The sequence below is a fragment of the Salvia splendens genome, chromosome 4 (assembly GCF_004379255.2).
Source record: "Salvia splendens isolate huo1 chromosome 4, SspV2, whole genome shotgun sequence".
Lineage (NCBI taxonomy): Eukaryota > Viridiplantae > Streptophyta > Magnoliopsida > Lamiales > Lamiaceae > Salvia > Salvia splendens.
This window is the reverse complement of record NC_056035.1, coordinates 11367096-11427166: the sequence shown is the minus strand read 5'-3', so window position 1 is coordinate 11427166 and position 60071 is coordinate 11367096. Positions and strand designations below refer to the sequence as shown.

Below are 60071 nucleotides of genomic sequence, written 5' to 3'. Positions count from 1 at the left end.
CCCATCAGCGAGGAGGACAGAACTTCGCCGGAGACTCGCCAGAAGTGCACGCTCAATGCTCCCTGGGGAATCCAGAAGCAACACCCGGTCGGGTGATTTCACTCCAATAAAACACCCGGCCGAGTGAAATTTGTAAAGCATGCGGAGTCCAGAAGCTTCGCCCGGTCGGGCGATTTCATGTTTCGAAACGCCCGGTCGGGTGTTTTTCGTAAGGCATGAGGAATCCAGAAGCAACACCCGGTCAGGTGATTTGACACCACAAAACACCCGGCCGGGTGAAATTCGTACGAGTACCCAGAAGCAATTCGCCCGGTCGGGCGATTTTCATTATGATTTCGCCCAGTCGGACGTTTGGAACTCCAACTGCAAATTGGCAGTTACTGGAGCAGTTCGGCTGGAAAGAAGAAAAGATGGGAGATGATTCATAAGAGAGTAGGGAGTTTTGGAGGACGAAAATTGAGAGCAAAAGGTTGGATTTTGGAAAAAATTTGAGGAGAGAAGGAGACGCAACTGGAGAACAAGGATTGTCACCAAATTGAGATTTCATCAAACAATTCATCTTCTCCGAATTCGCTCCATGGTTTCAAGGATTTTCATCTCCATTATCTTTGTTCTTAGTTTGATCATGTTAGGCTAAGAATATTGTGTTGCTCCAAACATGTTGTTAGACAAATAAATTTCATGATTTATCCTATGTTCGTTTCTATTTCGTGATGGTCTTTGCTACTTGAACATTGAATGAAATTATCTCTCAAGGTGCATCTTTTGTGATAGTTATACTTTCTTATTTTGATGCCTCTTTAGCTTGAAATAAGATGGACCAAAGTAGTATCGAATTATCAATTGGACTCGTTTAGATGACAAATTGATAATGGATGTTGAGCTTTTTTAAAACTGTTCTATGAATCTAGCGCTTCCGTAGGATTTTTAGAATTGTGAAACTTGGTTTAAGAATATGTGTTTAGCTATTCTTTGACTATTTGGGTTTAGCATGTTTATTGTCTTCACCTTAGTTTGCTTTTAATTGTCCCGCATGTTGTGAGATAGAAACGAATATATAAGATAAATCCTCTTGTTGTCTACAATTGTTTGGAGTAACAATTTCTTCTCTTCATTCATCTTGCTCATTTTATTTTTTGTAATTGTTGTTGCTTGATCTTTAATCAAATCTCCAATCTAAAATACTTTTGAGTATGTGTTTTGTTTGTTTTAAAGTTAAACAAACTTACCTTCCCTGTGGATCGACACCTTAAATAACTACAGACGAAGCTGTAATCTTGCAGTGAAGTAGTAATATTTGGGTTAATTAATTGAACTTGAGTGCAAAATTATCTTGTTGTGATAGACCTAAAATTACACATCAAGTTTTGGCGCCGTTGCCGGGGAAGGCAATAGATTGTGTTTTATTTGTTTAACTTCTAGTTTGTTTATTTGTGTTTTATTTGATCTTTCTTTTTATTTTGAAGGTACTCATTTCATGTTCTTGGGGGGTGATAGCCATCTACCACGTCTGGACTTGAAGACGAAGGAGTATATTATTTTTTTTAGGTGATATTTTTCTAACTTTTAGTTTAGTAATTAGGTAGTTTAGTTTTTATTCAAGAACATACATTTTATAGGACTTACCCCGAAGTTGTTGAGAGGTCTCGCTTTCGGTAATAGTGAAATATATTGTGTTTGTGCTTGGTTTCTTTTCTGTTGCGCAAGTTTTTTTTTTTAAAACAATTTGTGAATGCACACAAGATCACGGGGTACACCACCGTTTGGATTACTCTGTTATCAAAGAAGAAGAGGGCTTAGAGGTTCAACGATTGAGATTTATCCGGACTATCCGAGTCCAATCAGAAGTAACTCACTCTTTGGGTCAAGTGAAGAAAGTGAGGACTGTCAAGAGTCAGACGTTAAATCGATGGCAGAGAATAACAACAATGAGATTCCACCACCGTGGGAAGGTTTGGCGACACTCTTAGGTCGGGAATTGAGCACCTGGGGGAGTTTTCCTACGCAAATGATAACGTCAACATTCCACCTCACCACATTAGTTTGGTGAATGGAGGAAATCTTTTCCATGGTCGAGATGATGAAGATCCGGTGAGCCATCTTAATGCCTTTTATGAATTGACCAACTCTCATAGACCTCCAAATGTGGAGCATCATCGGATTAAGAGGACCTTATTTCCGTTCTCATTGAGAGAGAAAGCAAGAGAGTGGTATGACTCATTACCGGGCTACAACATAACAACATTTCAAGAGTTGAAGTCGATGTCCCTTTTGGAATATAACTCTTCAATGAAGATCGAGAAGTTGAGAGAGGAGATCACATCATTCCGACAGAAATATGATGAGTCTTTTGCGGAAGCATGGAAAAGATTCACAGAAATGCTAAGAAAATGCCCAAGTCATGGTTTAGCTCCGGGGCATGATCTCTTGAAATTCTACAAAGGGCTCAATAATGAATGCACGGGATTAGTCATTGCAGGTTCAAATGGAAATTTAGATGATCTAACTCATGATGAAGTGAGAGCCTTATTTCAAAGATTGGCAAATAATCAGAGAAATTGGCATAATCCAAGAAGAGCGGCTGAGAAGGCAGGAGATACATTTGGTGCTACCAAGGATGCAGAGAGAGTGACAGCAATAGAAGCTCAATTGGCGGATATAAGCACTCAAATGTCTTCAATGAAAAAAGCAGTTAAATCTCTTCAACTGACTCCTCAACCTCAAGCAGTGGCTGTGTTGAAGTGTGGATTGTGCCAAGGCGGACATCATACAGATCAATGTCCAAGTCTTCAAGGACCACCAGTGGAGGACGTGAATTACATTGGTAACAACCGTCAAGGGTTCGACCAAGGCAATCAATACAACAATCAACAAAATTGGAGGCCTCAACAAACAAACTGGAATCAAGCTGGTCCAAGCAACACTTCGGGTACTCAATGGAGGAAAAACACTCAACCTCCAGGTTTTGAGAAGAAGTTATGATGTGAGGATCAATTGGGACAGATTTTCTCTTTTATGACTAAAAGTCAAAAGGAGAATGAGAATTTCAAAGATAAAACAATGGAAAAGTTTGGACAGCTCGAGGCTACAATGAGGAATCTTGAGACTCAAATTGGGCAGCTTGCTACAACATCTCATACAAGAATTCCTAATACCATCCCGAGTAATACAGTGTCCAATCCTAAAGGCAATGAACAGTGTAAGGTGGCAACTTTGAGAAGTGGTCGCGAGTTGGATTCGACACCATTAATGGAAGGCCAAGGTACTTCCGGCATCTCACACGCAGGGGCGGATGAGATGTTAGGCTTGCATTCCTCGCACGTAGGGGCAGACGAGGCATGTAAGGGAAGTCCCGCGTTGGTGCATGGGGCCCAACATGGTCAAGAACAGGCTGCATTCGGTAGCAAGGAACATGGTGAAGAATCCGATTCAAGTGGAAAGTTTTCAGCATAAGAGAAAGGAAAGAAGATAGTGGAAATGGAATCAAAGAGAAAAATGATGACAAGTCCGGCACAAGATCCTAAAAGCATGTTTAACTTCCCTGATCATATTCCTCCCCCACCATATCCACTCAAGAGGAAGAAAAGGGTTCCAAAAGAGAAAAGTTTTGAGTGGATGATGAATGTGATCCGAAAAGTGAATGTGAATGTATCATTAGTGGACCTCTTCACTAATTTTCCCAAGTTCTCCAAGTTCTTCAAGGATATGATGGCAAACAAGGAGAAACTACAAGATGAGGGGATAGTGGCTTTGAGCATGAATTGCTCACAACGGAGGGAGTATATTTTTCCCCTTAGGCTACACATTTTTATGTAAATTATGACTCATCAAATCGTATTTTCATCGAAGTTTAGGATGTAAAAAGCTGGTTGGAGCTCACTTAAACATTCCATCAAACACTTGTGTGCTATGTAAAAGACAAGAACAGATTTCTCTTTGAGGCATTTCATCAAACAATTGGTTTACACTGCGTTATAATACAAAATTCAGCACCCATCAGCGTGGAGGACATAACTTCGCCGGAGACTCGCCAGAAGTGCACGCTCACTGCTCCCTGAGGAATCCAGAAGCAACACCCGGTCGGGTGATTTCGCTCCAATAAAACACCCGGCCGGGTGAAATTTGTAAAGCATGCAGAGTCCAGAAGCTTCGCCCGGTCGGGCGATTTCATGTTTCGAAACGCCCGGTCGGGTGTTTTTCGTAAGGCATGAGGAATCCAGAAGCAACACCCGGTCGGGTGATTTGACACCACAAAACACCCGGCCGGGTGAAATTCGTACGAGTACCCAGAAGCAATTCGCCCGGTCGGGCGATTTTCATTATGATTTCGCCCAGTCGGACGTTTGGAACTCCAACTGCAAATTGGCAGTTACTGGAGCAGTTCGGCTGGAAAGAAGAAAAGAGGGGAGATGATTCATAAGAGAGTAGGGAGTTTTGGAGGACGAAAATTGAGAGCAAAAGGTTGGATTTTGGAAAAAAATTGAGGAGAGAAGGAGACGCAACTGGAGAACAAGGATTGTCACCAAATTGAGATTTCATCAAACAATTCATCTTCTCCGAATTCGCTCCATGGTTTCAAGGATTTTCATCTCCATTATCTTTGTTCTTAGTTTGATCATGTTAGGCTAAGAATATTGTGTTGCTCCAAACATGTTGTTAGACAAATAAATTTCATGATTTATCCTATGTTCGTTTCTATTTCGTGATGGTCTTTGCTACTTGAACATTGAATGAAATTATCTCTCAAGGTGCATCTTTTGTGATAGTTATACTTTCTTATTTTGATGCCTCTTTAGCTTGAAATAAGATGGACCAAAGTAGTATCGAATTATCAATTGGACTCGTTTAGATGACAAATTGATAATGGATGTTGAGCTTTTTTAAAACTGTTCTATGAATCTAGCGCTTCCGTAGGATTTTTAGAATTGTGAAACTTGGTTTAAGAATATGTGTTTAGCTATTCTTTGACCATTTGGGTTTTGCATGTTTATTGTCTTCACCTTAGTTTGCTTTTAATTGTCCCGCATGTTGTGAGATAGAAACGAATATATAAGATAAATCCTCTTGTTGTCTACAATTGTTTGGAGTAATAATTTCTTCTCTTCATTCATCTTGCTCATTTTATTTTTTGTAATTGTTGTTGCATGATCTTTAATCAAATCTCCAATCTAAAATACTTTTGAGTATGTGTTTTGTTTGTTTTAAAGTTAAACAAAATTATCTTCCCTATGGATCGACACCTTAAATAACTACACACAAAGCTATAATCTTGCAGTGAAGTAGTAATATTTGGGTTAATTAATTGAACTTGAGTGCAAAATTATCATGTTGTGATAGACCTAAAATTACACATCAACACTGCTGCAGTGCTGCTGCATACAGCATAAGATATACTACTATTATCTGAAGTTAATTTTACAAGATGGATATGAGATTACAAAGTTTGGAATATTTCAACACAACATTAAATGCTTAGGGCTCGTTTGATTAGATGAGTAGAGTAGGAAAAGGATGGAAAATGCTGACGTGGACCTTTCTAACCATCGTTTGTTTGCATTTGTTGTTTTTTATCAAGCCCGTTTGAAAAAACACGGCCCGTTTGAAATTAATGTTAGCTACCCATATTCAATTGGTAACTCTAACCCCCAAAAAAGAAGGTTTAGTGAGACAGAGTTTCATTGTTTGAAAAAGACTCCCCCTCTTCTTCCCCTTTTACCCTCTCTCTCCATCCTCATTGTTGCTCGAAGGCCACTGCAAAAACGCAGCAAATACGCCATAGCTGCAAAGAAAACTCCATACAGGTCAGTAAATCCAACCATTTTTGTTGTTGCGTAGACATTCGAGCTCGACGCTCTCCGTCGTGGGTAGATGGTTGTTGTCTGCAACATCTATGAATGACCCCCAATTTGATTAGACATGCAAATGAGATTAGATTTGAATTATATGGTGTTTTATTTGGTGCAGGTTCTACAGTTCAATTGTAATTAGGATTGTTACTAAATTCTATTATGTTATTCCCGTTTTTGATGTCTATTTGTGATTTGTACATAAAATGAATAATTTTTCCGTTTTCATTAGCAATTTTTTCCGATCTGGTTTGTATCTTGGTTGAATGGGAAAATTTGACTAGTAGAAAAATGTTTTGAAGGTTGATAACTCAGTATGTTTGCGTAATGTATGTTCATTAAAGCGGTTTGATTAGTCGCAGTGTATAATATGTGGTAAATTTCATTTTTTAGGACTTCGAATTTTGATGAGAATCTCCCAGTAGATAAAAGGCATAAGCTAACCGTTACAAATGAATGCAAGTAGTTATGCTTAAGTGTTGTTGGTTGCTCTGTGTTGTAGTTGTGTACAGGCATGGACAGGGAAAATAAAAAATGAAAGGAGATTGAAAATGTATTGGTTGTAGTTGAAGATTTGGTCTGTCGGCAGCGCCAACAATCTTTTCTTCTGCTCAGTTTGGCTGAGTATTTTAGTCGGCGGAGGAGTAGTGATGACGAAGATGATACAACCATGGTTACTGACTTGTTGTGGAAGATACCAGAGCAAATTCGGCGTATGGATAGGCTAATATGTTTAACTGACACGGACTGTGTGAACAATCTCCGGATGGACCGTAACTGCTTTGGACGGCTGTGTCTACTACTACGTGAGCGCATGGGTTTGAAAGATCGAAAATTTGTAAGCGTTGAGGAGCAAGTGTCTATGCTCTTAAGCATCCTCGCTCATCACAAAAAGAATCGGATAATAGGGTTTGAGTATTTGCGATCCGGACAGACTGTTTCTCGATATATTCATGAGGTGTTAAGAGGGGTGATTGGTCTTCATGAGGTATTCATGGCTAAACCCACGCCCGTGGACGATGATTGCGACGACCCCCGGTGGAAATGGTTCAAGGTATTTTCATCAAAACGTCACTGAATTTATTTTCCAGAAATGCATTTCATAACTAAATTTAGATTGACTTGGCTGTTCGTATTTTATTAGGGTTGTCTAGGGGCATTGGATGGAACATATATCGATGTCTGTGTTAGTGTTGGTGATGCACCACGGTATAGAACACGAAAGGGCCACATCGCTACTAATACTTTGGCCGTCTGTGATCGTTTTATGCGATTTGTCTATGTCCTAACTGGTTGGGAGGGATCAGCAGGTGACTCTCGTGTTCTACGCGATGCTGTCACACGGGAAGTTGACAAACTACGAGTCCCTAAAGGTACGACATCTATGCTGCACTCTGCGATCTTTATGCGGTAATCGACAATTGTTAGTAACTGATATCTCTCATTTTTTCACGCGCAGGCTGTTATTACTTGTGTGATAATGGATATGCAAACAGCGAAGGATTCCTCACACCATTCAAAGGGGTGCGGTATCACTTGAAGGAGTGGGGACCTTCTGCGCATAAGCCCCAAAACCCTACAGAAATGTTTAACATGAGGCACACCATGGCGCGGAATATCATCGAACGTGCTTTTGCAGTATTGAAGATGAGGTGGGGGATATTACGCAGTGCCAGCTTCTACCCGATCACAACACAAACGCGTCTCATAATGGCATGCTTCATTCTGCACAATTTCATTCGGAGCCAAATGCAAGTTAATCCAGTTGAGTTGGAACTTAGTGATGCAAATGTGAACCTTGAAGACCTTGAAGATATAAATGGGGACATTTCAGCAGGGGCGGAAGGAGATGCCGTGGAGTATGTAGATGCAGTTGAATCTACTCCAGCGTGGAACCAGACCAGGACAGAGATAGCCGAGTTTATGTGGAATAATGCGTAGCTTAGCTAGTAGTTTAGTACACTGCAAGGTTGTGCAATTTGTTTTATCTTCAAACCATTAGTACTTGGTAATCGCTGATTACGAGCTTTCATTTCATTATTTTATAAATGACTTTGATGAACCATGTCCATCATTTTCTTGCATATGTTATTTTTATTTTGATCACTAAAATACAATTATATATAGTTGGAAGTGTTATGCAAATAAGATATACTACCAAAACAGATCTACTTACAGTGCAATAATGGAAAATTATAGTTAAAATTATAGTTGATGGTGTGTATAAGATGTAAGGCAAAAATTAAATTCAAGAAGCTTGATGTTTCATAGAGTTAGTTACTTTGTTAGATGAATGTTAATACAAACTTTGAAATTTTTTTAGGGAATGGATGAGAGAATCATTATATATTTTCTGGACATATTGATGAGTGGATCGTACATGTAAGCATAAATTGTAAAGCTATTGAATAGATTTACTACTTTAAAATAAGTAATCTACATAATAAATAATAATATATATAATGCAAAATAAGTAATACCATATCTAAACTCACGGCTAATCAAATCAAATAATAAAATAAACTAAAACTACAACTAACACAAAATATTATAAGCTGAAAGAAATTGCATATAAGCTGAAAAATGATACTTTAACATGACAAAATGACATAAAACTGATAAAATGATACTTTTGCCCGATAGAATGATACTTTCAGCCTATAGAATGATACTTTCAGCCGATAGAATGATACTTTCAGCCGATAGAATGATAGGTATTTTTGGTGTATAAAATGACATTTTTGTTTAATAAAATGATACTTTTACCTTATAAAATGATAATCTAAGCGGATAAAATGACAGTTAGCTTATAAAAATGATAGTTTAGCTGGACAAATTGCGTATAAGCTGAAAAATGATACTTTAACGTGACAAAATAACATAAAACTGCTAAAATGATACTTTTGCCCGATAGAATGATACTTTCAGTCGATAGAATGAAAGGTATTTTTGGTGTATAAAATGACATTTTTGTTTAATAAAATGATACTTTTACCTTATAAAATGATAATCTAAGCGGATAAAATGACAGTTAGCTTATAAAAATGATAGTTTAGCTGGAGAAATTGCATATAAGCTGAAAAATGATACTTTAACGTGACAAAATGACATAAAACTGATAAAATGATACTTTTGCCCGATAGAATGATACTTTCAGCCGATAGAATGATACTTTCAGCCGATAGAATGATAGGTATTTTTGGTGTATAAAATGATACTTTTACCTTATAAAATGATAATAAAAGCGGATAAATAACTTTTTTCATCCTAAACTTCGATTAAAAATGATTTGACAAGTCATACATTACATACAATTAAGTTTCATACATTTCGCCAAAATATCAATGGACTTAGCCATCCAAATGTCCTAATTCAGATCATAGTCATACATTACCACAAAAGCAGCTAAAACATGGCAACCTGTTCCTCGATTCCTAAACATCTCCCGATGTGCAGGCCACCCCATTCGACTTTTGCCATCCAATTCATGATGCGGTTTCGATGACATTTCAATTAGCACCATTTTGTCAATAAATGCTATTGCCTTATTTACGGAGTGAACAGTGCGGGCCTTAATAAAATGCAGGGCCATCCTCATTTATATCAAGACTAGTGAACACCCAAATATGACCATAAATGAAGCATAAACTGTCTATCTCTAAAGTAGTGAACACGTCCTTAGGACGGAGGGTGGAGGACCAAACCCACGGCCATACAAAAAATACAGACACCCCCTTGCCTATAGTTCTATTAGTCTGACATACATGCCTGAACAAAAGAGTAATATGAGTATCCAATAACAAAAGCTAGAGATCGAGGCTATTGCCGAGAGGTTCAGTTATAAGGCTTTTACATACAACCACTTAAATCAATGGATACTTGGAGCTACTAGGCTTTGGAAGTCCACCAAAACCATGTCGTCCCTTTGGTGTGCGATCACTTACCATTTTTTTCCTCAAGGATATGCATGAGGTAGTCGGCCTTCTCATCATCGTCGTATCCCATAAAAAGGTCAAGCCTCTCGGGCTCCTTCACAAGTATGTCGCTAGCAAGGAATTTTTGCTTTCTATCCAAACCTGGGACGGTGCGCAGCAGTGTTGAAACTTCAGTGCGCTTAGCACTTAGGTCAAACTCGTACCCGATACGGGTTGTTAAAGTGTCTAGACGCTGGTTCGTGTCTTCGTTCATCTTTGACATCGCCTCTAAGATTGATTCCAATGCAGACCCTGCCTTCCTTTTACGGTTAGGTTTGTTCGATGCAGTGTGGCTTTTGTAAGAGCTTTCACATCCGGTATCCGGATTGAGGCTTTCTTGGATCTCCTCTTGGGTGTACAAATCCTCCAGATTGATATTGTACACATCAGGATGAGGCTCACGCATGGGAGAAGGAACACCACCAGTTGGTGAAGAGACACCACCAGACGGAGAAGGGGCAGCTCCCATTTTAGCAAAAGCTTGAGTCATGCCCTCGCACCGCAAACCGGCTGCACGATCCTTCCCGTAGATGTACTTCCAGTCATTGTAAAATGGCCAAGACTTATACCTCATGTAGCGTGCATTAGAGTCAGCCTACAAGGTAAAACAACAACTTCAAATTAAAATAGAAAGTGATGGTCAACAATATGTAGAAGAGTTGGGGGGATGGGATCGATTAAACCTTAACGATTTGGGCCCACTGGTCATCGTTGCATTCTATCTTCCAGTCGCCGTCTGAGTTGAACCCAACACCGCTACGGTCAAGCATCATATTCAATGAATTGTAGAATTTCTTCCAAGTGTTGATCTTGGAGGAAATATGAGGTTGGGCTCTCACAGTTGTTGTAGGGATTTCTCGACGGACAAATTCTTCAACGCGAGTGAGGAATCCTGCTCGGAACCCATTATCGGCCTTCCAACGGTTAGTCACAAGGTCCTTCAATGCTAGTATGAGGACTTCCTCCTCACGAGGAGACCATGAGCGCCTAGACCTGTCGGGCTTCAGTCCACCAGATTTACCACGAATAACACCACCTTCACAACAATAAAAGGTTCATCAATTACTAATCCTTAAAGTTCATGTTAATTGCAGTGCATAAACTAACCATTTGGGTTGTGGCTTTTTGATTCCGGCAGTAGGTGAGAGTCAGACATCATTCACACAAGAATATTTGATCTAAGACTACAAAATCTCCAACAAAAAACAAAAATAATGTGACAAAATTGAAGTAATAGCAGAGGGAACACAAGGTAATCAGTAGTCGACAATGAATCATAAATGACTTTGGAAGGCGTGACGATTTATGAACATACGCCGGAGCCGACGATGACTGATTAAGCAATACAAAAATGCAACGAGAATTAGTAAGCAAATTTACCTTGGTCGTGTGCCCAGTCAAAGACGTCGGCTTGTGCTCGACGGTAATTATTTGCCGGCCAAGAGGTGTTGGGCGTCTCCTTTTGGCGGGACTGCTAAGCATATTTTAGAGAAGGCGGTAGTGAAAAATTTGGGGTAGATCCAAATTATAAATGCTACTTTTGATAAAGGGCAAATTGGAAATTAATGTAATGTGTTAGGGATAAATATGTCATGCAAACCAATAAAACATGCTTCCAACTAATCCAACCAAACACTGATGTTGCCCACATGTTCCAACACAACTCAACGAACCAAACTCCATTATGCATAATATACACTACCACAAACATTAAGTTAGCAACACAACCCTTCAAAAATTTGTATTTGCTACTCATCTAATCAAACGAACCCTTAGTGTTCTTATATTTTTCTCCCAACAGGTTATTCAAGTAGGGGACAAAACCATCAAATTATCACTTGGTCCAGGGGACTTATGTGATACATATGAAGAACGTCAGAGTGGCGATGTTGGAAATGGCATGCTTGTAGAGTCAGGAGGCACTTGGCGTAAGGTTAATGTAGAGCGAGAATTAGATGAATCAAGTAAAAACCATGTCAGAAGAAGCCGAGCGTAAGATGAAAGCACGAAAGTAAGTATTATTTCTCGAAAATTTTTCATGCTATCAGAATTAGCTCAACCTTCTCAAATGAACATAACTTTTAGTTTTACTTATTAATTTGCATTAATGGGAGGTCAAATGAAGATTTTGTATAGCTTGACGTGTCAATCCTACTTGCTCACTTACCTGATGATATTAGTGGGTTGTTATCCTAAAAAAATCATGCTTCTCTGAGAAAAATGATTTTTTTTCCATTGGGGGAGGGATGGCTGGTGAGCTTTGGTTGACAGGATACAATACATACATGATATGTGTGATTTTTGGACTAACTGACCTAAATGATAAAATGCCACTTCTAATAGACACCCTGATATTTGCTCAATCCCAATCTCGAGAGGGAAATACTACGGAGGTTTTCAATCCATTGGCCTGAACTTTTGGATACGCATCAACTCCTTCAACTTGTGCAGTTGTGGTTGTGGAAGAACTTAATTCAATATTAAGTTTTCTTTACCTTGGCTGGAACTTTCTGGACACCTCCATCTTCGGTGACATGATAAAAAATGGACTTTTGCATATTTTTTCTTGTATAGAAATTTGTTTTGAGTATTGAGTGATTACTTCAAACCTAACTAGTAGCCATTTAGCACGGTTACATGGGTCCAAAGTTGGACTTATTCCTATCAGTTTGCTTCTTTAATCCTTTTCTTTATGTGATAACAGAGCAATTGTGTTATATTATCAGAATCCAGCTATGAAGGCATTTGCTGCTTCTGAGTGTAAGTGGTTTTTAATTTGTGGAAGCGAAAGTGACAGTGACACTGATAGTAGTGACAGTGAAAGTCCTAGCAGAAGCAAGAATCGAAGCCCAGTAGGAAGTCGGAATGGTAGTAGTAGTGACAGTGATACCGATTCATCTTCCAGCAACAAGCAGGCATCTGATGAGGATTGAGATATTATGATATTTGATGATGAGAAAGAATCCAAACACAAAATTCTAGATCCTCACTCGGCTGCATCTAGAGATCCCGGTCCATGGAACGAGTATGTGCTATCATACTCGTCGTGAGAGGTCCTTCAGTCATACTGCCATGACCTCCCAAGTAACATATGACAGTGAATCACCGCGCATTCCATTGAAATTGGCTCCAACACTAGTTCTTCCACCTTTACGACCGCATGACTCAAGTAATTGATTATGAGGAATGAAGATTTGATTTCCAAGTAGGCGAATAATATCAATGGCTCTAGTATTAATTCTCAAGCACCTAGTTTTATTAGTTCAAGGATCTGATCGAAAATAATGAAAAGAGTTGGGAGACAGAAAATGATCGTACAGAGTAAAGAATTCCAATATTTATAAGAACTCTCTACCTATGCACAAAGTAAAGAATCGATTTACTACCTCTTTCATAGATTATCTTTTTAGTTTAGACATTAGCTAGATTTACCCTAATTTAGTACAAAATACTACTACTATATTATTTGAAATACCTTCTATACTTGCTTTGCAAAACAAATTTCCCTCCCCTTCCTTTTCGATTCAATGCAGAAATCGATACTAGTCTATATTAAAAGCTCCATTGGCTTTGTCTATGTACATGTACTGTGTGAATTGTAAAGATTTTAGGCTTAAATCAATCTTTAATGACTGTAAGGAAAACATGATTAGTATGCAATGACAAAACCTAAAAGAATAGGAGTACTTGTTATAAAGGACTTGAAGATCCTAACACTACTGTCCCTAATCGCCGCCAAACTTCTTGCACACCACCATCACCCTCATGTGTGTGATTCCGATGTTCAAGTCGTTGTGCCCGTAGCAAACTGTACACCATCTTTATTCATAGAAGACCAAGCTTCCGAGCAAGTACGTAATCGATCATTGTGATCATGTTTATCTTCAAGACACCATTTCCAAAGTCTTTATCAACATAGTGACTGGAAGAAGCATATGATTCCAATTTTATCAACAATTGTGTGCAGAGGCGAATACATGAGGACAGGATGGAAGTAGCTCTGGATTTACTATAATTCCTTCATACTCATCATCTATAGCATCAATAACTGTGTCTTTCTTGAGGAATAGGCTACTACTTAGTGCGCTTGTTCCACTGATCTGTGCAAATAAGAATCTAGAAAACAATGTTGGATGGCCGAAGTGGTCGATCAGGGAAAAGCCTACACACACAACAAACTATGAATCATCAAACATATTCTTGTCCAAAATGAAATCCCACATTGCCTTTTGCAACTAACTTCATCCGACACAACTAGAAGCATCACTCCTATCTTAAATTTGAAGTTAATAACACTATAGATATCCACCAGTGCAAAACTCCAACCAAATTAGGACCATAATGAAATAACATCAAAATAAAAGCCTTTGTACTAATTCTTTATTACTACATTTACCTACATCAATTTTAAGCTCTCAAATAATCCACATTGCTAAAATTTCACTTGAACAAGTTTCTCACACTTCAAGATCAAGTTTCTAAACACATGTACATATCTATAAAATGATAAAGTCAACAAATAGCATACAATAGCACAAAATCAACATTATCATGTCGCTTCAAAACAACAGATCAGTGGAGCTGACAAAGCTTCACCCCATGCCTAGCCACCAATTTTTAACACCCTAAGGCATGCCCCTAAATAATGAGTACAATCTTGGCCACCAATTGAATCATGTTCCAAGATAACTAAAAAAAAGAGATTTACCTTTAGAGCTACTTCACTTAGGGGTGAGCAAAAAATCCGAAAACCGAATATCCGAACTGAACCAAACCGAAATTTTGAAATTCAGTTCGGTTTTTTCAGTTTTTCGGTTCGGTTCGGATGGAAAAAAATACCGAAAACCCGAATTATGTATTAATATTATATATTATATTAATTTCAAACCAATACTTAAAACATAAAACTAATTCTAAACCCTAGAAGTAATAGGACTCTAACGGCAGTTCTGACTTCCTCCGCCTCCAAGTCCAATCCTTCTTTCCCTGGCCTCCATCTCTCCACCTCCAAGGCTCCAGCCGGCCACCCACGCCGGCGCTTTCAGCAAAATGTATGCTTCCCTCCTCTATGTATTTCATGCTTCCCTCCAGATCGTCATAGATCTATCTTGAAATTGTCATATGTATTTTATGCTTCCCTCGTCTATGTATTTCAAACTTTGTTTGTGTCGTAGCATCAATTGGTGAAAGGCAATGGCAATAAGTATAATCTTTCATCTGTATTTACTCCTCGTATTTAGTCAGAAGTTGGTGACACACAATCACCAATGATGTTTTGTTATCTCAATTGCTGCTACACTTACTACCAATTAATCCATTAAAATTAACAAAAGAGTATTTTCTGTTTTCCAATAGAGAATTCAATTGATAATGTGTAAATTGGGTGAAATACATTGTGCAGTGGTCCCCTTTTCAAACTCTAATTCATGCCCAATTCAATTTAATTCAGTTTTTCGATTTTTTGAAATTTCATAAAATTTCGGTTTATTCGGTTTTTACAGTTCGATTTTTCGGTTTTCCGGTTTCGGTTTTTCGATTTCGGTTTCAGTTTTGACCTAAATTTGGGTTTTCGAGTTCGGTTCGGTTTGGGCAAAAAACCGAACCGAAACCCGAATACTCACCCCTAACTTCACTTCAACTCTAAGCTTTGTCTCCTAACTTTGCTCCTCAAATGAGTGAATACCGTGTATTCAAATTAATGAACTTGTATTATCTCATGTATTCATTTATCACTACCTTATATTGAATCCAAATGTAAGATTCACCAATTTACAATGATGATGAAATTATAAATGAGTAATACTTCCTTATTTATTTGGCAGTTTTCTTTTAACTAAAACAAACATATGAAGGAAATTAAATCTTAAAACAAACAACATTACACTAATGTAGAAATAATTACCATCATGAACTGTATTCAAAGGAGAAATTTATGAAAGTTAATTTGGAAACAAGAAATAAATACTCAACTCATCGATTATACCATCTCCTCCTAAATTTTAAAGATTCTAGATCTCCTGCATCGTGCTAGGTCATATATAACCAATAAATTTACACCAAAAAGAGGGGGGGAAAAGCAAGTATTTTGAAACACAATGTGGTCTCTCTGGTCAAAAGAACTAATTGCTTTAACTAGTACTCCCTCCGTCCCCTAATAGGAGTCGTTAGTGGAATGTGAGACCTACTACCATTTATGGTAAAAATGAAGAGTGACTCTTAATGGTGGACGACCCAAAATGGAAATTAGCGACTCTTATTCGGGGACGGAGCGAGTACTAACCAGATCCTCGAGGAAGAAAATCACGACCACTATGCTCTCCAAAACCGAAGACTTCCCTGAGCTTTCAGCGCAAACCACAAAATGAACACATTCAAAACCGATGCGGAAAAATGAAAACCATTTTAAGTTTAACTACAACAGAAGCAAATTTCAGAAACAGAACAGATATAAAAAGGTATAAACTCACTCCACCGACGTTACCAAAATATTGTACCAATGCGCCCGCAGAAAGCAAGTGCCACAGATATCTCTCCCAATCCTAACATGAAAAACAGAACATCATCAATATAGTTGAAAATTCTGCATTTTAATCCTCAGCATTTCTTTATCTCTAGCTATCCAACATCTAAGATTTTTCTCAATTATTACAATGAATATGGATATGGATAAACTACAACACATCTCAGACTAAGATGCATTCATTCTATATTTCCTGTTATACGCTCTATACAGGCGACTTGTAAAAAAGAGTTACTACTAGACTTTAGCAGCATTGGTTTATGGAAGGAGAACAAATTAGCGATCTAACTTGATTATTGTCAATTCCTTTTATGAATTATTGCCATGCACAAAAAGGATCGCATGTTTCAACTAGAGAGATTGAAAGGGGCGAAATCAGGATCTTTTCTAGTACATAGAACAAAAAGCACATCACGAAATGACCGAGTAATACACAATCTATCCTTTAAAAAACGATCAACACGACCGTGAAACAGAAAATTAAATTAAAACATACACAGTGCATAAATGAATTACGTATAAAAATCACAACAGTAATGAGAAATTACCCATGAAAATTAGACACAGATTTGCATGGTATCCTGAGAGAAATCTTACATATATCTGTTGGATATTTGACACACAAAATATAAGAGTACTCAACAAGGAAAAAGTATGGAAGATAAGTGGGACTAAAACTTCTCACAAAGGTATTACAAAATACACAATACAAAACTCTTCCTTCCTTTCTAACTTAGAGCTACGGCTCTTTCTTACAAAACTCTTCCTTCTCTTTTCTTTCTTTCCTTGATAATACAATAAACTACAACTACACCTATTTATAGATATTCAAAGATGGATAAACTAGGCTACCTAGTATACACATATCCACTACGTATCATGATTAGCTTATTTAGAAAGCTATCACATACTAACCATATATTCCACCGCCTATTACATATTGGAATTGTGGCTTCATTTTGATCATGAGGAAACAAAATTTCATCCACATATATTAAGTAGGTGATGCACCTACTTTATCACTTTTCTTAATCATGAAGCAATTGAGTTTAATAACTCAACATCCTCCCTTAAGCTCAATTCTTCAAGGTCTTCATGCCAAGTAAAAACTTCAATCTCCTGAAGACATCCTGCTTTAGTGGCTTTGTAAATATGTCTGTAATTTGATCCTGTGACTTGCAGTATACTAATTCCACATCATTTTGGTTCACGTGCTCCCGAATAAAGTGATAACGAGTATCAATATGCTTACTTCTTTCGTGGAACACTGGATTCTTTGCAAGTGCTATTGCAGACTTATTATCAACACGTATCTCCGTCGGGCCTTTTTGCGCGTATCCCAGAAAACTTAGTAAATTTCTCAACCAAATGCAATGGCACACCGTTGAACTTGCTGCCACATACTCGGCTTCACATGTTGAGAGTGTCACTACAGCTTGCTTCTTTGACGACCAAGTAAAGATAGCATCTCCAATATAAAAACAGTAGCCGGTAGTGCTCTTTCTTTCATCCAAGTCTCTTCCCCAGTCGCTATCCGAATAACCAACGAGTTTATCTTCTTGATTAGAGGGGTAAAGTATACCTTCATTCAACGTACCTTTAATATAGCGCAAAATCCTCTTGGCCGCATTCAAATGAGACTGTGACGGCGTTTCCATGTATCTGCTGATTAATCCAACTCCATAAAGAATATCAGGCCTAGTGCACGTTAGATATCGTAAACTTCCAACGAGGCTTTTGAAGTAAGTTGGATCCACCTCAGCTTCACCATCATGCTTCCTTAATTCTTGACCGATCGCCACGGGAGTGTTAACAGGATTGCAAGACTCCATTTTGAATTTCTCCAAGATTTGTTTTGCAAAAGAGCTTTGAGAGATAAATATCCCATCTTCATTTTGCACTACCTCAATTCCCAGAAAATGTGCCATCAAACCAATGTCCGTCATCTCGAACTCTTTGATCATGCTCTTCTTGAATTTATGAAACATTGCTTCACAATTTCCAGTAAAGATTAGATCATCAACATATAGGCAAACAAATAACATGTTACCTGCAGCATCTTTCTTCAAGTATAGAGCATGTTCGAAAGGGCACTTCACAAAGTCATTGTTCAGAAAATACTCATTGATTCTGGAATTCCATGCTCGTGGAGCTTGCTTGAGCCCGTACAAAGCCTTCTTCAATCTGTAAATTTTATCTTCAGCTCCTCGTTTCACATAACCTTCAGGTTGCTCAACGTAAATTTCTTCTTCAAGAAAACCATTTAGAAAAGCCGACTTCACATCGAGCTGATAGATCTTCCAATTGTGTTGGGCGGCCAGCGAGATAAATAATCTGATCGTCTCAAGACGAGCAACAGGAGCGAAGACTTCACTATAATCAATTCCGGCCTTCTGCTTGTATCCTTTCGCCACCAACCTCGATTTGTACCTTTGCACTTCACCATTGGCATTTTTCTTTGTTTTGAACACCCATTTCACACCAATTGCTTTTCGGCCTTCTGGCAGTGTTGTCAACGACCAAGTATCATTTTTCTCGATCGCATTGATTTCTTCATCCATTGCAATCTTCCATTTCATTTCTTGTGCAGCATCTGTATAAGCAATTGGATCAGCATCCATATAAAAACAAATAAGATTCACATTTTCCTCCACAGCTTTATCAACTTCTTCGGTAGCTTCATATATATCGTTCAGATTGCGCATCCTTCTTGGCCTTCCGACTGGACCTTGAGATGATGTTGGTGAATCAGGTTCTTCAACTTCACGTGCATCTTCTTGCTGATCAGGTACAATTTCTGACGTGCTTGTAGCTTTCTTATCCTCCCAGCTCCATGTTTGATCTTCTTCAAACACCACATCGCGGCTTATGATCACCTTCTTTGTGAGTGGGTTATACAATTTATAACCCATTACTCGATCACCATATCCCACGAAGATACATTTTTCACCTTTATCATCAAGCTTGATTATTCGAGCTTCAGGAATTTTGGCATAGGCAATACAGCCAAAAACTCTTAGGTGCGCAACACTGGGCTTGAACGAGCTCCATGCCTCTTCGGGCGTCATGTTACGAACACTTTTGGTGGGACACCGATTCAGGAGATATACTGCTGTTGCGACAGCTTCAGCCCAGAATTCTCGGGGTAAGTCCTTCCCTTTGATCATACTCCTCGCCATATCAAGAATTGTTCGATTCTTCCTTTCAGCAACACCATTCAGTTGAGGAGTATATGCAGGTGTAAGTTGGTGAACGATTCCATGATCCTTGCAAAATTTTTCGAACAGATCGGATGTGAACTCGCCTCCTTGGTCGGATCTGAGAACTTTAATATAGTGTCCACTCTGCCTTTCCACAAGAATTTTGAATTCTTTGAAAATATCAAACACTTCAGATTTCCTTTTCAAAAAATACACCCAAGTCTTTCTGGAGTAATCATCAATGAAAGTTAGAAAGTATTGATTACCTCCAGTAGAAATAGGCTTCAGAGGACCACAAACATCTGTATGAACGATCTCCAACGGGCGTGATGCTCTCCATCTCATTTCTTTTGAGAAACTTGGCCTGTGATGTTTTCCCAGTATGCATCCTTCACAAACTTCTTCAGGATGATCAATATGAGGCAAGCCTTTCACCATATTCTTTGAAGACAGAAGCTTCAAACCACCAAAATTCAGATGTCCAAGACGTAAATGCCATAACCACGATTCATCTTTAAAAATTGCATTCATGCACTTCAACATATCATGTTTCATGTTCAATGCAAATAATCTATTTTTGGACATCTTCACAGAGGCAACCAAACTACCACGAGCATCATTGATAGTAAGGCAAGAATTCTTGATATTAATATCAAATCCTTTCTCCAGCAATTGACCAAGACTCAAAATATTGCTCTTCATGACAGGCACATAATAGACGTCATATATAAAGCCATGATTTCCATTCTTCAACTTAATCAAGATATTACCTTTTCCTTGCACCGCTACTTTGGAAGAATCTCCAAAAGTAACATCCACATAAGATGTCTCCTTCAGCTCCACGAAGAGTTCCTTGTTCCCGCACATGTGGTTACTAGCTCCAGTATCCAAGTACCACGTGCTGCACTGATCACCCACAAGTCCTTTATGAGTAAAAAGAGAGGTTGAAATTACCTGCTCATTATTGTCTCCACCATCGGCATAATGGACTTGTTGGTTGGATCTGGTATTTCCGGCTGTTGGACATTCATAGCTGTAATGCCCGAATTCGTGACAAGTATAGCACTCGACATTTGCTTTATCAAACCCTGGTTGATTATAGGTTTGAGAATAACCGCCTCTGTATTGTCCTCTTCCTCGTCCTCGTTGTCCATAAGAATTCCGACCTCTGCCTCGATAGGTGGAATTTTGGCGTCCTCCCTCATTTTGATAATTCTGACCTCGTCCTCCTCGATTTTGGTAATTCTGGCCACGTCCTCCTTCGTAATGATAATTTTGGCCGCGTCCTCCTCGGCCACGATAGCCTCGTCCTCGGCTTCGACCTCGGTTGTATCCGCCACGTGATGTCCCAGGCTCAAACTTCTTGTCTTCTTGTATCGACATCTTTGCTTGTAGCATATGCTCAAGTGACGGAGTTGTCTTTTTCTTCATGCGTTGCTCGTGGACTTCCAAGCTGCTCTGTAACTGGTCGATTGACATAGTGTTGAGATCTTTTGATTCTTCGATAGCCGCAACGACGTGCTCAAATTTTGACGTCAAGGAACGAAGAATTTTCTCAATGACACGAACATCTTCAACTATCTCTCCTTGCCTTTTCATTTGATTCACAATAACTAATGTTCTTGTGAAATAGTCTGAAATGCTCTCCGTTTCAGACATGGCCAAGCTTTCGAACTCGCCACGTAGGATCTGCAGTCGAACTCGTATCGCCTTATCAACGCCGGTGAAAGAATTCTTCAGAACCTCCCAGGCTTGTTTTGACATGGTGGCCGCGCTTACTTTCTCGAACGTGGTTTCATCAATACCTTGATAGATATTGAACAACGCCTTCTTGTCTCGTTTCCTTGCATCTCTGAGGGCGTTCTTCTGGTTGTTCGTCAGGGCATCTTCGGCTTCTGGGGAGGCAGGTTCGGTGTAGCCGTCTTGAACAATATCCCACAACTCTTGTGATTGCAACAAGACTCGCATCTGAATACTCCAATTCCCATAATTGTGTTTCTCTAATTTGGGAATCTGGGGTTGAACCATATTCAACGTTGTCGCCATAGGTAGGATCGAGTGGCTCTAGATACCAGATTTGTTGGATATTTGACACACAAAATATAAGAGTACTCAACAAGGAAAAAGTATGGAAGATAAGTGGGACTAAAACTTCTCACAAAGGTATTACAAAATACACAATACAAAACTCTTCCTTCCTTTCTAACTTAGAGCTACGGCTCTTTCTTACAAAACTCTTCCTTCTCTTTTCTTTCTTTCCTTGATAATACAATAAACTACAACTACACCTATTTATAGATATTCAAAGATGGATAAACTAGGCTACCTAGTATACACATATCCACTACGTATCATGATTAGCTTATTTAGAAAGCTATCACATACTAACCATATATTCCACCGCCTATTACATATTGGAATTGTGACTTCATTTTGATCATGAGGAAACAAAATTTCATCCACATATATTAAGTAGGTGATGCACCTACTTCATCACTTTTCTTAATCATGAAGTAATTGAGTTTAATAACTCAACAATATCAATGCAGGATCAGAGAGAAGGAGAGCCGATTATCAAACTGTGATGAAGATGAAACTGAAACGCAGCTCACAAACAACGTTGGTGATTACTGGCTTCATAATCAATGCTCAGAATTTTCACCGTCGGCGCCGGTGAGCAGCGGTAAATAGAGGCTAGGGTTGAAAAAACTAAAAAGGAATAAAAATTGAAATAATTCCGTTGGAGAGATTTTGATTAGCGGAAGGAAGCACATAGATTTAAAAAAGGAATAAAATATACTATAAAAAATACTCCACTCCGTAAAAAATAAAAAAATAAAACCCTAGTCTGTTATACTACTATACTACTTCCCTGTCTCCTCAAATTCAAAATCTCTCTCCTCTGCGTCCTCTCTCCCTCCCTTTTCACCCGTATTTCCTTTTCCTTCGGCGAGTAAGTATATGTGTATACCTATAAATATGGGAATGATTTCTTCTTCTATAAATTGAAGATATTCACATACTCAAACCCTGTTAATTTGGTCTTTCTTTTCTCAATATCTCTATATACAGACAGACGCATAAGCAATTCTCGAAATTGATGGATGGAAGAGACTGCAATAAGAGGACAAAGAGGGAGGTTAGATTCTAATTGTTGCTCAAAAATATTGATGATTACTATTCTAAATTGTGCGTTATTGGTTTTATGATGTAGTGTGGATCAGGGTTTAGGGTTGACAGAATAAGTGGATTACCTGATGAAATCATATACATCATACTGTCTTTCCTACCCTTGAGACAAGCTGCGGCCACTAGCCTTCTTTCTCACCGATGGCAGCATTTGTGGAAGCATACTTCTAATCTCGACTTTTACGACCCACACACCATTGTAATCAATCGCAACTCATGGCGTGCAGAGACGTGCCGCCATGTCAAAATCGTCAATTTGGTTCTTGAATCACATCAAGCCCTTTTCATTAAACAGTTCACAATTTCGATTTACGTAAACAAATCAGCACATAGCACAATCACCAAATGGCTCAAATTCGCGCAGTTGAGACGAGTTGAGAGATTGGATTTAAACTTCCACTGTATGAATTTGAGTGGAAGGCGTGCGGTTGTGTTAGAAGATTTGGTGCGAGAGATGAGGCCTATGAAATATCTCAAGGCTCTGTCTCTGGACACTATGAAAGTGAGTGGTCAAGACATCTCATATTTCCTCAAAAGTTGTCCCCTATTGAGGGAACTCAATATCACAACATCGTCTTTCACGTCTGATGTTCATGTCTTTGGCGATTTGGAGATTCTTCGGATACGTGGATGCATCTTTAGGAAATTCGCTATCGAAATTTCTGCTCCACATCTTTATGAAGTTGTTGCTGATTCTTATGAACTTATTTCCGATGCAAAAACAGGCGCCCTACGGTTCAAGAATGTCCCAAGACTTGCCATAGCAAGTCTTGAAATTGGAAATCTAAGATATAATGCGGCCAATTTTGCTTCAGCAGTATCTTGCTTTACTTCCCATCTCCAAAAACTCATATTGTTTATCCCATCCTCAAAACATAAGGTTAGACTGCATGGAAAAATCAAGTTTTGTGAAATTTTAGTCCGTCCTCCCATTTTAAAAACCAGCATTCATGAAATTTGAATTTGTTCAAATTATCTCACATGATGTCTCAAATGAGAAATCACTGGATGATTTTTGAACTTAATTAGCCAAATATCATTATGTTTTTGAAATTTTACTCTTTTTCTTATATGCATATAATAATTAGGCATGGAAATGTTATGCTACATATCATCATTTGTTTAACGCATTTTAGCATTATTTGGTTTGTTAATACATTTTGTCATTTATAAGGTTGATGGTCCTGACGGTGGTTCACTGGTTGTCTTGATTTGGCAGATTTTTTTAAGGGAACGGCTTCCCCATATGCCTAATCTAAAGGAGTTGTACGTTGTAGTTTCGTGTTACCATGTGCACCACTGTATTGTGCCGGTAACATCTATAATATCAGCATGTCCTCGTCTTCAGATGTTCACGTTCAAGGTTGGTATACTATTAGTATAAATTCAAAGTCTCGTCAAATAATATTTCCTCATTTTATGATTTCTTACGTATATGGATATATGCAGTTTTATATATGTGAAGATATTGAAAGATTCCCAGGCGAATTTAGTAAATATTATTTGCAAACTTATGGCTGTAAACGATCACATGTTTTTGAATGCCCACACCAACGTCTCAGAATGTTAAAGTTTCAAGGATCGTGTGCAACCGATATCATCAAATCGATGACCTACATTTCAACTTGTTGCGACGCATATCAAAAGATAAATACTTGTACTCCACATATGAGTGAGACTGAGGCACAAGCTCATATTGGCCACATGCAACAACTTCAATCCCAGTTACCTCATCAAGTTGAATTCGAGTTTAGATAATATTAATGCACTTTCTTTGCCAATTTTGTGTGGTTTTTTAACGTGATGTCAGATCGACTTTGTTGCCCTTTGATTATAGAACAAAATATTTATTATAGTATATGGTAGTTACGTTCTTAAAATTGTGCATCGATTTGTAATTGTTTATTGAAGATAGTGAAATTTTACTCTTTTTGTTATATGCAAATAATAATTAGGCAGGGAAATGTTATGCTACATATCATCATCTCTTAATCATGATTTTATAATTATACTATTTCTTTTGTTTTTGAAAAAGAAGCGTTCCTCTCTTCTGCTAATCTTACAGGAACGGGAAAAAAAATTCGATTCTTTATTGCTCAGTCAAGTATCTTCATGCTTTTCTACTAATGATTGGGTGTCAGTGTGATTAAAATCTATTACATTTCTCTTACTCTGTGCCAGTTTCGTGTTTTCTAGAATTTGTTTGAATATGTTTGTTGCAAATAAGAAAATGAAGGCGAGTAGTGTTGAAGGAAGAGAACGTGATGCATGTGTGTTGCGTGCATGGTGGTATGCATGATATGATGAAGATAGGAAATATCTGAGAGATGCTGAGCTGGAGCCTCGTCACTAGCACGTCAGATCCGAGTCAGCATAAGTGTGGAATGGTGATGAGTTATTTGGTTAGAAGTTAGTTAGCTAGATATTTTGAGCTCATGCCATGTTGGTATAAATAGAGAGCTCGTGTATTGCAGCTTCAGTTCTGTAATTCTACATTTTGAGTTCAATAAAATCATTTCTGTTTTTCTCTCTATAATGGAGTACATTTTTATCAGTTTCTACATGGTATCAGCACAGAGTTTGGAGAGAGAAAAGTGAGCTGAGATAGGATAAAGGGAAGAAGAAGGGACAGAATTGCATAGATAGTCTGTCAAGTGAGTTGGTGGTTTGGTGAGTCTGCCTGCTCTTGTAACAGTAGAGTCAGGTTGATTATTTGTGGTATTTGGGATTAATGGAGAAGTTGGTGAGGGATTGTGAGGATTTTGAGTTTCTGATTATTGATTTATCTGAGTTTCAGTGTGAAAAACAGATGGTGATTGTTGATTTATCTGAGTTTCAGTGTGAAAAACAGATGGTGAAAGGTGAGAAAATGGAAAAATCTCTTCATGAAAGACAACATGCCTTGTGATTATTTCTTGCATGGAGTCAATCTCAAGCCACTTATATCCCCTATAATCAGCAGGATATCCCAACAAAATACACTTCGTGGCTCTGTTTGAAAATTTATCTCTACCTCAGTGCAAAGTAGATGCATAGCACAGGTACCCTATGACTCTAAGGTGTGTATATGAGGGTAATTTTTGAAAGAAGGCATGGAAGGGTGTGATGTTATTAGGTAGAACAGAAGAAGGGTTCTATTTATCGGATATGAAGCATTTAAAATGCAGTCCCCCCAGTATTGTATAGACAGATGGGATTGGAAAAGAAGACTCTAGATGTTTATGTTTTCTCTCAACCCGAGCATTTTGTTATGGGGTTTCAACATATGAATGTTGTACTATAGTGCCAAAAGAAGTGTATAAGGAGGTTAAATTCTGGAGCATTATCTGGTCGTATGGCTTTGATATTTCTTGAAAATTGTGTGAGAACAGTTTTGAAAAATTGGCTAAGGATGGTGGCTACATATGATTTGTTTTCCGATTTTCCATCAGAAAAGTCCACACAAATATGGAATAATCATCAACAATGATGAGGATTTTTTTTTTTCATTGGTGAGTGTTGGGATTGAAAGGACCCAAACATCACAACGTATAAGGTCAAAGATTTCAGAAGTAACAGAATCTGATTTACAAAAAAAATAAGGGGACAGATATCAGGATGAATAGAGAGTGTGTGTGGCATGACTTTACACAAATCCAGTATACTACTACATCTAATTGTATTTTCCCATTAAAAAGGGAAGAAATAATCAACATTAGATATTTCTTGGAAATCTTAATCCAACTTATTTATGTAATTATGATACATTTATATAATAATAATAATAATACACCATAAGGTCCAAACACTTCGAAAACCCCACACTGAAATAAGATTTTGTCATCTTATAGAATTATTTTTTAGATTTTCACGCTATCTACTGACACCATTCACACTTGTAAAAATAGTCTAGCATCTCAAATCATAGATTTTTTTTTAACATTTAATTCAAGGATTATCTTCCTTTTTTTATTTAATTTATGGATTATCTTGTTCTCATACGTCTGGACTTGCTGTTTCCATCCATAAACATAATTCTCAAAGGTAGAATTCCTAAAAGCTAACAACCTCGTATTTTTAACCTCATCTGTCATTCAACGGTCCTAATTCCTAAGGACTGTAATCCAACTTCAACTCTTCAATGCTGAATATTTTGATGATTGTGCTAAATATCAATCACATTAATCCAAGAAAAAACTTTAGAAAAGAAAACATGAATAACGCAAACCAAAACAAACAGTAAGATCGAATGCATTGGGGCATTTCATGAGAGATATCGGGAATCCTAAAGCGCTTGCTTGTTTAATTCTTTGGAATTCGAAACTGGAAGTTAACATCACCAAGTAACTAAATTCATCAAAAACAAATGAGCCGGTGATCGCCCTAGCAAAACCCCTGAAATCGCCGCCGCTAACCATACTGAACGATCGGCAGAATCCTCATCAGCAAGCCAAATCCGGCGTCCCTCCTCCCGGAGTTCACACAGTCAAATCCACAGCCACACTGCGGGCACTCGAAGAAATTATCCACCGGGAAACTAGCCGACGCAATTCCGACGGACAGCTGCAATTCATCGCCGTTGCTGGTCACCTCGATTATGTTGATCCAGAAAAACAGAATTTTCACCTGGATCCCGTTCAAATCGGTGATCTTATTCTTCGCGATGGTGCCAGTAATGGTGCTCTTGTAATTGAGATCATAACCGTTGACGGAGTAGCTGCAGCTGCCGCCTATGAACACCGAGAATTTGCCAGTGGTGGTGTCGAGCTCGTAGCTCGTGACGCCCTGGGGCAGGAGGCCGGCGGGGAATCCGTAGGACTGGAGCAGGTCGTAGACAGAGGGCGGATCGGTGGCGGCGGCGGCCGAGACGAGAGAGAGGATCAAGAGGAGGCGTGCGGCGGTGGTAGACATGGATTGCTGCGAATTTTAGCGATGCGGCGGCGGTTTGGGGGATGAAATTGAATGGAGCTAAAATTGGGAATTTGATGGATATGAATATGATGCCTAAGACTATAGTAGTTAGTTGCATCCTTCATTTTCGCGTCCGATAATATAATTTGTCGATTCAATAAAGTTCGAGATCAACATGAATTAAGTTAATTTTTCAATTTGACCTTACATTTCTTCTAATATGTAATTATAAAATTATGAAAGGTTGAAATTAAAAAAAAAATGAGAAGTTAAATATTTTAATCAATCTTTGGAAAATTCATGTTATAATAACACTTTAATGAAATATTTGGATAAATTCATCATTTGTGGCGGTGGACTATGCTTGAATAGTGAGGTTAAATTAATAAAATAGCTAACGCAATGACATATGTCCAGTGTATAGGTGCATCTATATTTAACTTTTCAAAAGGATAGATATCTTTATACATGTCATGAAATTTCTAAAATGAAAAAAAAGTATTTATAATAAATGTTGGTTCAGTTATTTTGATTATAGTACAATCAAAACTCAGTCCGGGTGATATTCAAAGAAGGAAATATAGTTGGTTTATCTAAATTCGTGAATTGGATATTATTACTAAATTTCCATAGTGGTTCATAACTTCATATACTGGCTTGTAGTTGTAATTGGGGATTAAATCCACTTATCCTTCTTCACAAAATTAAGAATATTTATAAAGACTTTTGTGTTTTAAATACTCCATAAAAAATAAAGAGTTTATGTTTGCAGCTCTTTATCAAGCTCCTTGAATTTTGAAATGGGACTTGTTTTATTATAGTAAAGTGCCATTAGAAAAATTAAAACAATCTTATAGCTTTATTCGTAATCAAGAAAGAAGAGTTTTAAACTTTTTATAAAATGGTGGGATAAATATAACCAATAAGGAGTGTTTATTCTACCAAATGATTAATTGATCTCGATTAATCCAATCCTCCAAAGAATTTAGAATCTGCTTCTTGTCAATGAGACTAATTTGAATATATTTTAGATAAACTCTTTTATAAGTCTGTGTCCAAAAATTGATTTTAAGAGACAATTAAAGTAATTACATATAACGATGAAACTATCAGTTCGCTTAAAAAAAATCAATCTAAAAGTGGATTGTAAATTCAAACTCACCATTTTTTCTTAGGAGGGCACTCAATAAACCAAAGAGATCAACAGAGTCAGAGACAAGTAACATAATTTTATTTCTCACACCATGACACTAATAAGATACTTACATGAAAGTGAGAATGAAATAAGCATATGATAATTACACATAATTAATTTATTGAGGGAGCAAATTAAATAAAAGAAGCAATTAAGTTCCGGCGAAGGAACGGCGACAGTCGAAGCCACAGCCGCACATGGGTATGTTGAAGAAATTGTAAACCGGCATATCAACGGCCGCGAAGCCGTTGGAGAATTCGACTTCTTCCCCGTCTTCCACGACCTCCACCTCCACCAAATCCGACCAAAAGTTCATCATCCTCACCTGCACGCCGCGAAGACCCTCGATTTCCTCATCTCTTATCACGCCCCTGATTTGGGTTTGGAATCGGACGTCGTATCCGTACGCCGTGAAACTGCACGTCTTGTTCAGGTACAGCGCGAACTGCCCCGTGTTAGAGTTCAGCCTAAACCTAGTCACCACGCCCCGCGGGACCAGCCCTGGCGGGAAACGGTAGTACCGGAGGATGTCGTACACGGTCTCCGACGTGGGGGCAGCGAGGAAGGCCGCCGAGAGGATGAGGATGACGACGAGGGGGAACGAGGCGGGAGGCATGATCGAGCAAATGAGATCTAGTAATTCGAAATAATACTAGTAGTATATATGATCGGTCTTGCGTGTGTGAAATGAGATTGTTAGTTTGCATGTCAATAAGATGTGTATGAGATGATAAAAGCATGTTTTGTTAGTAACTACTCCTGTCTGGCTTAAGATAAATTGTCCAACTAACTTGGAGGGGAAATGGCTTGTTTTATGGTCAAGTCTTTTGAATGATGGACTACTTATGTACGTAAATACAATTAAGTAGATGTTGCATGTGGAGTTTTTATTCCATGAATATATACTAGACTTCTTTCTATTTTTGTTCTACTCCACTAATGGAATTCCATTTTAATGAAGTAGATTAGATGTATTCTAAATGGGGGAGTGACGCATAAGAGTTATGCGTCGTTATTAATGAAACGCATAACCCTTATGCGTTTTTCGCTAATGGCGCACAAGGGTTATGCGTCGTTTAAAGACGCATAATGCTTATGCGTCTTACCCTAATGACGCATAACCCTTATGCGTCTTTCAGTCAGCTTTTAACACACAGCGGGCAGAAGCAGCGCACAAAATACAATTTCATTTCCTCTCTCGGGTTTCCGGCGATTTCCAGCGTTATCTCCATAAGATCCGGTAATTGTTCATCAATTTAGCTACATTCATCATTATTCATGTTTATTTTGCTTTCATTTGTTAGTTTTATCCAATTTATAAAATTAGGGCTTGTAGGAAAAATGTCCATAATTGTTGTTGTTTTAAATGTTTTTGATGCAGAAATCATGCAAGTATTTGTGAGTTTGTATTGGGGTGGTAGAGTAGTTCAACTACCACATATGTGTATTGGTTATGAACCACCTCGTGCGAGAAGCTCCATCATATTAAATTCATGTGTTTCCTATTCTGAATTGGTAGCAATGATCTGTGATGCGATGAGAATAGATATGAACCAACACACAATTGAATTATTATGGAGACAATGTATAGTCTTTGCTTCCGGTATGAGTTATACATGTTATGTGATTTGCCATGATGAAAGTGTGATGTTTATGTTCAACAATGCTCAAAATTCAAGTGGGTGTATTGAATTATTTGTTGAGTATTCACCTGTGAGGAGTTCAGAAATCCCACCAGTTGTTGATTATGGTATTGGATCATCTGCGAGGGTTGAACAAATGAGCTTTGACTGTGGTATTGGATCATCTGCGAGGGTGGAGCATATGAGCTTTGATCGTAGTATGAATGAGCAGAGAGATGTTGCTGATGTTGGTGTTGGATTGAATGATGAGGTAGATGTTGCAGATGATCTTGATGAGCCAAGGCCACTATCTGAGACAGAGCCAGACCCTGATCTCAATGATTGTGATGGTGCTGATGATGTTGATGTTGATGGTAGTTCTGATGATGAACTACCATGTAAACCTGTTATGCAAGGTGAACAACCACTTCCGGAATATAATCCTAGGGGGTTTAGATTCTTTCGTGATTTACCAAGTCGTCCGTCTGGAGTATCTGATGATGTTGATAATGAACACAGCCTTTTGTATTGGGATGAGAACGAGCCGCATCGGATAGTGTTGGGAACAAAATTTGATTCCAAGCTACATGTGAAGACTGCTATAACTATGTGGAGTTTATGGAACGAAAAACAGTTTAAGGTCGTCGAGAGCAAATTAAGAAGGTGGCATGCCGTATGCAAATTTCCAGCAGGAACGGCAGCAACAGGGGCAGGCATCATCAGCACCACCGACGCTGAAATGGCGAAGGAATGTAAGTGGTAGGTTTCAGTTACACAAAAGTCGCATGGCGATATGTGGGAAGTTAGGAAGTGGAAGAATCGGCATACTTGTGTAGGCCATCGTGCTAACAGAGATCATGCTAACTTTTCATCGGCAATGATTGCTCTGTTGATTCGACATCATGTGCGACAATGTGCCGATTTCAAGGTCTTCTCAATAATAGCTGATGTTCACGACAGATTTGGTGTGTTAATCAGTTATAAGTAGGCATGGTATGCAAAGAGAAAGGCTATAGAGTTTGTATATAGTGGATGGGAGGAATCATTTAGGCAGTTGCTGTCACACCTCAACCCCCCTGACGTATACTCTTATAATAAATAAATCCCTTATCATAAAAGCAATCAATACGCAAGTCTAATTCATAGAACACCCATATTATACAAGTTCAAACCAACACTTATCCGATAAATATTTCAAAATATCCTGTAAAGTAGTGGAACCTTCTCACCACTCTATATACTATACATTTATCTACATGCAAAAAGATGAGGAGGAGAAGGTTGCCAATATGTGTCAGCCGCCGAACCTGATAACACGTGGAGTTCCTATGACCCACGTCACTCAAAACTTTACTGTTATCTTATTGCTGAAAAATTTAGTGGTTTATATGAGCCACAACTCAGTATATATAAATTTCCACCTTTAATCTCACATGATACAAACATCAAGCACATTCTTTTATCAATACATAAAATCAGAAACAATATATAACATAATTTAAAAACAAATCATTCATATTCATATGCATATGCCACTTTATTCAATTTATTATTCTGTAACAGTCAAGCCTGGTATCTGCCCGGGGTTCCTCTATGACCCGAAGGTCCCTCTGTAATTGGACTCATAGGTCCCTCTGTATTTGACCCGAAGGCCTCTCTGTAATTGGACTCATAGGTCCCTCTAAAATTTCATATCCAGTACAAGGCTGTCATAGATCTTCTTTAATCCAATGATTCACATAATCGGTATCAAAAACATATCATTTGCACCAATAACATATCCATATCATATTCCATCAAATTATCCAATATATCTAAACAAACATGTCCATTTTAGCAATCAAATATTCATATCATATTCGACTATCAAAATCAAACAATTCATAATCATATCAATTTCACACCATATAATCAAATAATTCACTCCAATTCAACATATAACAATCAACCACATAACATATGTAAAACTAAAAGTGTGATTTATACACACCTGGATACGATATGTTCTCTAATTGAGCTCCTGATTCCATCTACTAATTTCTACTGCTCTTGTTTCCATTTCCATTTCCATTTCCATTTCCATTTCCATTTCCATTTCCATTTCCATTTGTTATAGCTCCCGTTCGTCCCTTTTTTCTTCTAAGAACTTTTATTTCTGTCCGCCACCAAAATATATCACTCACATATATGTATAAAGTAAGTTTCCCTTCTGCCGACTTAATCTATGACTAAGCTGTATATAAAAAAAAAAAACTTGGCTTATCTTTACCTATACTCATCACACATGTACTATTAACAAAACTTGTACTATTGTTGTATTAACTAATAGGATAGATATAAGAATTTATCACACTAGTCCATGCACACATTCACGTTATTACACATGCACACACTTCAAATAATTATTTAGTATTTAAAGTACTCATACACATATACTTTATCTATATAAATATATATAACATATAATTAAGCAAATAACATTATAAATATACAATAATAAATAAAACCATATTAATATGCAAAATGATGCATGTTTCGGGTTGGGGATGTCACAGTTGCCAAGCTACATGTTTGAACTCTAGTCACAGAATCTGGGCACAATTGTTGAGTGGAAGCACAACGAGGTGTTGAGTCAGAGGCGTACAATGGTGTTCAACTATGTTTTCTGGGCATTTGGGCCTGCAATACATGCGTTCCAGAAGGCCGCACCGGTGTTAACAGTGGACGGGACTCACCTCCGAGGAAGATTTAAAGGTAAGTTGCTTGTTGCTTGTGGTTTTGATGCTAACAAGACATGCTTGCCTATTGCATATGATGTGGTGGATGAAGAAACCAACGACAGTTGGTCGTGGTTTTTGGATCATGTCAGAACTCATGTGGTGAAATACGAGAGGGAGGTATGCATTATATCAGATAGGCATAAAGGAATCTTGAATGCAATGGAGTCTGAAATCATGTCAAGGGCCCCGCAGATACACCACAAATTTTGTTTGCTCCGTGTGAGGGTAAATGTGTTGAAGAAGCACAAGGGCCCCAATGTAAAGGCCATTATATGGAAGTTGGGGGTCAGTACTCAGGAACGTAAATTTGGTAGAAGACGTCGGGCACTATATGATGTCAACCGTGGTGCGGTTCGAATGCTCAATTAGATTACAAAAGAATGTTGGTCACTGTGCTACGATGGTGGACTTAGGTGGGGGTGGCCACAAGAAACATGTCGGAGTGTTACAACAACGTGTTGAGGGGTGTGAGAGAGTTGCCTATTAGAGCGTTGGTTGATTTGACATTTTGGAGGACGGTACAATAGTGGGTGCAGAAGAAGACAACAATAGAACACACTGAAGGTGAGTTAACCCCATGGGCGAGGGACAGACTTGCTAAGAATGACTCAAAGGGACGAAAACATTACATTACTGTAATTGACCGAGATACAGGGAAGTACCATGTCCGAACTCGAGGAAGAATAGAGAAAGGAGTGTCAAAGGACAACAATGTTCAAATAGTCAAGTATTTGGATTCAAGTTGCAGTTGTGGTAAGTGGCAGATGTGGAGAATTCCTTATTCGCATGCTTGTGCGGTTGCTAGAGACAAAGGTCATGTTATGATTGACCTCATAGATTATCGCTACTACCTAGATACATGGAGATCACAGTACTATGGTCAAATTCTATTTGATGCACCAAGACACGAAGATTATTGGGTTGAACCTTCATGGAAATTGTGCATCACCCCTCAGCAGTTGATTCCTAGAACGCGTGGCCGAGTTAGAAGAAGGAGGATACTTAATCAAATGGATGTCCGCGAGGAAGATGAACCGAGAGCTCCCCGTTGTTGCAGAAATTGTGGGATAGAGGGGCATGACCGAAGAAATTGTTCAGTCGGTGTTGTTCAGTAAATACGTGGTATATATTTGCTATATTCCTGAATACATTGGAGATCTGTTATGTTTTGTATTGACATTTTTATTGAATTGCAGGAACTGCTGACAAGAGAGGGCATCGCGTCAAGGATGAATGTTGTTGATATTTGTGTTTGGGCATATTTGATGTATCTTATGTATTTTGCGTCGAAAACAGAGGTGCCTTTAATACCCGGGGCGGAAATAAAGCATGTCTAATGTTCGGCATAAATCGCCCGGTCGGGCGATTTCAGGTCGCCAAAACGCCCGGTCGGGCAAACTCTTTGTACTCTATGATTGACCTCGTTTTCAACTGTTTCAACTCATTTTCACCTAGTTTATCAGGGTCAACAGTTATTGTGATTTTTGTTATGACAGTTATTATGATTTTTATTGACGTTTGTTGACGGTTGTTATGTCAATATAAACAAATATACACAAATACCAACATATGTCCGACAATACCAACATATGCCCGAATATAAACCTGTTTCAACCCATCAACAATGTTCAAATATCAACATATGACCAAAACCTGTTTCAATATAAACAAATACCAACATATGAACAAAACCTATTTCCCCGAAGGCGTGGACTTTGTTGGAGCTTTCCTTTTATTCTTCCTTGTTGAAAATAAAACCTATTTCCCCAAAACCTATTGTGCATAGCCTTCCCAATCTTGCTTGATGAACTCTTCACAGTTGGTCGTGAGGATCCCTCGGTCGGTGGTCGAAATATGACTTCATGATCTTCTTCCCCACTCTCTTCTTCATGGTCCTCTTCTTCCTGACCCTCTTCTTCCTGGCCCTCTTCTTCCCCCATAGGATCCACAAATTGATAATTCTGGAAGTATGGATCACGTCCTGCTAGAGCTGCATCCCAGTCAGACCCACCATCAAAGAATGAATCACATGATGCTCGTGCTCTCCATTGCGAGGGCCCGTGGCTTGCACCACTCAACTGAGACCATCCTGGGGGATCATACTCCTGATTCAAGGGCTCTGGTACCGCATACTGAGGTTGCAGCTACTGCTGCTGCGACAACCTATGCTGTCGTGTAATCCCGTGCCCACCCGTCCGGACACCCGGCAGTCTATGACGAAGAGAAGTTGGTGGGCGTGGCGGCACGACCACATTGCGGCGTTGCGAAGTTGGATACTCCATCACATCAGTATGGTCCGTCGTAAGAAGAGCCTCAGCAGCCATTTCTCAAATCTGCCGTAACTGAGGGTTTGTGTCATGTTAAGAGGTCAAATGCCATATCCCCTGAAGGGTCTCAACCTAGATAACACAAATACAAAATCATTACAATCAATATATACAAACTTCAAACTAAATACATTGTTATATACAAAAAACATAACATACTATTTTCTTCATAGACGGGGCTGACTCGTTCATCCCAACAGTTGACTGTGTCACAGGTTGAACTAGGTACGACACTGTGATCCTATTGTACCACGCCATATAGCCCGGATTAATGCAACCATCCATGGTCGCCGTGGCATGGTCAAAAGTTGATTGAAACCTGTCGTGTCTCAAGTCCCATTCATCAATGAAGAACTTATGTACCTTAGCCCAATCAGCACCCTTCCTCCCACGGCGGTGACTTTTACTCAAATGTCCGGCTTTATGTAGCATCCTATCACAGTACTGAGGAATACACTGGTAGCGGTTAAATTGTCGGCAAACGCGTCCAGCCTCGTGTGCCTTGACAAATGACCAGCACACCAAATAAGTGTCGCACAAGAAGGATGCAGTCGAATCAATGCATTTATCAGGCAGGATGCAATCTGCATACGGTGTCCACAGAAACTACAAAAACATAATATAAATAAATCACAATTAATTTCATACTATAGTAAATTCATTAACTAAGACAACAAAAATAAATTTCACCTGGCCGGGACGAATCAGTGATGATTGATCACGATAATGAGCTACTGAATGTCTGGGAGCATTTCCAATTTCAGTAACTCCGTGCCACCTAAACATAATATTAATGTCAAAAGTTACCAAAATAATACATAATTAAGTGAGTTAATGTAAAAATAAACATTACTTGGCTCCACACGGGGTATACGGCGTGTGCATAGGCGATATCAAGAAGGTTGGCCTCAATGTAGGCATTCTTTCCCACGCCCACAGCTGCAAAAGAGCCATAGGTCCACCCACATCTCTTTTCTGTCTGCCTACAGAAGCCTCGCACAGATAATGATACAGAAATGCTAAAGCAGCACTACCCCAACTGATATTAGCCACTTCTTCCGGATCGTCAAAGGCATTTAACCACATAAAGGGGACCTTGCACCTTGTGGTGTCCGGTATAATAAGCCCCCCTAACAAGATCAGAGCATGTATACGTGTTCTTTGGATGTATGCATACTCATGCAGCCCATCACCCAAAGGTATCGTCGCTTGGTGGATCAGAGATGTCATCAACAAACCACCCTGCTTCGTTACTGTTTCTGCGTCAAGTATCCATCCCAACAAATCTCGACACTTGCTGGGCCAATCTTCATATCCAATAGGGTAGTCACGGCCAGTGAAAACACGACCGTCTGCTTTCAAACCCCACAGGCTTTGCACATCCTGTAAGGTTACGGTAACTTCTCCAACTGGTAGATGGAAACAATATGTCTCAGGCCTCCAGCGCTCGATCAAGGCAGTTATAAGCTCATTGTCCATCCTCATCGGCCTCCCACATTCAACCACGCCTCTGAACCCCATACATCAAGCCAATACATCACATTTTCATGTATTGGCACTGCCCAAACCTTACTCTCCGTCCTACGAACTCTCAACACATTTGCTGTGCCATTTGCCAACAATGAGGCTGAAATGTGTTCGTTTTGATGAAATAGTAATGATGGATCCTCAGGTCCATAACATAACTGTTGTTCGAAACTTGCAGATGCCATCTACTTCAAAACATTCACCCAAGATTCAATTTTTATCATAAAAACTCAACAATCTAACTAAATTGCAACTTCAATTGACAACGGCAAGCTATATTCCAATTTGGAGACATAATCAAGATTCAAATTAGGCAACAAAAGGGGCGCAATTACAAAAACTTAATCAACTGCTTACCCATTTAATTATTTGCATATGACAAATTACGGAAAATCGATCAACAAATCCATCAATTTCATCATAAACCCTAATTTTGCTAAATTATATGCATATGAAATACACAAATTACGGAAAATCGACCAAAAATTCCATCAGTTTCATCATAACCCCTAATTTCATCATAATCTCTAATTATAGGCAACAAAACAACAAAAATCGACCAAAAATCCATTAATTTCATCATAAACCCTAATTTTGCTAAATTACGGAAAACATGCACAAATTAAGCAATAAATGATGTATTTAGCCAAATTGAAGAACAATTACCGAAATATGATTGCAAAATGGTGGAAATTCGCCGGAAATTGCTGGGATTCGTCGGAAATTGCTACGGTTTCGTCGCTTGGTTCGCTTCGCTGCTTCTGCTCTGTTTGTTTCTGAGATACTTCTGCCTTCTGCGTGTTTTTAAAACGCGACGGAAGACGCATAAGCGTTATGCGTCGCTAGCGAAAGACGCACAATGCTTATGCGTCACTAAATAAAGACGCATAATTCTTATGCGTCACTAAATAAAGACGCATAATAGTTATGCGTCTCTTTATTAACGACGCATAATTCTTATGCGTCACTAAATAAAGACGCATAATGGTTATGCGTCTCTTTATTAACGACGCATAATTCTTATGTGTCACTGAATAAAGACGCATAATGGTTATGCGTCTCTCTATTAATGACGCATAACGGTTATGCGTCACTCCGTGAGTCGGAATTCGACTAAAGAGTTTCATTAAAATGGAATTCCATTAACATGCATTATCAAAAATAGAATTACTATGCATTCTTTTTTACATTATCTCTTTAGATTTAGGGTTCTTTTGATACATAGAATTAGAATTTCAGAGTATAATTAATTTATTTATTTTGTAAAATGAAATGATTGATGTGATATTGAACTGGAAGCACAACTGCACAACCCATATATATAAAAAACGAAACTCCCATCCCCGCATTTGAGGGGAGAACAAATTGGAATTTTGATAGTAAAAAATTGTCGTAATTTAACCGTTGTAGTAAGAGTCAATAAAAACTTTTTAACTGTGTAGTGCGTCTCTTTTCCATAGGGAAGCAATCAATGATGCAATATTCGCATTTTACAACTGGGACTTTATCTGCTTGGCCTGCAAAACAAGGAAGTTGGTCGAATGAGCGATTCAAGAATCCTTTTGGCTTTTGTATCATTTTTTTATAATAACGTTAACTGAGTGAGAGGTTACACATTCTAGTTTTATAAAAGCAGTGCTTACACATCATACACTGCCAAGGTTGACAGCTGAAGAAAAGTTCCTACACAATCAGTTTGAAGGTTTGTATTACTCACCACAGGCCTGCTCTTCCCAGCTCGCTCTCTTATGTAGTCACATGGCTCGAAAAAGCCTCCGTATGCCTCCGACCATTTCTTCAATTTTGAATTTACATATCCGGAATCGAAGTTATTTGCCCAGTTGTGGATGCCCCCCCTGGTTCCGACAATACATAAAGTTAGTATACTGTTATTAAAGGAACTGAATAGAAAGAAGAATCCAGCTGCATACCTATATGAGGGGAAGCCCATTGCCAATACAGAGGCTACATCAAGATCGGATGGCCTCATTACAACTCCCTCTGAGATTACACGGCATGCTTCATTATAAGCAGGAAAAAGGATCATCTCAGCTATCTCAGTATCGGACAGTTTCGTCAGTTGTTCCTGTTAATGGAAATATACATACATGATCTATGTGGATTTATGGATAAAAAATATTTAAGCATTTTTTTTAAATTGAAGGAGAGCATCTTTGAATACAATTTGACTGTAAAAAACATCTGGAATAGCAGGCAGCCAAGATGAATACAACTGCACCAAAGCATATATGAATATGCACATGCACGTGCACGTGCACTTGCATCAATTTTCACTCTTGAGGGAGAGAGAGAGACATCAGAGTTATCAGTTAGATTCCTTACACTTGCAGCTTTTATTGTGTACTTCCTCGACTCCGGATCTGGGATAGCCTTGCCACAGTCATCATATTTGTAGAAACCCTTACAAGTACTTTCACCTGGTATAAACGAGAAAATAAATTACTTGTTCCATAGAAAATCTAAACTTCCATAAAACTCCACTATAAGTTGCCAAGAAATACAGAAAAGGCTGAGAAGTTACCTTCACGGTTAGCATTCTGCAGAATTGGAATCAGTTTAGATTTGTAGAACCTATCTGGGAGACGCCCAACAAGTGTGCTGCTAATCTCCGTAAAAACTTTAAGTCCAACCATGTCAATCATTCTGCGTTGTAGATTCAGAAGCAACACAAACATGTAAAAATATTGTGTGGGCGTAAAGAAGCAGAATTGTGCATACCCAGAATTACAGCTAGGTATAGAATTTTTATCTGATAAAGTAAATGTTGTACAAAGACAGCAAATTCTTCCATGTAGTTAACATCCATAATTAGATTTTTACCATAGCTCATAGATACTTGTTACTTCACTATGCTGTTACTTGCATGAAAAAAGTGGATTTTGGAGATGATTTTGTTCCACGGCTTATTGACTAAACACAAGTAAGTAGCAAAGTAGTACAAACCCTACATAGAGTATTCCAGCTTACCTAAAGGGACCCAAGTCCATCCCAAAGCTTTTAAGAGCTTGATCAATCTGGTAAACATCCACACCTAATTCAGCAAGCAACATTGATGCATACAAATATGTAACAACCATGCTGTTGACTCCTTGGCCATTGCAATCACTGACAACAATTGGAGTTGTCCTAAATTTTCTTGCAAAACCTAATACATCAGCCATTGCTTGAGATGACACCCTATCAGTACGAACTATTTCCAAAAGTCGCATGACAGGGGAGAGGCTGCATCCAAATTGTGAGAAAGGTTTTAAAAAGAACTCAGGCAGTCAAAGCAATTACTAACATTATACAATACCAGAAAAAGTTAATCCCAACAATCCGATCTTGGCATTTGGTCCTTTCACCGATTAATTCTAAACTGAATGTTGAGCTTGTACTGGCAAAAGTACAATTTAGGGGACAGTGCTTCTGAAGATCAGTAAAAATATCTTGTTTGATTGATAAAGTCTCGCACTCAGCCTGCCAGAAGTTTAGGAAATGCAAGGAATCAGGGAGGTTTTATCTCCAAATTCACATATTAGCCACTATTGTCAATATCACAACTTTGCTAGAATTTTATCATTTGAAATAGTTTAAGAGACAAATAGAAAAGGAGATCAACCTCAAAAGGGATTAGGATGGTCTCTTTCAAGACAAATTACTAGTCCAATTGCACACTGCCAAGTGTGGCCTACCAAGGTTTGACTATATCGGTTTTATTCTGTTCAAGGTTTTTCTCTTTGTATAACTCATACATCGTATGCAAATTATTTGATTAGAATACTCGATTTTAATGATCAATGAGTAATAGACTAGATAATGCATGAGGTAGTAATTACTGAAATTGATAGACAAGTTGCCCGGACTGAAAAGGGGATCCAATTTTTCATAGAAACTTGTGAATTATATTTAAAGGTTACATATGCAGCATTTCATGTGATTTCCAATTAAAAATACAGGCAATTCGCTTTTTTCAGTCAGCTATTTGTAGATACAAATCTAAAATGTGAACTGAAAGTTTCTTTAGTTCCAGGACACAAGCTTCTCCTATTTCATGCAGCTCTTGCATAGAGATGTAGCAAGTATTACAACAGGAACTTGGAGGTAATGCAGGTAAAAAGTATTTAGGAAATATGGTTTACCTCGATCACCAAATCAACATCTTCAAAGCTGTCATAATCAAGAACGCCTTTCAATAGAGTCAAAGCCTTTTCAAGCCCCTGTTGAGTTGTCTTTCCATATTTGAAGTGGGTGTATAAATTTTCTGCCACAAAAGAATAGCTTCTAAATATTGGGCTTTTTACGCTTTATAAACAATTAAACTTACTTCTGATTTTGTTCTTATCTTCCAACAGATGCTCCTTGTTCTGCTCTTTCAAGATGACTTGGTAATTCTTAAGAAGAAGTAATGCTACAATCTCAGAGCTCATCAATCCACCACCAATAACAGCAACCTTGTCTATATTTTTTGGCAGCAACTTCATCTCAGAAATCTGAAACCAGTAAGCATTAAGTAAGCAGGGAAGCAAGAGGGGTGATAGAATTAGAGGATCCTTAAGCACATCGAAAGCAAAACAATGCAGAGATGGACATTTAATGGCTATGATCTATTAATGATGTAGATTTCTGCCATACTGATAACTAAAAAGTTCATATCTAGCATTAACACAAATATTAATATCTACATATTCAAAGTACTCTAGTCCTAACCATCTGGTGGTTCAGGCATCTTAAGGGGGAACATCAATTTGACTGGCTTCTACTATGAGAGGACCTGATTTCTCAACCAGATAGGTTTTTGTGATGTCATTATACAAGAACCTACTTACTAATACAATTATTTAAATCAACATAGGGAAAACTTCCTGCAGAACCTTTGTGGTTTGGCGCTGGGCAAAGAAAAAGTGGACTAGGCTCTTGCACGTACTAGATTGCCGAAGTTCATGGAGAGCTATTGTTTCCTAGAAGTAGAAGTCAAATCGTCATAAACTTGCTAGTAAGTAGTGCAAAACAAGCAGAAAAACATAAGGAGTATATTACTTCCCACAGTGCATCACGGGGATCCGAAACAATGCCCTGTTCGATCAAATCGATGCACACTAACGGGTGCTCTACATTTGGATTTCGTCTATGGACTTCCATCCTGGCAGATTTAAGAATTGCTCTTGCTTCTTCCAAGGTTCCTAATTTGTCGGTTTTATAAAGACTAATCACCCATGGTTTAGTATGCTCCACTATATCCAAAGCCCAGCGGCGAGCTACTTCAAGAAGTTTATTGGCTGGAGCAATGGCATCCACAAGGGACAAAATCTGAGCCTCCTTCCCATCTACTCGCCTTGACATCTGATACATACCAAAGAATTTGTAGAGCACCAACTGAAATTCGGGAGGGGAATAGCACCAACTGAATTTAAGAAGGGAAAAAAATTTCATACCAGCATCATTTCCAAAGCCTTTGGAAGGCCCACAAGCCGTGGAAGCCGTTGTGTTCCTAGTATGAAATCACATTTTCAAAATCACACATTATCATGAACAAAGTGGCATACTCGTGAGAAGAAAATTTGTTCTATCATTCACAATTTATCTCCACGACATAAATGGTTGAATACCATGTCATGACAAAGTCAGAGAAATCCTAGTATTTCACAGTTCAAACATGAGAGGAACTTTGTTCCAAATGAGGCATAGAGCAAGGAATCAAACAAAAACATGAACCATTAAAACCTGCAGTACCTCCAAGTCCTGGGACGACCCCATACTGAAGTTCAGTAAGGCCTAATATTGCAGAAGAAGTTGATATGCGGGCATGACATGCCTGATAAAAAGAAAAGTACTCTTAGCTCCATAATCAACTTTTAAACGGATCACTAGATGCATCATCAATGAATGATCTTAAATTGGTTTTGAAACTGTTCATCGCATAGCTTTACTGAAAGAAAAGTGGTGCCTTCTCAGAGTTACATACAATTAAAACAATATGCAAATTGCCACCAATTTTGGGGAAAGCACATCAAAGACTAAACAGCTAAGAAAAAAGCAAAGAAAACTATGTAATCAAAGTGGAGTTAACAGCTCCTTATAATCAAATAGAACCATGAAAAAAGCTATCATAGCATATCATGTTGCTACATACAAGAACGATCTCCATTGCACCGCCAAGAGCAGGGCCATCAATAGCAGCAACGATAGGTTTCTTTGCAGCTACATTGGACGAAGAATCGGTTAAAAAGAATAGCCAACAGACCTTCAACCCGGTAAAGCAAAATCTGGGAAAAAAGAATACCTTCCAGAGTGTCGGTGATAAAATTGATCGACAGAAATCCAAGCTCCTCTTTTGCTGTTACGGCTTTACATATTAGAAAACATTACAAGAATAACGAAGTTTTTAACAGGAATTGCACAAACAGAGTCAATCTTACTACTCTTTTCTTGTTTACCACCAAAAACTGTCACATCAAATCCACCTGAAAACTTTCTGTTTATACCTGTCTCATTAAAATATGGCATTATATTAACAAAAAAAAAAGAAAAGAAAAGCCAATTCTATTTGGACGTAACAACAATCTGCGATTTTACCAGTAATAACAATCGCTTTGACATCATCTCTCGACAGAACTCCTTCAATACTCTCTTTAATGCTAACCATCACTGTAAAACAACAAACATGTTATGGAGAAGATCACTTAATATGGATAGAGAATGAAGATAGATTACAAGAAAATAATCATTAGCCATAGCAATCGAATTAATTCTCGAATTAAACGGGAAAAGCCGGTTAAGAGCAGCTCATCTACTTAAAGTGTAAATCCCATTCATATTAAAACTCTTAATTCTTGTCAGATCCTAGCTCCTCTATAAGTGTGGATAACTCTCCCTGGCCTTTTAAGGGGTGAGTGACTCATTTCTAATAAGGCATAAAAAGTGATAGAACCAATCAATTACAGAACTGCAGAATTCGGAAACAAAGTTAGAGATACCAGAGACTGATAGCAAATTGAGAGGTGGATTGTTGATCGAGACGACGGCGACGCCGTCGGATCCGACCTCCACCACCGTTTTAGCATGCATTGTCGTCGCTCCGGCGATGAGTAGAAAAATAATTGACTTGTGTCGGAAAAAGATTCCGAGATTGGCGCTTCCACCGGCTCCCTATTTATCAACACAACAGCATAGCCTTAGTAGAAGCCCACCTGTCTCTTAATTAAAATACGACAAAAAATCCACTTTTTTGATACCTTACATTCTTTTCTTCTTTTTTTCTCTCTTGTGACCTTTTAGTCCCTATCGTATTATTTTCGTACATTTTAGTCCTAAGTATATTGTTTTAATTAAAATAATTATTTTCTGTTAAAATTAACGGTCAAAATGTTTGATCAATTTAATAACTTAATTATAATCTAGGACTAAAATCTAATTTTAGTCCCGTAAATTTTCCATAAAATTCTTTTCGGGTCTCATACATTAAGTTTGTGACCTTCTTTAGGATCAAAATGTACCAAAATAATACGTTATGGACCAAAAAATCATAAATTTAATGTATGGACCAAAAAGGATTTTAAAACAAATGTAAGGGGCCAAAATTAGACTTTAATCTTTAAATATTCATATGCACATAAGAGATGACGATTCAATCAAAATATAAATTATTTTTTTCAACTAACAATACTGCCTACTTTTGGTTTGGTATCAAGTGTCACTGTTTAATGAATAAGATACTATTTTGGTCCTAGACATATAGCCGATTTATGATTTTGGTTCAGAACATTCACTTTTTGAAAATCAAATTTAAAACATACGAAAACGTTGTCGAATAGGTCCTTTCTTTACAGTTTGCGTCATTTTTTACGGTCAACCGTCAATTAGTAAAAAATTGACCCGATTAGCAGATTTTTATTATTATAGCTAATTTTAAATATTTTTGGAATTACATGTAAATGTTAAATAAAATAAACGGACAACAAATTACAAGACAAAGTAGTCCTTCATATTCATTATCTACTTTCAATTGGTACTGAACATTTAACCACGCCCCAGTGCAAACTTACAGCCAAAATTTTTTTAGTGGTTTTTGGTTTGATACATTATGCGTAGCTGTGGCAAGTTAACAATTATGTGATCGCTTCTTCGTCGACAATGAGGCAATAATCTATGTCAATAAACTGACATCAAATTGAGACAATAAATGGACAATAAATTACAAGACAAAGTAGTCCTTTATATTCATTTTCTACTTCGAATTGGTCCTGAACATTTAACCGCACCTACTGTCGAACTACATAAAAAAATATTGTCATAGGCATTGCATCAACCTAACACCATCAAAACCCAAAAACCAGCGAAACCACATATTCAATGTCGTCTTCAACTTCTGGAATCGGAGAAGAATGGACTTCCGCTTGAGAACTACGGTTAGAAGAACAAAGAAACCTGTACGCCGCTGACGGGCGTTGTTCGTTTTGCTTCAAAGAATCGTTCTTTTCAGAATTACAAGTAGCCAACGGTCCTTCTTTGGCTTCATTTTCAGGCGGATGTGTGGACTTCCTCTTCCTTGCATATGCAACTTTCACGTCGCAAGACCGTCGCTGCAACGGAAGTTTGGGTAAGGCGACTTCCAACTCATGGAAACCAACACAATAATCGGCCGGAATCGTCGGTTTCTTGGTCGAAATTGGAACTAGGGTTTCTTAGGAGAGTTACGAAAGAGAAAAGAGAGTTTGACATTTCATTTTTTTCTCAAATGAAAAGTTAAGAGATATTAAGTGAATTTAGAAGATTTGTTATTTAAATCCAGGTATTAAAAATTGAGTTATTTAGCAAAATAATTAGCTTAATATTAACCTACTAATGATCTCATAATTAAGTTTAATCGAGTCAAATTTGGACTAATTGACGATTGACTATAAAAAATGACGGAAACCGTTAAAAAACGACTTATTCGATAGCATTTTAGTATGTTTCGGATTCAATTTTCAAAAATTGAATGTTTTGGACAAAAATCGTAAATCAGACATGTATTTAGGACCAAAATATTACTTAACTCTTGTTTAATATACATAACATGTGTTAAATATCATTAGTTGGGAGATTAGATGTATAATCCATCTTTTAATGATGAGGTGTTAGGCGAAGTTTGTGAATAGATTGGTCGTGCTCGTGCGTGTTTAATAAGCTTAATCAACAAAATACTCCTACATGAAATGAAAATGGTGGTAAATTGTATAACTGGTTGTACTAGTTATAATTAATTACGAAAATTGTGAATGAATTCCTACAAGAGTTAACCAAATAAATGCTTTAGCCCCTTCTCACTCCTGCATGTTATGCAAAAACACAAGTTGTTGAATGCTTTAGTCCCTTCCATATGGTTCCGCTCCCGCCTCTTATGCAAAAGCACCAGTTGTTGATCATAAACCCTCCACCATATCAATTAAGCTCATTGCATGACATTATCAAAAACTACACGACTCAACGAAGAGAAACCGCCGTATCAAAATTCAAAAATAAGGTCTACCAAGTCACGATGAGATAACTCCGACCATTATGTTTGTATTATTCAAATGAAACGTTATGCACATTATAAGTTGAAAACGATCGTTGCCCAATACTAGGAAAATGTGTTAAATATTTGAAATTCAATTTATTTATCTGTTGGCAATTGGTTTGATTATTCTATTTGTATGAGATGTATTCTATGTGATGATGTATTGGTACTAAGGTTGGAACGGTACGGTATACCTCGCCGAAATGGCCATACCGTATACCGTACAGTACCGTACAGTATGACCAAAAACCATACCTTTACCGTACCGCTTTTGTCGGTATACCAAAATTTAGATATCTTTACCGTACCACTTTTGTCGGTATATCGTACCGTGATTTCGGTATACCATGATTTTCGGTATATACCGCAATTGCGGTATGATGCGGTATAACGCGATATACCGCGGTATATACAAAATGCATACCTTTACCGTACATAAAACTGTCGGTACGGTATACCGAAAATTCGATATTTTCGGTATTTTTTCGGTACGGTAAGTGCAGTATTTCGGTATATTTTTTTAGCCCTAATTGGTACTACTCATGTATATTTAGACACAGTTAAAATTTGAAGGAATTGTTAACTTTGGACCGATTGTGATCCGAGTTGAAATGTTTGGGATCCAAAAATTCAAAAAATTTAATTTATGACCAAAATCATAAAATGAACATATATTCAAGACTAATTTTGGCCTTTACTCTATATAGAATTTGCATTTTATTACTAACATTCAAAAGTAAATATGTTGGTTTTGTAAATAATAACTCTTGCAGTCAGAAATGAGTTAAAATGACTTCTAAATGTAACGAATTTTAATTTTAATCAGTATCCATATTTTTTCTAGTTGTGAATTCGTCCTTTGGATCATTCAATCGAATTTCATTTCCCAATGGATATTTAAATCATCGTTGAAATGGTCACTTAAAATATAAAAATAATAACGAATATGAAAGATATCATTAAATAGGGCGGCGAACAGAAATCTGTCAAAATGTAGCTTTATATAATGTTTAATTTCATAAATGGTTACCAAAATAAGGTATTAATATCAAATTGGTTATAAAAAAGTGCATAAATCTACACACCCTTAGGCCATCCGCAACGCCGTCTCTTAATCGTCTCATCTTTTAAATATTCATGGGTTCCACTATACTTTTCACTCCATCTCTTAACTAAGAGACATAACATGCAACCCTCCATCTCTTATCCGTCTCTTAACCATCTCATCCATTAACTATTCATTTTCATTTTTTATTTTATTTCCAACAAATTCAATTAATAAAAACATACCTAATTAAATAAAATAAAATTACAACTTAAAATCCTAAAAAATACATAATTAAATTCGTGGCAAAATAAATAAATAAAAGACATAATTTAAAATACAATTTTATAGAAATTATAAAAACTACTCCGCCGGCGAATCATTTCCCGAGGGAGGTGGTGGAGGCGGAATACCAAGTTGTCCCGCCAGATACACAATGCCGGCATGATGGGCTTGAAATTGGGCAGACGTCATGCGGGAAGTGTCCGCCATCGTGGCGGTGAAGTACATGGACATTAAGGAGGAGGGCGGCCCTTGGGAGTTCGCCTGGCTTAATTCGCCTCAGCCCCTCCTCCCTCTAGCCGCCTTCGCCGTCTTGGTCCCTTGCGGCCGACGGCTCCCACGAGAGGACCCCCCTGCATCGTCCGCCGTGCCCTCAACCTCCTGCAAGGCAACCTCTTGTGCGGCGCTGCCTGAACCGCCCCCACTAGACGAGTATTGGCCGCCCGCCGTGTGCTTCGTGCGCTTCGAGGTCGAGCTCGAGCTGGACCGGACACCGCCGGCCCACCTTTCCTCGTCTTTGACGGCCTCCCAAACATCGCCATGTCTGAATTCTTTGCCGGTGTCGTCGAAATAGACTCGCAAAGCCGATCTAAGAATGTCGGCTCCCGTGGCTCCGCTTTGGTAATGAGCCGCTTCGTTCTTGTAGATGCCTCAGAATTTTTTGACCTCTTTGTCGACTCTGTCAAAGTGAGCGGGGAGCATCTTCAATGTGCGGCGCGCGGGACCCCTTCGGCTTAATCTCGTTGTAGGCCTCGGTGACCTTTTCCCAGAAGCACTTCCGGGTTTGTTGATTCCCAACGATGAGATCGTACGAGACGCTGGTCCAGGGGTGGTACATAGTCATCGTGTCATTGCGGGTGTACGGATGCCGGCCTACATCATCCTCCTCCTCCTCGGCGTCGAATGCCCTGGAGCTTCCACCGCCTCGTCCTCCTTCCAGAGTGGGTTCATCCGGATAATCCTCCCGAATTTGGGATAATCCCTGCGAATACCTCGGGGCAGAGGGACGAGCGTATGCATCAACATCAAAATGGGGTGGTTGGTACCCTGCCGGCGTCGACGAGCCCTGGGTGCCCGGCGTCGACGAACCGGAACTGGAACCACCCAGGACATTGTACATGCCCCCCAGTCGTCAAACGCGTTGATGTCAAACCCGCCGGAGCAGCCCTCGTTTCCGTAGCCGAACATTTTGTGATGAAAAGTGGAGAGGTTAGATGAAAATTGGAGATGAAATAGAGATGATTTGGGAAGAATAGATGTGTGTTTGTGTGTGTAATGAGGTTGAAATAGGAGTATTTATAGAGTAAAAAAATAAAAAATAAAAAATAAAATAAAAATAAAAAATAAAAAACGGTCGAAAAAAGATAATATTACCGTTTTCGTTTTTTTAATTTTTTATTAAATTCAAATTTTTTTAAAAAAATGATTTATTGCGTCAGCGTGACGAAGCCCACTCGCGGGCCGGCGAGTGGGCGTCAAGCGTGGCACCAGCTCGCGCCACGTGGCGAGACAGCCCGCGAGACGTCTCGGTGGGACGGGCGTCTCGGCGAGACCGGGATGAGACGGGGCGCTGCAACACGTCTCGCCGCCATCTCGTCTCGGATAAAGTCCATCAATAAATTCAGAAAATGAGGTATACCAAGTCACAATGATGGACTATTTTCACAAATTTGTGATGATGATGTTAGAATTGCTAAGGCACTGTTCAGATTTCTGTCCTTCAATAAATTGTTAATGGATCCATAATTTCTTAATTTAGAGTATAAAAGATAGGGAAACATTTGAATTATTATTTAGAATAAAATGCTTAAAATTATAAATTACATCTCAAATAATAAAATTTTTAGAGTTTAATACTTATTTTAAAACAAATTAAAATTTAATAGTACTACAATTAACGAATAGCAATAATCGAATCACAGATCGGCTTACACTTGGACCCACAAACAAGTACCACCCCATCAAAATCAAACTACTCTTTTAAATTTTCACATCAAAAGGTTTGGGCCGTCTAACAAATCTATCAAAAATGGGCCTATGAAATTTTAAATTGTGGTTCGATTAAATCCTGAATAAATGCTTCTATAAACCCTAGTTTTTTTGCCTCCTCCACAATTTATCCCCATTTCCAACCGGTGTTGCGGAACTAGCTCCAGCCATGGTGTGACGTCGATCTCCGTTTCAATTTCATTTACGTGATTACGCCTTGCCATTTTTCTCTAACTGTTCGATTATGTTATGTCTAGGGTATTGATTTGGAAGCCGGAGGCAAGAACAAGAAGACCAAGCGCACCGCGCCTAAATCCAATGACATTTACCTCAAACTTCTCGTCAAGGTTTCTCCCTCTCCTTCTCACCAGAGATTTTATTTTAAGATCGATCTGATTGGTAAATTTGGGATGTGATAGTTGTACCGGTTTCTTGTGAGGAGGACCGCCAGCCGTTTCAATGCGGTGATTTTGAAGCGTTTGATCATGAGCAGGGTCAACAAAGCCCCGCTTTCACTCTCTCGGCTCGCACAGCACATGAAGACCAAGGTAATCGCCTTTTTATTATGTTTATGTCACGGACTAGCCTTTTAAGTTTTGCTATTTTATTACTTGTGTTGGTGTTTTTTAATTTGGTTTAATATTTACTACAATTAGGAAAAAATAAATCTTTGAGAATCAGTGGGAAAAATGGAAGGGATATGTAATACTGCAAAGGAAGTAGCTCTGTAAAATATTACTCCAAATTATAAGCTGAAAATGATTCGCTGCCCAATAGTGGGAAACAGTGTAATGGTGACATTACCAAGTAGTGGTATTTGGAAGTCAATTTATTTATCTATCGGCACTAGGTTTCATTATTCGATATGTATATGGGGTGTGGCATTATGTATTAGTGCTATTCGTTATTTATATTTGGTTTTTGTAGTGTGATCATATTAAAGATTTCAAGTGTTTATTTTATTGATTATTCACACTTTTATTCCTTTATTTATTTAACAAATAACAAATGGTGATTGATTTTTATATTTTTGACTTCGGTAGGAAGGGAAGATTGCTGTTGTTGTAGGGCCTGTGACCGATGATATTCGGGTGCATGACATTCCTGCCATCAAGGTTACCGCACTGAGGTTTACCGAAAGAGCCAGGGCTAGGATTGAGAAGGCTGGAGGAGAATGCTTGACCTTTGACCAGCTCGCTCTTAGGGCTCCTCTTGGGCAAAATACGGTAATTTATTCTTCTCTTTTGACTCTTATGAATTGATGGCATACCAATGTTACATGTTGAAAACAGTGTAGCAAGTTAACTCATGTACTGTTTTTCATTAAGTTGAGAAACTGATGAATCAAAACTTTAATGTTGCTATCTTGTTGTCTTCTTTTTAATCTAGTTTTGTATGCATAATTGAATTAACAACTTATAATTGTTTGAAAGCTATAATGAGTTCTGCATGCATTTTGGATTAATGTTTTTGACATTGCATACCTTGTCTCTGAAATGTTAAACAATGTACTGCTATTAACATCGCATTAACTTCTCGCTTCTCAGTTTCTAGACAAACTACTTTCTAGAAATCTTGTTCCACTGTATCTTTAACACTCAGATTAAAAGAATCTCTGTTATGGGAGAGCAACAAGATTTTTGAGATGAACACCAACTAGGAAAAGATACTCCAATGATGGAACAGAATCCTATGTTGTACCATAGATATCTAGAGTTTCTTTTAGCAGTAAAAACCAGTTTTTGTGTTCTTTGTATATTCATCCCTATCTATAACTTTGATATTCATGATCTTCATATCAACTCTGTAATATCAGCTAAAGTATGCTGCTGACTTACAGGTACTCCTGAGAGGTTCTCCTAAAGCACGTGAAGCTGTGAAGCACTTTGGTCCCGCTCCTGGTGTTCCCCACAGCCACACTAAGCCTTATGTGCGAGCTAAGGGAAGAAAGTTTGAAAGGGCAAGAGGAAAAAGAAACAGCAGGGGTTTCAGAGTTTGAGATAATTATTCATGTTGGCAAAACCAAAAACGGGATTTTGGCCTTCTCTCTTGAGTTCTGTTTTTTTGTTTCAATGTATTGTGGATTCAATTATCATCGATTTTACTCTATTTTCTCGGAACATCTAAATTTATTACCTTAAATTAGAGCAAGAAACTCTGCCTCAAAACTTACCCTGCCCAAAGCAGGAGGATGCCAAACAAGTAGCATGAATTTGTCTGCCCTATGATAAAAACAAGTGAAACTTGTATCAGCCTATTTTATTGAAAATAATTACAACTACAAATTTAGGTCATATATCCGCGTCTTTCAAAACACAACAAATTTAGGACGTATATCCGCATCTTACAACCTTTTGCTGTAGACAAGGGCGGCGCGGCAGGATGGCGAGGAAAGGCGTGAGCCATGTTTGCGGCAAGGAAGGGGTGGTGGGGTATGGGTCGCGGCACTGACCGTGGCGGTCTATTGCACGGCTTTGAGAGCCGCGGCCGTGGTTCCTGATTTCTTATTTTTTATTTTTTTTAAATCGTTATCTATAAAATATATTTTCTCAAATCATTTTTTTTCATTCCATTCCATTCTATTTCTTTTTGTCCAATTAATTTTGTTCCAGTCCAATTAAAATATACCAACAATTGATAAAATAATGTGATTTGTGGCAGTGGCGTGACCACTATTGAGCTTGACAAGTTTTTGTGGTGGTGCCTTGGGCAGAATTGTGGCTGTATCACTCTATTGTGGACACTCTAAGAACAGTATGGTTGAAAATCTTTTAACAAAGTAGAGAAAAAAAGCATAATTTTTGAACGGAGTATAGCAATTGTGAAGAAATAAGAAGTAGCAATAAATGAAATGATAAACAATAAACCTGGAAAATACTCTTAAAAATAAATTAAAATTCATGTAATAGTAATCAAATGCAAAATCTAAACTATGATCTGGACAGTTGAAAAATGTCAACAGATAACAAAATAATAGCAACAAAAAATGTTAACATATTGTCAACAGTTAATGTTGTGTTGACACTGTATTGACATTGTGTCACTGTGTTGACATCAAAATCTTGAAATTTTACACTGTATTGACATTGTGTTGAAATTGTGTTGATACTGTATTGAGGAGTTTGAAGTTTGTACAATATATAGTTTGCATTTTATCACTAAGATGCCGTTTGGTAGCTATGTTACGTCTAGATAAGAGGAGTAATCTGGCTTTATTTGTGCATTTGGTAGCTATGCTAACCATCTATGTAGCCCGTGTTCGGTATCCGGCCCACACAAAGTCCACTGAAAAGCTTATGTTTCAATCACATTTGTAACTACCCATTTACCTATGTTACATATCTAATAGACCTAGTAAACTTTAGTAAAACACATTTTTACCCGTCCATTTTTAGTTAAAACAATTTACATAACATATCACAAATTTTAAAATAAAATATTTTAAAATATTATATAAAGTTGTGTGACGTGTTTTTTACCATGCCTTAAAAAAGATAATATAATATTAAATTGTAATATATATAAAAATTATTTATATTATACTACCTCCATTTTTAAAAAATAGTGAGGTTTGAAACTGCACGGATTTTAATGCCCAATTTGGTAAAGTAAGAGAGAAAGAGAAAAAAAAATTGGTAAAGTAAGAGAGATGAAGAGAAAAAAGTAATGGAATTAATGTTAGTGGATCATGGGGTCCACTTTAAGATGTTAGTTGTAGTGGTATAAGTGGTAAATAAATTGATGTATAAGGGTGTAAAGATTTCCTAAAATAGAAAGTTTGAAAGTTGTTATTTTTAAAGAACAGACTAAAATGGAAATAGTTGCTATTTTAAAAAAACGGAGGGAATACTATAATATTTTTAATTATATTTTCGACCCCACGAGTTCAGCTTTTTGGATTTGTCATTGGAGAGAATGTACCATAGAAGAGAGCAATTATTCTTCAAGGATAGTTTAGTCATTAACTTAAATTAATGAGGATAATTTTGACAATTATAATTTTATCCCTATTTGTAACTTGTTGTACCAAACACTTAAATAAGACAACTCATAAGGTCATCCGCAACGCTGTCTCTTAACCGTCTCATCTCTTCACTATTCATGGGCCCCACTGTACTTTTCATCTCATCTCTTAACTAAGAAATAACAGCTGCAACCATTCATCTCTTAACCATCTCATTCCTTAACTGTTCATTCAATTTCATTTTTTATTTTTATTTCCAACATATTCAATTAATAAAAACACACTTCATTAAATAAAATAAAATTACAACTTAAAATTCTAAAAAAATAAAAAACCACATTAATAAAATCCTAAAAAAAATTAAAAATAAATCATTTAAAAATCTTCCACTCACTCTCTCTAAATTCAAAATCTCAAATCTCAAAGAAGCAGAAGAAAGAGTTTTCTAATGGCGATCATGTGCGTCTACTGATAGCCAAATTTAGCCCAAGTGTGCTCCATTAGAACCTCCTGGAGTTGCTGCAGTACATTTCTGCCGCGTCGTGTGACATGGACGGCCAACGGCGTTGAACCCTTCTTGGAAGAACTCTTCCCGGGCTGCCAATGTATTTGCGATGTGCATAAATAGTCGTTTCCGCATGCGGAAACGGCGACGGAAGTAGGTCTCTCCCCATACCAGGTTGTCACAAAAGTAGTCGCGTACTAACCTTGCGGCGGCTTCCTCCCGATTACGATGGATGTAAGTCCGGGATCGCCTTTGAGGCGCCGCGGCTTCCTTCTCCTCCCGACGTCGATCTTTTGCTAGCGATTCTTCCATTATTCGACGTATTTGCTCAAATGGATCCATGAATGGATTAAATTTGGGAGAAGAATAATGTTTTGAGATGAAGAATGTAGAGTGTTTGAGAGTGTTTGAGTGCGAATAGAGAGTTTTTTTTTGGTGGATTAATTTGTGAGAATGATTTGATATTTATAGAAGTGATTGAGGGCTTAAAAAAATTAAAAAAATAAAAAATTTGTATAAACGACTAGTATAATTTTGGGATTTTTTATTTTTTGATTTTTTTCTGAATTTAAAAAAAACAATAAAAAATAGATTTTCAACGGAAATAAACGAGGCCCACTCGCGGGCGGGCGAGTGGGCGTCACGGACGAACCGCAGCTCGCCACGTCGCCAATGTGCGTGGCGAGACAGCTCGCCAAGTGTCTTTCCTGATGAGTTACAGGACGGGATGGGGACGAGCTGGGGAAGAGACGGAGCCCGCAACGCTGTCTCGCTGCCGTCTCGTCTCTCCGAGACGAGATAGGGACCGCAATGAGACGCGTTGCGGATACCCTAAGAGCATCCACAATGGTGGCGGAAGAGCCGGCGTCCGTCCGCGCCGCTGGCACGGTGGTGTCTCGCCGCCGCTGCGCTCGCGCCGCGCCAGCGAGCAGGACATGTGGCGTTGGGCGATTGGGCAACGACATAGCCGTTGCCTTTAAATGTTTTTTATTTAAAATCAATTTTTAATTAAAAAACCGATAAAAAAAAATCACTTCCCAAAAAAAATATATCCATTTATTACCGTTTTTTACACCTTTTTATTTATTTTTTATTTTTTCCCCCAAAAATACACACTTTCATCTATAAATACCCTCACTTTCACACCCAAAAATTCACATCAAACTACACAATTCTCATCTTCATTCTCCAATATCCATTCTCATCTTCATTCTCCCATATCCATTTTCATCTTCATTCTCTCATACCCTACAACATAACAATGTACGGCCAAGGCGATGACCACCCTCTCTCTCACGGTTGGAACCCCGAATGGTTTGGGGGACAACCGTTTCCTAGTCCGGAAACGGAATATTCGGCCCCTCCTCAAACCCAAGATTCGGCCGTTCCGGGTGGCTACCGGCCATACCCTATCGACGACCAAGATGCCTCCCAAGGGCGATACGGGTGGACACCGGAGCCTAGGCCGACCACCCCCACCCAAACTCCGCCGGCTCCTACTCGTAGCGGTGTCCGGACACCGTACACTCCGGCGGAGATGGATAAATTGTTCAAGGCGTACTTCGAAATCTCCGAAGATGCGGCGGTTGGCACGAACCAATCCGGCGATCACTTTTGGTGGAGCGTCTCTCGCCGGTACAATGCAAACCGGCCGCCAGAAACGATTGAGCGCAACGAGAGTATGGTGCGCAACTGCATCGGCCGAGCCAACGAAGAAATTGGCAAGTTCAATGGCTATTTCCTCCAGGAGACGCGGAATGCCGGGAGCAGCCGGAGCGAGGTCAACATCATCACTGCCACGCTGAGCACCTACCAATCCATGAACGGCAAGTCGTTCAAGTACCTCAACGTTTGGCAGGAAATGCGGTTCCACCCGAAGTATATGGGAGGCGTAACATCCTCCTCTAGTTACTCCTCCAAACGGTCAAGGTCGGTATCCCTATCCGACGCCGGCTCCGAAGAAGTGGCTAGCCAACTCGCCGGAGCTAACTTGGGTAGCCCCAGCACCGAACCAAGCGGTTCCCGACGCCGACCGCAAGGAAGGAAGAAGGCGGCGGCCGACCGCCGTCGCGCCGCGACTCCATCTGCCCCTGCTCCCGAACCCGCTCCCTATGTGCCACCTCCACCCCCGAACAACTCGCTGTGGATGCTCTTACACCAACTCAATATGACCGATAGGTCAACTATGACCCCCACGCAACTTCAAACGCACGAGAGTATGATATTGGGTCTCCAAAAACAATTGGGGTTAGTGCCGCTGGATGAGTAGTCTTCCTCGGGTAATATTAGCCAATAATTATGTAATTTTTAATTTTTAGAAGTTTAATTATGTAATTTTTAATTTTTAGTATTTTAATTATGTAATTTTAAATTTTAGGATTTTAATTATGTCTTTTTTATTTTATTTGTAATTTGTAATATTTATTGTGGTTTTTAATGAATTTTAGTATTATGGAAATGTTTTTGTTTAATTGAATTTTAAATTAATTGTGCTCGTCCTTGCGGAAGAGCACATCTGTGGGTGTTGTGCTCTTGCCAGAGAGCAGGCAGAAAAAGTGGGGTCGGGCCCACAACCGTGCCGCTGGCAAGAGCACGGTTGTGGATGCTCTAATTATCTTAAGCTATCAAACACTCAATCAGGGACGGAGCCACCTTATAAGAAGGTGGGGCAAATGCCCCTCCTCAAATATGTTTACATGTACTAATTTATGGTCCAATTTTGTAAAATTATTAAAATTTTCTTGTATTTGCCCCTTCTCAAATTCTAAAATTTTCATCACATATAACTTTGCCCCCTTTCATTTATAATCCTGGCTCCGTCCCTGCACTCAATCAAGATAAATTAATTAATCGAGACTATGATAACCATCACAAATTGTATCATGTCTAGTCGAAACATGACATAGCTATCAAATGATGCCTAAGTAAATAAGTTGGATTTTGTAAATAATAACTCTTGCAGTCAGAAATGAGTTAAAATAACTTCTCAATGTAACGAATTTTCATTTTAATCAGTATCCATATTTTTCTAGTTCTGAATTCGTCCTTTGGAAAAATTCAATCGAATTTCATTTCCCAATGGATATTTAAATCATCATTGAAATGGTCACTTAAAATATGAAAATAATACTCTTTCTGTCTCAACTAATTTGAGTCATAATTTTTAGGCACATGGATTAATAAATTGTGTTAAAAAATAAAAGAGATGAATAAAGTTGGAAATATAAAGAGAGAGTAAAGTATATGATGGAATAAAGTAAGAATAATTGCATGTTTTGTTTATTATCGAATAAGGAAATGAGTCAACTTAGTTGAGATATTCCAAAAAAGAATACGACTCAACTTAGATGGGACGGAATGAGTAACAAAATATGAAAGATATCATTAAATAGGGTGGCAAACAGAAATCTTACAAAATGTAGCTATATATAATCTTTAATTTCATAAATGGTTACCAAAATAAGGTATTAATATCAAATTGGTTACCAAAAAGTGCATAAATCTACACCCTTAACAGTGACAAAATATAAATACTAAGGCCATCCGCAACGCTGTCTCTTATTCGTTTCTTAACCATCTCATCCATTAACTATTCATTCAATTTCATTTTTTATTTTTATTTCCAACAAATTCAATTAATAAAAACTCACTTCATTAAATAAAATAAAATTACAACTTAAAATTCAAAAAATAAAAAAAAATACATAATTAAAATCCTAAAAAATATTAAAAATACATAATTTAATTTCTTCCGCGCACTCTATTGGTTGCCAAAATTTGCCCAAATGTGCTCCATTAGATCATCTTGGAGTTGGGCGTGGGCGGTAGAATCACGTGTCCTTGCCCGAATAGACAACCGATCTTGCAGAAGTTTATCAGACACATTCTCCTCGTGCTTTCCCCAATGTGCAGATATTCGTCGAACACATCCGCCGTTTGTCCAGTAGCAAGCTGACAGATTGCTGCAGTACATTTCTGCAGCGTCGTGTGACTGGGACTGCCAACGACGTCAAACCCTTCTTGGAAGAACTCTTCTCGGGCTGCCAACGTATTTGCAATGTGCATAAATTGCCGTTTCCGCATGCGTAAACGGCGACGGAAGTAGGTCTCTTCCCATACCGGGTTCTAACAGAAGTAGTCGCGTACCAACCTTGCGGCGGCTTCCTCCCGGTTACGATGGATGTAAGTCCCGGATTGCCTTTGGGGCGGGGCGGCTTCCTCTGCCTCCTTACGTCGATCTTCTTCTAGCGATTCTTCCATTATTCGACGCATTTGCTCAAATGGATCCATGAATGGATTAAATTTGGGAGAAGAATAATGTTTTGAGATGAAGAATGTAGAGTGTTTGAGTGAGAATAGAGAGTTTTTTTGTGGATTAATTTATGGGAATGATTTGATATTTATAGAAGTGATTGAGGGCTTTAAAAAAATTTTAAAAAAATAAAAAAATTGTAAAAAACGGCTATAAACGACTAGTATAATTTTGAGATTTTTTTTATCTTTCAATTTTTTTGCTGAATTGTTTTAAAAAAAAATTAAAAAAATACATTTTCAACGGAAATATACGACGCCCACTCGCGGGCCGGCGAGTGGGCGTCACAGACTAACCGCAGCTCGCCACGTCGCCAACGCGCGTGGCGAGACAGCTCGCCGAGCGTCTCTCTGAGACGAGTTACGGGACGAGCTGGGGACGAGACGGAGCACGCAACGCTGTCTCGCTGCCGTCTCGTCTCTCCGAGACGAGATAGGGACCGCAACGAGACGCGTTGCGGATGCCCTAAGGGCTCTTTCGGTGATGACTAATTGGCCAGAATTAGGGTCAAATCAGTGCATTAATGACGGTTCGGTGTTCAAGAACTGAACAAGCCTGGCAATTGAAAAAGTCACCGGTCTGCACTGTGCTTTTTTACTTTTGTGTGAAATAATTCACGCTTCCAACTTGATATTAGAAATCTCGTCTGCAACAGTGATGAAGAAATGGTGACGAGATTACCAAAGTACACATCATAATTTTGGTTTCCCCCCAAGTCCGCATTTCAACCTTTATTTTCGGATGTGCATTTGGGTGTGCATTCTCTCTCTACCCTGCACTGCACATAGTAGTTGACCAAACGGAGTCCAAGACTGTAACACCCCCTACCCGATCGGCGAACGGTCGAATAGGAAATGTCACAATTACGGTACCATAAATTATGGTCAATTAAAAACCAAACTTAATTCATTAACCTATAAGCAAAAGTTCCAACACTATTTACAAACACAACGGAAGCTATTGCAAATGTTCAAATACTATACATGCCACATCTAACAGAAATGGACACAAACGCCGCAAGCAGTGATCAGTGACCCACCGTAGATGCAGTGCTGGCTAGGAAACGAAAGAAATATCCAAAGAAATCCCCGATCCAATTAACCTGTAGCACACTCAACACTTCAGCCACAATTCTCTAACAACAATAATCATACAACTTAAATTTTTTAAATTCTTATTATTTTATTTACCAATCATTACCGCATATATCATATTATTATTGTCTTATTAATTTCTAACATATATTGGGCAGCATCTCCTCTATAACCAACACATACCCAGAACCCAACAATAGGCAATATCAAACCCAGAATTTATCAACAGTCATCAGCATTCATATGAAGCATCTAATATTCCAAATGAT

The 60071-nt window shown here is 38.4% G+C and overlaps 8 protein-coding genes and 1 non-coding gene across 11 annotated transcripts; 4 read left to right on the top strand and 5 right to left on the bottom strand.

The window, feature by feature from the left end:
* The first annotated feature begins 1909 nt into the window (after positions 1-1909).
* LOC121800653 lies at positions 1910-2982 on the top strand. The gene is made up of 2 exons (XM_042200178.1): positions 1910-1952; positions 2057-2982. Exons 1-2 carry the CDS (start codon positions 1910-1912, stop codon positions 2980-2982), a joined length of 969 nt encoding a protein of 322 aa, XP_042056112.1.
* On the bottom strand, positions 2302-2408 carry LOC121801719. Its single transcript, XR_006050655.1, has one exon. It is a non-coding gene; the product is annotated as a small nucleolar RNA R71 (small nucleolar RNA).
* Positions 2983-6516: 3534 nt separating the features above from the next.
* LOC121800652 lies at positions 6517-7787 on the top strand. The gene is made up of 3 exons (XM_042200176.1): positions 6517-6900; positions 6991-7219; positions 7306-7787. Exons 1-3 carry the CDS (start codon positions 6517-6519, stop codon positions 7785-7787), a joined length of 1095 nt encoding a protein of 364 aa, XP_042056110.1.
* Positions 7788-9544: 1757 nt separating this feature from the next.
* On the bottom strand, positions 9545-11471 carry LOC121800651. The gene is made up of 4 exons (XM_042200175.1): positions 11421-11471; positions 11201-11291; positions 10504-10856; positions 9545-10415 (listed from the first exon to the last, which is right to left on the bottom strand). Exons 1-4 carry the CDS (start codon positions 11469-11471, stop codon positions 9783-9785), a joined length of 1128 nt encoding a protein of 375 aa, XP_042056109.1. The 3' UTR covers positions 9545-9782.
* A 10523-nt stretch (positions 11472-21994) lies between these two features.
* Positions 21995-24666, top strand: LOC121798567 (putative F-box/LRR-repeat protein At4g15060). 3 transcript variants are annotated; one of them, XM_042197631.1, is made up of 6 exons: positions 21995-22012; positions 22090-22213; positions 22613-22679; positions 22755-23609; positions 23949-24092; positions 24179-24666. In XM_042197631.1, exons 2-6 carry the CDS (start codon positions 22125-22127, stop codon positions 24485-24487), a joined length of 1464 nt encoding a protein of 487 aa, XP_042053565.1. In that variant the 5' UTR covers positions 21995-22012; positions 22090-22124; the 3' UTR covers positions 24488-24666. The 3 variants fall into 3 exon arrangements, with proteins under 3 accessions (XP_042053565.1, XP_042053566.1, XP_042053567.1); XM_042197632.1 differs by lacking the exon at positions 21995-22012 and having other exon boundaries at positions 22096-22223; XM_042197633.1 differs by lacking the exons at positions 21995-22012; positions 22090-22213 and adding an exon at positions 22268-22493.
* A 2240-nt stretch (positions 24667-26906) lies between these two features.
* On the bottom strand, positions 26907-27733 carry LOC121799083 (uncharacterized protein At5g01610-like). The gene has a single exon (XM_042198422.1). The coding sequence runs from the start codon at positions 27617-27619 to the stop codon at positions 27119-27121; it is 501 nt and encodes a 166-aa protein (XP_042054356.1). The 5' UTR covers positions 27620-27733; the 3' UTR covers positions 26907-27118.
* Positions 27734-28965: 1232 nt separating this feature from the next.
* LOC121800650 lies at positions 28966-29430 on the bottom strand. The gene has a single exon (XM_042200174.1). The coding sequence runs from the start codon at positions 29428-29430 to the stop codon at positions 28966-28968; it is 465 nt and encodes a 154-aa protein (XP_042056108.1).
* Positions 29431-38357: 8927 nt separating this feature from the next.
* LOC121798565 (glyoxysomal fatty acid beta-oxidation multifunctional protein MFP-a-like) lies at positions 38358-44251 on the bottom strand. The gene is made up of 18 exons (XM_042197629.1): positions 44048-44251; positions 43647-43718; positions 43490-43555; positions 43354-43407; positions 43204-43271; positions 42804-42885; positions 42506-42561; positions 42111-42413; positions 41945-42031; positions 41398-41563; positions 41213-41334; positions 40387-40550; positions 40059-40313; positions 39613-39734; positions 39414-39508; positions 39002-39156; positions 38788-38926; positions 38358-38587 (listed from the first exon to the last, which is right to left on the bottom strand). Exons 1-18 carry the CDS (start codon positions 44136-44138, stop codon positions 38561-38563), a joined length of 2124 nt encoding a protein of 707 aa, XP_042053563.1. The 5' UTR covers positions 44139-44251; the 3' UTR covers positions 38358-38560.
* A 5711-nt stretch (positions 44252-49962) lies between these two features.
* On the top strand, positions 49963-52055 carry LOC121801582 (60S ribosomal protein L18-2-like). The gene is made up of 5 exons (XM_042201102.1): positions 49963-50099; positions 50185-50274; positions 50347-50475; positions 50971-51153; positions 51768-52055. Exons 1-5 carry the CDS (start codon positions 50097-50099, stop codon positions 51924-51926), a joined length of 564 nt encoding a protein of 187 aa, XP_042057036.1. The 5' UTR covers positions 49963-50096; the 3' UTR covers positions 51927-52055.
* Positions 52056-60071: the final 8016 nt, after the last annotated feature.

Excerpts from the sequence above, each read along its gene's own strand:
- LOC121800653 (XM_042200178.1), top strand. The coding sequence starts at position 1,910 with ATGGCAGAGAATAACAACAATGAGATTCCACCACCGTGGGAAG. Across the intron at positions 1,953-2,056 it reads GATTCCACCACCGTGGGAAG|GAAATCTTTTCCATGGTCGA; the intron begins GTTTGGCGACAC and ends TGGTGAATGGAG.
- LOC121800652 (XM_042200176.1), top strand. The coding sequence starts at position 6,517 with ATGGTTACTGACTTGTTGTGGAAGATACCAGAGCAAATTCGGCGTATG. Across the intron at positions 6,901-6,990 it reads CCCGGTGGAAATGGTTCAAG|GGTTGTCTAGGGGCATTGGA; the intron begins GTATTTTCATCA and ends GTATTTTATTAG. Across the intron at positions 7,220-7,305 it reads CAAACTACGAGTCCCTAAAG|GCTGTTATTACTTGTGTGAT; the intron begins GTACGACATCTA and ends TTTCACGCGCAG.
- LOC121800651 (XM_042200175.1), bottom strand. The coding sequence starts at position 11,471 with ATGTGGGCAACATCAGTGTTTGGTTGGATTAGTTGGAAGCATGTTTTA. Across the intron at positions 11,292-11,420 it reads GTTGGAAGCATGTTTTATTG|TCCCGCCAAAAGGAGACGCC; the intron begins GTTTGCATGACA and ends TATGCTTAGCAG. Across the intron at positions 10,857-11,200 it reads TGACTGGGCACACGACCAAG|GTGGTGTTATTCGTGGTAAA; the intron begins GTAAATTTGCTT and ends ATTGTTGTGAAG.
- LOC121798567 (XM_042197631.1), top strand. The coding sequence starts at position 22,125 with ATGAAGATGAAACTGAAACGCAGCTCACAAACAACGTTGGTGATTACT. Across the intron at positions 22,214-22,612 it reads AATTTTCACCGTCGGCGCCG|ACAGACGCATAAGCAATTCT; the intron begins GTGAGCAGCGGT and ends CTCTATATACAG. Across the intron at positions 24,093-24,178 it reads TTCAGATGTTCACGTTCAAG|TTTTATATATGTGAAGATAT; the intron begins GTTGGTATACTA and ends GGATATATGCAG.
- LOC121799083 (XM_042198422.1), bottom strand. The coding sequence starts at position 27,619 with ATGTCTACCACCGCCGCACGCCTCCTCTTGATCCTCTCTCTCGTCTCG.
- LOC121800650 (XM_042200174.1), bottom strand. The coding sequence starts at position 29,430 with ATGCCTCCCGCCTCGTTCCCCCTCGTCGTCATCCTCATCCTCTCGGCG.
- LOC121798565 (XM_042197629.1), bottom strand. The coding sequence starts at position 44,138 with ATGCATGCTAAAACGGTGGTGGAGGTCGGATCCGACGGCGTCGCCGTC. Across the intron at positions 40,314-40,386 it reads GTTGGGATTAACTTTTTCTG|CCTCTCCCCTGTCATGCGAC; the intron begins GTATTGTATAAT and ends ATTTGGATGCAG. Across the intron at positions 38,927-39,001 it reads ATGGGCTTCCCCTCATATAG|GGGGGGCATCCACAACTGGG; the intron begins GTATGCAGCTGG and ends TGTCGGAACCAG.
- LOC121801582 (XM_042201102.1), top strand. Across the intron at positions 50,275-50,346 it reads ACCTCAAACTTCTCGTCAAG|TTGTACCGGTTTCTTGTGAG; the intron begins GTTTCTCCCTCT and ends GGGATGTGATAG. Across the intron at positions 50,476-50,970 it reads CACAGCACATGAAGACCAAG|GAAGGGAAGATTGCTGTTGT; the intron begins GTAATCGCCTTT and ends TGACTTCGGTAG.